Raw genomic sequence first — 62,797 nt, 5'->3', positions numbered from 1 at the left:
CCAGCTGGGCAGGAGAGGTATTGGAACCCTGCAGGAGTACTATACGCCTAAAGTGTAAAAACCAGTAACGCTGCAGATCCTCGGTGCTAGAAGGAAAGACACATGAACAGCATGAAAAATTAGTGAAAAAGTTGCCCCAAACAAATCAAGATACTACATTATAAGAATCCATGGATAGCACAATAGAAGAAATGACAGCGAAGGAGTTCAGGATGTACATAATTAAAACGTTCTGTGAATTAAAAGATGATATAAGAGAACAAGAACAGACCGAAAAAAGATCATTTCAATAAAGAGCTACATAAGCAAATACAGGAAGCAAAAGATTACTTCAATAAGGATATGGAGGTTCTGAAAAAAAAACAGTAATCATTGAAATGAAAGAAACAGTAAACTAAATTAAAAGCTCAATAGAAAGCATCACCAACAGATTAGACCACTTGGAAGGAAGGACCTTAGACAATGAAGACAAAATATATAATCTTGAAAAGAATATAGATCACACAGTGAAGATGGTAAGAAACCATGAGAAGAACAGTCAAGAAATATGGGATAACATAAAAAGACCAAATTTAAGAGTTATTGGGATAGAGGAAGGCATAGAGTTCCAAACCAAAGGAATGAGCGATCTATTCAATGAAATAATATCAGAAAAGTTCCCAAACATGAAGAGTGAATTGGAAAACCAAATACAAGAGACTTATAGGATGCCAAATGTACAAAATCACAACAGATCCACACCAAGGCACATTATAATGAAAATGCCTAGCATATAGAATAAGGAGAGAATCTTAAAAGCCACAAGAGAAAGGAATCAGATTATATATAGGGGAAAACCAATTAGGATATCTGCAGATTTTCAACCCAGACTCTTAAAGCTTAGAAGATCCTGGAACAATATATATCAAGCTCTGAAAGAAAATGGATGTCAACTGAGAATCTTATATCCAGCAAAATTAAGTTTAGATTTGATGATGAAATAAAAACCTTTCATGGTAAACAAAAGTAAAAAGAATTTATAACTAGAAAACCGGCACTACAACACATTCTTGGCAAAATAGTCCACGAAGAGCAAATGAAAAACAACAATGAAAACCAGCAGAGGGAGGTAGTACACTAAAGGAAAAACTAATCAAAGGAGAAAACAACTGAATTTAATACCAAAACTAAACAAGAATGGCTGGAAATACAAATCATGTCTCAATAATAACCCTGAATGTTAGTGGCCTAAACTCATCAATCAAAAGACATAGACTGGCAGATTGGATTAAAAAAAAAGACTCAGCAGTATGCTGCCTCTAAGAGACTCATCTCATCAGAAAAGACATCCATCCACAGACTGAAGGTGAAAAATTGGAAAAAAAAAATACCATTCACATAGATTGCAGAAACAAGCAGGGGTTTCCATCCTCGTATCAAATAAAGTACACTTAAAGCCAAAGTTAATCAAAAGGGATAAAGAGGGACATTACATACTGCTTAAGGGAACCATACATCAACAAGATATAACAATTATAAATATATAGGTCCCAAACAATGGAGCATCTACATTCATCAAACTCTTGTTAAGTTCAAGAGTCAAATAGACCACAGCACAATAATTCTGGGTGACTTTAACACACCTCTTTCACTACTGGATAGATCTTCCAAACAAAAGCTGAATGAAGAAACTATAGAACTCAATAAAACAATAACTTAGACTTAACTGATATATATAGACTATTTCATCCATCAACAAGCAAATACACTTTCTTCTCAGCAGAACATGGATCCTTCTCTAAAATAAACCATATATTATTCCACAAAGCAACTCTCATGAAATACAAAAAAGTAGAGATACTATCCTGCATTCTATCAGATCATAATGGAATGAAGTTAGAAATCAATGATAAAATAAAAAATAACAGCTACTCCAACACCTGGAGAGTAAATAATATGCTATTGAATGAACAATACATTGCAAAAGACATCAAAGAAGAGATTAAAAAATTCTTAGGGATTAATGAGAACACTGATCTAACATATTAAAATCTCTGGGACACTATGAAGGCAGTACTGAGAGCAAAGTTCATTGCATGGAGTTCATTCCTTAAAAGAAGAAAAAAACAAATAAATGACCTAACATTTCATCTCAAAGCCCTAGAAAAAGAAGAAAAATCAACTCTAAAAGCAATAGAAGACAGAAAATTATTAAAATTAGAGCTGAAATTGATACAAAAGAAACAATTGAAAAAATTGACAGAACAAAGTTGGTTCTTTGAAAAAGTAAAATTGATAAACCTTTAGCCATGATAACAAAGAGAAGGAGAGAGAAAACTCAAATTAACATCAAATTAACATCCGTGATGAAAAAGGAAATATCATGACAGACACTACAGAAATACAGAAGATAATTAGAAATTATTTTAAAATTTGTACTCCAGTCAAATGAAAAATACTGAAGGTATTGGCAAATTTCTAGAGTCACATGATTTGACCATGTTGAACAGGATGATACACACGAATTAAACAGAACACTTTTAAGGAATGAAATAGAAGATGCCATCAGAAGCCTACCAACCAAGGCAAATTCAGGAATGGATGGATACACATCTGAGTTCTACAAGACCTTTAAAGAAGAACTAATACCAATATTCCTCAAATTATTTCATGAAATAGAAAAAAGAGGGAACACTTCCAGACTCATTCTATGAGGCCAGTATCACCCTGATTCCAAAACCAGGCAAAGACATGTCAAAGAAAGAAAATTTCAGACCAATATCTCTAATGAACACAGATGCAAAAGTTCTCAATAAAATTCTGGCAAATCAAATACAAAAACATATCAAAGAGATAGTGCACCACAATCAAGTGGGGTTTATCCCAGGGATGCAAGGTTGCTTCAACATATGGACATCAATAAATGTAATTCATCACATCAATAGACTTAAGGATAAGAATCATATGATGATCTCAATAAATGCAGAAAAAACATTCAACAAAATACAGCACCCCTTCATGTTCAAAACACTAGAACAACTGGGGGTAACAGGTACTTATCTCAACATTGTAAAAACTATCTATGCTAAGCCCCAGGCCAACATCATTCTAAATGGAGAAGATTTGAAAGCATTCCTTTTAAAAACAAGATAGCGATGCCTTTTGTCACCACTTCTATTTAACATACTTCTTGAAACACTATCCAGAGCAATTAGACAGACAAAGGAAATTAAAGGGGTACAGATACGTAAAGAAGAACTCAAATTAGCACTATTTGCCAACTATATGATTCTATACATAGAAGACTTAAAAAATTCCACCAGAAAATATCTAGAATTAATGAATGAATTCAGCAAAGTAGCAGGATATAAAATCAACACTCATAAATCAAAGGCATTTCTGTATGTCAGTGACAAATCCTCTGAAAGGGAAATGAGGAAAACTACCCCATTTACAATAGCCTCAAAAAATAAAATAAAATACTCAGGAATTGATGACAGAGGTGAAAGACCTCTACAACAAAAACTAAAGAACACTGAAGAAAGAAATTAAAGAAGACCTTAGAAGATGGAAAGATCTACCTTGCTCTTGGATAGGCAGAATTAATATTGTCAAAATGACCATACTACGAAAAGCCCTATACAGATTTAATTCAATTCCAATCAAAATCCCAATGACATTCCTCATAGAAATATATAAAGCAGTCACAAAATTCATCTGGACAAATAAGAGACCCAGAATAGCTAAAGCAATCCTTAGCAAGAAGAGTAAAGCAGGTGGCATCACTATACCAAACCTTAAACTATACTACAGAGTATCAAAAACAGCATGGTATTGGCACCAAAATAGACTTGTAGACCAGTGGTACAGAATAGAGGACACAGAGACAAACCCACATCAATACAATCATATTACATTAGACAAAGATGCCAAAAACATATATTAGAGAAAAGATAGTCTCTTCAACAAATGGTGCTGGGAAAACTGGAAATCCATATGCAACAAAATGAAATTAAGCCCCTATCTCTCCTATCTCTCATGAACAAAATTCAATTCAAAGTGGATCAAGGACCTAGGAATTAAACCAGAGAACCTGAACCTAATAGAAGAAAAAGTAGGCACAAATCTTTATCATGTCTGATTAGGCCTGACTTCCTTAATAAGACTCCTGTAGCACAAGACTTAAAATCAAGAATCAATAAATGGTATAGATTCAAACTCAAAAGCTTCTTCTCAGCAAATGAAACAATTAGTGAAGTGAATAGAGAATGGGAGCAAATTTTTACCACACGCACATTAGATACAGCACTGATCTCTAGGATATATAAAGAACTCAAAAACTTTAACACCAAAATAATAATAATAATAATAATAATCCAATCAATAAATGTGCCAAGGAACTGAACAGACATTTCTCAGAAGATGATATACAATCAGTCGACAAATATATGAAAAAATGTTCAACATCTCTAGCAATCAGAGAAATGCAAATCAAAACTACTCTAAGATTCCATCTCACTCCATACATACATACAAATGGCAGCTATTAAGAATACAAATAACGGGGCTGGGGTTGTGGCTCAGTGGTAGAGTGCTTGCCTAGCATATATGGGGCACTGGGTTCGATCCTCAGCACCACATAAAAATAAAAAAAGATTGTGTCCACCTAACACTAAAAAAAAATTAAATAAAAAAAAGAATACAAACGACATAAGTGTTGGTGAGGATGTGGAGGAAAGGGCACACTCTTATATTGCTGGTGGGACTGCAAATTGATGCAGCCAATCTGGAAAGCATTATGGAGAATCCTTGGAAAACTGGGAATGGAACCACCATTTGACCCAGCTATTCCACTCCTCAGTTTTTACCCAAGGGACTTAAAAACAGCATACTACAGGGACACAGCCACATCAATGTTTATAGCAGCACAATTCACAATAGCTAAATTGTGGCTCCAACCTAGATACCCTTCACTAGATGAATGGATAAAGAAAATGTGGTGTATATACACAATTGAATATTACTCAGCGTTAAAAGAAAATAAAATCATGGCATTTCTTAAAATGGATGTAGTTGGAGAATATAATGCTAAGTGAAGCAAGCCAATCCCAAAAAACCAAATATCAAATTATTTCTCTGATATAAAGATGCTGATTCATAATGGGGATGGAGTTGGGAAGCACAGGAGGAATGGAGGAACTTTAGATAGGGCAAAGGGGATAGAAGGGAAGGAGGGTATGGGAATAGGAAAGACAGTGGAATGAGACTGACATCATTACCCTATGTACATGTATGAAAACATGAATAATGTGACTCTACTTTGTGTTCAACCAGAGACATGAAAAATTGTGCTCTATTTGTGTAATATGAATTGAATTGCATTCTACTGTCATATACTAATTAGAATAAATAAAATTTAAAAAATTTTTAAAAACACATAAAAAAGATAATACACCATGATCAAATGGGCTTCATTCCAGTGATGCAAGGTTGTTTCCACATACAGAAATCAATAAATGTAATTCACCACAAGAATTAAGGACAAGGATCATATGATCATTTCAATAGATGCAGAAAAGACCTTTCATGTTAAAATCCAGCACCCATTCATGTTAAAAATGCTGGAGAAGCTACATATTAAAGACCATTTATGACAAACCCAAAGGCAGCACTATATTGAATTAAGACAAACTAAAAGCAGTTCCTCTAAAATCAGGAACAAGATACAGCTGTCCACTCTCACCACTCCTATTCAATATAGTCATCAAAACATTAGCCAGACTGATCAAGAAAGAAAAGGAAATCAAAAGGATACAAATAGGAAAAGAAGAAGTCAAATTATGTTTGTTGATGACATGATCCTCTATCTAGAAGACCCAAAAAACTCCACAAGAAGACTTCTAGAACTTATAAATGAGTTCAGCAAAGCAGAATATGAGATCATTATGCATAAATCAATAGCTTTCCTATTCTCCAACAGTGATTTAGTCAAGGAAGAAATCAGGAAGACCATCCTATTCACAATACCTAAACAATAAAATAAAATAAAATACTTGGGAATCAATCTAAACAAGGAGGTAAAAGAACTCTACAATGAACTTTGTAGAACACCCAAGAAAGAAAGTGAAGAAGACCTTAGAAGACGGAAAGACATCTCATGTTCTTGGATAGGAGGAAATAATATTGTCAAAATGGCCATACTACCAAAAGCAATACACAGATTCAATATAATCCCCATCAAAATATTAATGATATTCTTCACAGAGTTAGAAATAATGATTCTTAAATTCATTTGGAAGAATTAGAGACCGAGAATAAACAAAGCAATACTACACAAGAAAAAGCAGGGGACATCACAATACCTCAGCTGAAATTATACTACAGAGCTCTAGTAACAAAAACAGCATAGTATTGGAATCAAAATAGACACGAGGACCAATGGAACAAAACAGAAGAGACAGAGACAGATCCACACACCTACAGCCTAATACTTTAAAGAGGTGCCAAAAATATGTTTTGGAGAAAAGACAGCCTTTTTAAAGAACTGGTGCTGGTAAAACTGGACAACTATACATAGAACAATGAAACTAGACCCTTATCTATCTCTCACCCTTACAAAACTCAAATTTAAATGGATCAAAGACTTAGAAATTAGACCAGAATCCTTGCAATTGCTAGAAGAAAACATAGGGTCCACACTCCATCATATAGGTACTGGCACTAACTTCTATAATAAGACCCCTAAAGTGCAATAAATAAAACAAATAATTAACAAGCAGGGTTTATCAGACTAAAAAGGTTCTGTAGTATAAAGGAAAATATTCTCCAATGGGAAAAAATCTTGTTCAGAAAGGGGATTAATATCCAGAATATATAAAGAACTCAAAAAACTTAACACCAAAAAATAATAATAATAGCCCAATCAATAAATGGGCAAAAGAACTGGAGAGAAGCTTCTCAAAAGAAGGAACACAATTGACCAACAAATACATTTTTTAAAATGTTCAGAATCTCTAGAATCAAGGAGGTGCTATACTAAATCAAAGCTATACTAAAATTTCATCTCACTCCAGTCAGAATGGCAATGATCAAGAATATGAACAATAATAAATGCTGGTGAAGTTGTGGGAGGAAAAGGTACCCTTGTGCATTATTGGTGGGACTGCAGACTCGTACAACTCCTTTGGAAAGCAGTTGGAGATTTCTCAAAAAACTAGAGATGGAACCACCATCTGACCCAGCTCTCCCACTCCTTGGTATTTTCCCCCCTCACTGTTTATGGCAGCACAATTCATAATAGCTAAGTTATGTAATCAACCCAATGCCGGTCAATAGATGAATGGATTAAATTGTGTCATACACACACACACACACACACACATATACACACACACACAATGGAGTTCTACTCAGGTATAAAAAAAAGAATGAAATTATGGCATTTGCCAGTAAATGATTCAAATGAAGAGAATCATGCTAAGTGAAATTAGCCAAACTCACAAACTCAAAGGTTGAATGTTTTCTCTCATATGCAGAAGCTAGAGTGAAATAAAGGAAAGGGGGAGGGAAGAATAGGATAACTTAAAGATTAAGGGAAGATCAGTAATGTGGAAGAAGGAGATCAAGAGGTAGACTAGAAGGATGGGTTAGGGGAGGCAATGCAGAATGAATTCTTTAAAAAGTCATATTATGTGCATATATAAATAATCCACAGGGAATTTCACTTTTATGCACAAGTATAAATAACCTATCAAATATAAATAAACAGGAAAAGGAAGTAGAGGAAGAACTTGGCAGGGGAAGGGTGGGAGAAAAAAAGGGGTAGGGAAAATGGAAAATCATGAGCTGAAATTAAATTCCATGCACCTATGAGTCTGTGGGGATGATCCCAACTACTATGTATAATTATAAAGGTTTTTTAAAATAAAGACATGGGAATGTATCTCAGTGGTAGAGCAACCCTGGGTTCAATCTTCAGTAGCACCAAAAAAAAAAAAAAAAAGAGTACAACTCTGAATATACTAAAAACTACTGAATTATTCATTATAGAATGATGAATTTTGTGTATGAATTATGCCTCAATAAAGCTGCTCTTTAAAACAAATAAAAATTTTAAAAACACATTTTTTATAAGAACCTTCTGTACTGATCATTTCCACCTGATACCTCTTATGCTTTGTCTTATTACACTTGAAAAAACCCTTGTAATAAAAGATAGTTGTAGATAATCTGAAAAATTCTAGTAAGTATGAAGATGAAAAGTACTGCCCCTGTGATCCCACAGCATCCAGAGTTAACAGTAACCATCACTTAAAGAGTTCAGTTGATTTCCTTATAATCTTTTATTTTTCTTTCTATATACATACATATATGATTGTATATTCTTTACCATATAGATAGATAGATAGATAGATAGATAGATAGATAGATGGATATAGATAGATAGATATGGATGTCACATCAACAGAAAGTGACAAAAGTAAAATTCAATGGCACGGTCTTCAGAAAACATGGATATTCCATAATTTTTATCTACTTTCTTATTAGTGACACTTAGGTGATCACCTATTGATGACCATTAGGTTAGGTGATCAATAACCCTTAGATTATTAAGACCATTTACAGTTGTTTATTAATGATAGTAAGCCTCATTATCCACAAATCTCTTTTTCTCTCATCCTAGTCCTATAAGTTGGATAACTGGACCAAAGATCACAAGTATATTAATACTTTATGATAATTGTTACTAAATTATTTTCTAGAAAGAGTGTCTTTACTACAGCATTTGATGCTCTGGCAAGAAAGCAGGGAAGAGCACACATGCATGTGCGCACACACATGCGCACACAAACACAGTGCAGACTCTGTCACACTCAGCTGCCCACATGAAAGTGATGCTGCCATCTCCTGAGGCATAAACAGGGGGTTTCAGAAGTCCTTCAGATCCTGGGTCCCTATGACTAAAAAGTCTAACCCACAGAAGTTTTTGTTCTGAAGCTGTTGGCTACTGTGGCAACAGAGGAACCAAATTGTAGCCATAGTATATAAGTAGAAAAAGGGAATAAAAAAACAAAGGATCCATCCCCTTTGTTTTAGTTGGTTTTTGTGTCGATATGACCATGTGTTTACATGACAAAAACAACTAGAGGAAGGAAAGTTTATTTTTGGCTCACATTTTCAGAGGTCTTAATCTGTAGAGAGCTGGTTCTCTTGCTCTGGGCCCAACCCAAGCTAGCACATCAGGGAGGAAGATCCCAGAGGACAAAAACTGCTCAGGCAATGGTGGGGTCAAGAAGCTGAGAGAGCCAGGCATGGTGGTGCACACCTATAATCCCAGCAACCTGGGAGGCTGAGGCAGGAGGATTGCAAGTTCAAAGCCAGCCTCAGCAACTTAGTGAGGCCCTAAGCAATTTAGTGAGGCCCTGTCTCCAAAAATAAAAAGTTCTGGGATGTGACTCAGTGTAAAGTACCCCTGGGTTCAATTTCCCAATACTCCCTCCCCTTCAATAAAAAGAAGCTGAGAGAGAGAGGAAGGGGCTGCAGGATGAACAACTCTGCCAGGGCATGCGTACAGTGACACACCTCATCCAGCCATATCCCACTTGCTTACAGATACCACCCAGGGAGTCCATTCAAACTAGGATGGACTGATTAGATTGCAGCTCTCATAAAGTACTCTTTTCCACCTCTGAATAGTTTTGTATAACAGGAGCTTCTGGGGGACATCTCATATCCATACCCTAATATCTACCCCTGTTCCCAAATAGCTCATGTCCTTCTTACAGTACAAAATGCATTCAGTTCATCTCCAAGAGTCCCATAGACTTAATGCCTCTGGCACTACCCCAAAGTTCAGTCTACATCCAATATCTTCTCTGAGATTCAAGGCAAACTCTCAGATGTCAGCCCCTGTAAAAAATCCAAAACGGATTACATTATATCCAATATATAGTGTCACAAAATAAACATTGCCATTTGAAAAGGGAGGAATAAGGGCATAGGTAGAAGAGTTGGGGCCAAAGCAAGACTGAAACCCCACTGGGCAAACAGGTCCCTTAATTCCACATACAGCATCTAGCATGCTTGGATACAAAATGATATTTTCAAAGGACTTGGGCAGCACTGCCCCTTTGTCCTTGCTGGTTTCACTGCAAATGGGCTCTCTTTAACCTGGGTCTCTGCAGCCCCCGGGTTTTCTTGGCAGACCATCCACGTGGTTGGCATCTCTTAATTCATAGGGTCTTCATTCAGGTTTCAGCTTCACATTTACAACTTCATGAATCAGCCTCCTGAACGTAGCCTGCAGGGAATCCAACCCTGCAACATTTTGCCTTGCTTCCCAGGCATTCCTTTGAAATCTCAATGGAAGCCTCCATGACCCCTTAACTCAAGTATTTTGAATTCCAGTAGAACCAACATCATGTGGAAGACACTAAGGTCTGCTGCCAGCTCCTGCTCCCTGGGATCAGGCCTGCAGAGGCCTCTAAGTTACTGCAGGGCTTGAGCGTGTTTAAACACTTCCTAAGCCCCCTGTATTAGCAAGTCACTCCCACAGTCTCAAAGGAATTTCATTTTCTGTATCCTGGAACAGGTAGCAAGTGCAGTCTTACAAAGTCCTGAGATGCCTTATAGGCATCCTGCTGTCTCTGTGCACAGTACTTAGCATCTCATTAAGCACTATAATCTCTCCAACAAGCACACTACCTTGGCCCCAGGTTTACATGCACCATTCTGGCCAAGTGGAAGTTTTTAAACTCCTTTAGCTCTGCTTTCTGTTCATGATTTTCACAGAACCTGGCTAAACACAACCTACAATATCCATGCCACCAATCAAATGCTATGCTGTCTTAAACTTTTCTCCACAGGATTCATTAGCCCCTTACTTTTAAATTCAGCTTCAGACAAATCTTACAGCAAAAATAGCCAAGTTCTTTGCCAGAATATACCATGAGTATCCCCTAGTCCAATTACCAGTTGAGTCCTAATATCCCTCTGAAATCTCATGTGCAACAGACGCCATTCCTGTTGGAATTCTGGTCTTCTGAACTCCCACCAGAATCACCCATTAAGTTCTGCTTACAATGCTCTACAGCTTTTCTAGTTTGCATCTCTTAACTTTTTCAAATTATATCCTGCCAACCATTTCCAAAGGCTTCTGAACTATATGGTCAAGTTAGTCACAGAACAACTCCATTTATTGGTACCAATTTTACTTTCAATCACCTTTTGTATCACCATAACCAAAACACCCAACAAGAACAACTTGGAGAAGGAAAAGTTTATTTGGCTCATGGCTTCAGAGGTCTCGGTCTCTAGATGACTGATTCCATTGCTCTGGGTCCAAGGTGAGGCAGCACAACATGGGGAAAGGGCCCAGTGGAGAAAAGCTACTCAGCGGATGGCAGGGTCAGGAGTCAGAGAGAGAGGGAAGGGCTGCAGGAACAACAACCATTACAGGGCATTCCTCCAGTGACCTCTCTTCTCTAGCCATACCTCACTGCTTGCAGTTGCCACCCAGTGAGTCCGGTCATACTGACGGATTACATGCTCTCATAATGTATTCCTTTCATCTCTGAATATCTTTGCATTAACAGAAGCTTTTGGAAACACCTCATATTCAAACTGTAACACCCTTTAGCCCTCTGAAACCTATGTTGTAAGGGAACCAAAGTGAAAACTTTACCCAGCTAGGCAGGATAGAGTCTCATTTTTGGTTTATATGGAAGTGAGACTATCTGTACAATACTCATGTGAGCACCATTTTATCAATGAAAAATCATTTGGACCAGATGTTAAACTAAAGGACAAACCTCTGGGTTTCATGTGAGATAAACATACTTGGGTTGATTTGGTTTTCTGTATATGGTCTTTTAATTAGTCATTTGATGCTAATTTCCCCAGGGAGTAGGTTATAAATAATTATTACCTTTGTATCACAACTAACCCTGTTGAAGTCTTGTAAAAAATTGCCTATGTATTGATTGTTTCATTCAGTCTTGAAAGCCACCCTTTCTTCTAGGCTTGCAGGTATGAACTTCATTTTATCATTTGTTGAATTCCCCCAAGGTCTTTAGTCAGGCTATTGCTGGTTAATTATTTGTTTTTAAGCATATAAAGCATATAGCCTTTCTTATTTTTTTATTTACAAGGTCAGCATACTTCTGTCTGAATATGACAGTGGTTCATGCAAAACCAAATACAGGAAATATTCTACTTCACTTTTACAGTAGTTTCTGTATTTTTGAAAACTTTTGGAAAAAATCTCACAACAATGTTTCTACCAGTTGAGTGCCTATCAAACTTCAAGTCCTGCAACCTACCACTTCTACCAACATCAAATCCATTTTTAACTTGTTATTGCTTCATATGAAATAAAGTCTTCCTCACAGAGTTTTTGGAATGTTTAGACATTATATATGTGGTATGCTGTGTACATGTTTTATTTTCATTCCAAACCAAGTCCCTCCTCTGTGTTGCAATGGTAGGACCTCTCTGGGGAAGCTGTTTTATTTTTTTGTAAAGTTTCAGGCAGACTTGTTTCCACCACTGATGGAGTGTGAGAATCATGTGCATTTAATAGTTATACTTCTGATTATCTGATTGTTTTCTGCACTTGTCTGTAGCCTCCATGAGTCCAAGGTGGATCTATTTGTTCTAGATATTGCCTGTATTTGCCAGCTTGGTGACTGATCAGTGACCCCTCCCCCTGAATTTGGTGGTCATAGTTAAGAAGTTCCCAGAGTTGGCATCGTTTCTTAGTGTCAGAGAGGAAATCAGAGACCATAGATAAAAATAGTTGGAAGCCAACAATTGTTCTTCCTTTGGCTGCATTCTAAACTTGACAGGGACAATCCCCTTGGTGGAAAGAGTTTTCTACCACCCCACTCGAAGGAGGAGGAGGAGGGGGGGGAGGAGGAAAAGGAGGAGGTAGGCAGGGGGTGGGGAAGGAGGAGAGGAATGGGGAGGATGTAGAATATCCCCAGGAAACAAGAAACCACAGACCACACCACAGTTGGCATATTATCTTTCTTTACCAAAAAAAAGCAAAAACCTAATAGTAAAATACTTAAAATGCTTTGTTTCTCTATGGGACTGTAAAGAAAGGGTGGAGGTGGAAGTGAGTGGTAGAAATGCTCCAGGTTGACTATCTAGAAGGATCCCAACGTATAGCAGCAGACAGGGTAGCAGCAACCTGCTCTCAGATTAACCCATTCAGAGAAAATGAAGTAGCCAGTGTTTTTCTTATATTTGGAAAAACAGAAAGATGCTGTACATTATCACAAGGGTAAGTAAAAAATGAATGTGAATAAGAGCAGGAAAACTGAATGTCTATTACAAATAATAATTCACTTCATTTCCATTTGAAGGGACTTCAAGCATAATGGGCCCAGGAAGCTTAGTCTGGGGTGTGGTGACATAGAAGTTTGATGTCTGCCTGTGACATCACAGAGTTACCACTAATTTATATACCTGCTGGACAGAACATCCTGTTCCTGTTCTCCCTCCCACCTTTAAATGATTTGCCAGTTCAGTTCTTTGCATCTCTGTTCAACCTCCTCTTTGTATAGATAAAGCCTGTTCTATACTTTTCTAAGTAAAATTAAGGTGTGGGAGGTTGCCCACCTCTGGCTAGCTCTGCGAATGGGTATTGTTTTGAGTGTGTGTACAGAGGTCTCCATTCATTCAGGAATCACTTGTACATATTTCTTGGAAGAAAATAAATTGTATAAAATAGGATAAAACACTGTTAGAAGGGAGGAGAGGAGAGAAAAAGAATACCTTCTTTTAAGAGTCATGATACTATCTAAAACCTCCCAGAATGAATTTCGGTTGTCTAGGCAACATACATACATTCTGGGCTAAGATGTTATGATGAAAGAGGATGATGACATGGTTAATAAGAACATTTGTTTATTGAAAAAACATAAAACCATGGGGGCTATGAACTATGTGAGTCTATAGGGTGTCCTAATTGAGATTCTTCAGGGTGAATTATCTTGCTTCTACAGAAATGTTGAGAGCCACAGCCGAAGGGGCCCCAGCAAACTTCCAGCTGCCGGCTGATGATTGGCTCACAGCGGCCCCAGCAACATCTAGCTGATTGGCTCCTCTGTGGTGATGCTCATTGGGCTGTTTCCCTGCCCTTTCAGACCACGGAGCTGCTCATTGGGGGACTTTTTTGGCTCTGCCCACGTGACCCAGCCAATCGGCCTCAAGAGCAGGAGGAGTGTGGGAGGTGGAGAGAAGAGCTTGTGTGGGAGAGAGAGGCTTGTGGAAAGCCGGTGGTGGCAGTTGAGGCTCTGAGGGTTTTTCCTGAGAGGCTGTTTTGTTTGGCGTGTGTGGTTCTAAAAGTAAAGTTAGTTTCTTTTGACAAGTGGCTCCTGATTGTGCCCAGCCAGACTGCGGCATTTGGTGGGCCGCACGGGGAGTGACTGAGGGTAAGTGAAACTGCTCGCCCCTGAGGGCAGGGCAAGAGATTTTCAGAAAGGGCCACTGAGACAATAAAAATTACTTGGAAATCAGAAAGACCAGTATGGGTTCCTCAGTGGCCCCTGACTAAAGAAAAGATACAAGCAGCCCATGACCTGGTCAAACAACAATTAGCAGAAGGACATATACAACCTTCTGTATCTCCCCATAATACTCCCATTTTTGTCATCAAAAAGAAATCTGGTAAATGGAGATTATTGCAAGATTTAAGAGCCATTAATAATGAGATGGTTATTATGGGACCTGCTCAATCAGGGATTCCTCAGTTGTCTGCTTTGCCAAAAACCTGGTATGTTTTAGTTATAGATATTAAAGATTGTTTTTTTTTCAATTCCAATTCATCCTGAGGATAGTCCATATTTTGCATTTACTATCCCTGCACTGAATCATGAAGGTCCTGATCAGAGATATGAATGGAAAGTACTCCCTCAAGGGATGGCTAACAGCCCAACTATGTGTCAAATTTATGTTAACAAAGTAATCCAGCCACTTAGAAATCAAAATCCTGAACTACAAATATTTCACTATATGGATGATGTATTATTAGCACACAAAGATAAAAACACATTGCTAGAATGTTATGCCACACTTACAAACTTATTAAAAAATTATAATCTAGAGATAGCAATAGATAAAGTACAATTAAATTTTCCAATTAATTATTTAGGAGTTCTATTATCCTCAACCATGGTCCGTCCACCAAAAATTCAAATACGAGTAGATCAACTCAAATCACTTAATGACTTTCAAAAGTTATTAGGAGACATAAATTGGATAAGGCCTTATTTAGGTATACCAACAGGAGAGTTGGGACCTTTATTTGATATCCTAAAAGGTCCATCAGATCCAAATTCACCCCGAATGTTAACGCCTGAAGCAAGAAAGGCATTAAAAATCATTGAAACATATGGAAAATATGCATTTGGATAGAATTGATATAAGTTTGCCTTTATTATTTATTGTACTACCAACAAAAAATATTCCTACAGGAGTATTTTGGCAAGAAGGTCCATTATTATGGATACATTTATCTTATTCTCCTAACACTATTCTTACTAGGTATCCTGAGGCTGTAGGACAATTAATACTCAAAGGAATAAAAGCAGCAAAGGGAGTGTTTGGAATTTCTCCCAATAAAATTATTACTCCATATACTATGAATCAAATTGATGAGTTAGCTAATGAGTTAAATACTTGGGCAATAATCATGTGCAAATCTAATGTTTCATTTGACAACCACTTACCATCTAATCCTTTATTGTCTTTTTGGTCATTGCATCCTGTAATTTTTCCAAAAATGACAAGAAAAACACCTATCATGAATGCTCCAAATATATTCACTGATGGGTCAAATAATGGTACAACAGCAGTAGTTACCCCTGATCAAACTTTTACATTTTTAGTACCCAAACAATCAGCTCAAAAGGTAGAGCTTAATGCAGTTTTACAAGCTTTTGTGGTGTTTAAAGATTCTGTATTTAATTTATTTTCTGATAGTCAGTATGTAGTTAATGCTATAGTATCTCTTGAAGATGCTGGTAGGATTTCCCCTTCTTCTACTGTTTTCTCTTTGCTTTCCACTATACAAAGTCTAATCTGGGACAGAAAAGATCCATTCTTTATAGGACATATCAGGGCACATACAGGATTGCCTGGAGCCCTTAGTTTGGGAAATGATTTAGCAGATAAAACTACACATGACATACATATTTTCTCTACACTAGAAGAAGCTATAAATTTTCATAAAAAGTTCCATGTCAATGCTAATACTTTACAAAAGCGTTTTAAAATAACTAAGGAACAAGCTAGACAAATAATAAAACAATGTCAAAATTGTGTGACCTTTTTACCACAAGTTAATCTTGGAGTCAATCCTAGAGGATTGATACCTAACCATATTTGGCAGATGGACGTCACACACTTGCCAGAATTTGGAAAATTAAAATATTTGCATGTTACAGTTGATACTTCTTCTGGATTTTTGATGGGCTCCCTTCATGCTGGAGAAAAAACTAAAGATGTTATAGCTCATTGCTTACAAAATTTTGCCACTGTGGGTGTTCCAAAACAGTTAAAAACAGATAATGCCCCTGGTTATACTTCTACCTCTTTTAAACAATTTTGCTCAACATTTGGCATTACTCATATAACAGGAATCCCATACAATCCACAGGGACAAGGCATAGTTGAAAGAGCTCATCAAACTATTAAAATGTACTTATTAAAGCAAAAAGAAGGAATTGGGAAAGGGTATATATTCCCCAAAGATAAACTTAAAATAACCCTTTTTACTCTAAACTTTTTAAATTTGGATTCATCAGGACTTAGTGCTGCGGAAAGGCATATGTGTCCAAAAAATGTACATAAGCCCAAGGTACTTTGGAAGGATATTCTAACAGGACAATGGAAAGGTCCTGACCCAGTAATTGTCTGGAGTCGGGGGTCTGTTTGTGTGTTTCCACAGGGAGAACAGCAGCCGATTTGGATTCCAGAGAGATTAACCAAGGTCCTGACCCAGTGATTGTCTGGAGTCGGGGGTCTGTTTATGTGTTTCCACAGGGAGAACAGCAGCCGATTTGGATTCCAGAAAGATTAACTAAAGTGATTTCTAAAGACCAAAAAGAAGATGATTTGGCTCAAATCCATAACAACTGATATCCAAAACTCCAGTTTGGCTATTCTTACATCTGCAACAGAACCAGGATGCTTTTTTCAATATCTATTTTATTATTGCCCTTTGCCATATCATGAAGTTCTATTTTGTTTTTTGAGCTCATACAGACCTAGGTTAATGTTTTGCTGATCAGTTCTATTTTTTGACTATAGAGTTTTTAAACATTGCAATGGAGATTTCACCTGTAAAAAGTTATAAGGCCTTTCTATAATGTTATGTGTTGTATGTATTATATTATGTGTGCACACTTGTGTTTTGTGTTATATGTTTGAATGTATGTATGTCCATATATCATATATGATGAGCGCTCATGATAAAATGGATCCAAATATTTTTTTTCACGTGATTTATATGGTTTAATTTAAATTGGGTAAACAACTGTTGAGGATTGTTTTAATATGTAAACAAAAAAGAAGGTTAACAGATCTGTTTGTTTACTTTCACCTTTCCTTTTCATTATATTTAATAATTCTCTTAAAGATAATGTAAATTGTTAAGAAAATTGTTTTCTTTTAGTGCCTTCTGTAATGTTACATAATTTTTTCTTTAGCCATTATTGCCAGAATTCCTATCTTCATCCCAGTGCTGGTGAAGTCAAAGATAAAACCAATCTACAGCTTCTACAATAGCCATCACTGAACTGCTTGCAGAACTTGCCTGGACACATTGTGAGCTCACCTGTATGCATTGTGAACTATCTGTTGGTGCAGCGACTTGTGGTAGTGTTGGGGTATTTTTGCTGATGATGTCATTGGTGGTACAATTTTTCCAAAAGGAGCCGTCAATTGGCTTGGTGTATCTTCCTCCCTTCTGCTTGTCATGATCATCCAGCTAAAATTTGGGGGCCAACAGAGGTGAGGCAAAGAACCTCACCCCCCCGTGGTACAAAGACCTCTCCACAGGTGTGGCTGTATACTGGACCGGTAGTCAGTGACGGGTAAGATCCAATTGCAATTGTACCAACCTAAGGACCATATGTACTATTGGACAACCTAAGGCAGGCACGGTCCCTAAGCCACATGCTTGTTGTTTAAACAGAGAGGGGGAGATGTTGAGAGCCACAGCCGAAGGGGCCCCAGCAAACTTCCAGCTGCCGGCTGATGATTGGCTCACAGCAGCCCCAGCAACATCTAGCTGATTGGCTCCTCTGCGGTGATGCTCATTGAGCTGTTTCCCTGCCCTTTCAGACCACAGAGCTGCTCATTGGGGGACTTTTTTGGCTCCGCCCACATGACCCAGCCAATCGGCCTCAAGAGCAGGAGGAGTGTGGGAGGTGGAGAGAAGCTTGTGTGGGAGAGAGAGGCTTGTGGAAAGCCGGTGGTGGCAGTTGAGGCTCTGAGGGTTTTTCCTGAGAGGCTGTTTTGTTTGGCGTGTGTGGTTCTAAAAATAAAGTTAGTTTCTTTTGACAAGTGGCTCCTGATTGTGCCCAGCCAGACTGCGGCACAGAAATATCTCTTTAATACATAAAACCATGAACTATCTGAGTTCAATAGGGTGTCTGAGGGATTCTTCAGGGTGAACTTTCTTGTTTCTACGGAAATGTCTCTTTGGTGCCCGCTCACCAGGGATCTGGCTTGCCCTCTCAGTGTTCCTTCTCCCCTGAACATAGGGAAAAAAATGCTTCCTGAACCATTTGCCAATGGATCGGAAATTCAGACAATCTGTAGTCTCCGTGTCGGTAGGAATCTCTGTCTCCACTGGTTGCTTCGGTGACCCTGAAGGATCCTTTTCAGGGCAACTCTCCTGGCTTGTTATCTGCCAAGAGAAAATGGATGAATTAGATCTAGGTAATGCCAGCAGCAATGAAGTCATTATTTACTCATTTATGGAAATCTAATTTATTTTTTACCAAGAATAGCCTAACTGTAAATGCAAAGTTTCAGTACTCATTAATACTTAAAACACACACACACACACACACGCTTACTTGTATGATCATTAGTCCTTCTCTTTTCTCCTTCCCACTCTTGCCTCCCCCCTCAGTGCTCCTTGGCATTTTCCCTACATCTCTTTCCTGGCTCCTTTCCTTACTGTAGTCTCTCTCCCATTGCTTATCTCCTCAGACACTGGGGTCCACATCTGCTTCACATGAGGTACCATGACTCTATGCTGGCTAACCTGACCCCCCACCAGGCCTATTTCTTGCTCTGCAGTGATGCGGCTCAGTGCTCACCTCAGGATTTTCTTCTTCATCAAGCCTAGAAGGTACTTTTAGAAACTGGTCGCTGTGTTCTTTCTCTGGTGCTTCCCACTCTAATATATCCTCAGAACTTTCATTTTCTTCAATACTGTCCATACTTACATGGGATGGAGTGCCGGTGGACAGCTGGACATCTTCAGTGGCTTCACTGTCATCTTTTTCATCTTCTAGAAGTTCCTTAAGTTTCTGTGATACATCAGAGAGTTTGGAGATAGTTTGTTTTACCTTCTCCTTCTGGTTTTTATCTAACTTTTTGATTTCTTCCTTTAGTTCCAACATAATTGGTGAGTTTTCGTCGTTAGAGCCTGTAACAGTATCGAAGATCAGAGTAATGAGCAGTTTGCATAGCTTCTCCACGTTCAGATTTTCATCCTTTTTTCCTAGGAACTCATTCTCCTGGTTTTTGTTGTCTTCACGGTCAAGGTTTAGAGCATCCAATAATTTGGCGATATTTTGTTTGCAGATTTTCTCTGGCTTGTCCAAATCTTGATCACTTATCTCAGTGGGGATACTTAAATTTTCAGTCTCCCATGACCCATGGACAGGCGGGAAGTAGTGGGAGGAAGAGCTAGATGAAATGACGCCTTCGTAGGGCGCTATGCCCTCATAGGCAATGTTGTTGTTTTCATTATCATAGGCAGTAGCAATCTCAGGGGCTTCGGCATCCTCACTAGCAGTGATGTTTTCATAGGCAATGCCGTTGTCATAGGCAATGCCGTTGTCATAAGCAATGCCGTTGTCATAAGCGACAACGTTGTCATAGGCGACAACGTTGTCATCGGTGACAATGTTCTCATAGCCAATGCTGTCCTCCAAGGCTAAATAGTGTTCAGAGGTGCTTGGGTCTGATTTAGAATCAGAAATTTCGTCCTCTTTTTCATCATATTTATTAGTAGAGGATGAGTCATCCATGTTGTTTAAGGTATCAAAAACCGTCTCAACAAACTCAGGAAACTTCAAAAGAGAAACATTAATAGGTGATATTGGTAAGACAGTCATGTAATTTGGCAAGAATTCCCATTCAGAACTATCCCACTAAGGCAGAAGCACATCCTATGTTTGCAGTCTCCAGTTAAGGGCAGAAGAGACAGGCCTTTCTCTTTCTAAACTTATGGTATAAGAACCCTCTGTACCCTTCATCTCCATCTGATACCTCTCATATTTTTTCTTATTACACTTCAAAAAATTCCTATCCTAAAAGATGGTTGTATATAATTTAAACAATTCTGGAAAGCAGGAAGAAGGAAATCACTGCCCCTACGATCTCACCTCATCCAGAGATAATGATAACCATCAATAAAAGAGTTCTTTTTCTCTATATATACATACATATACAGAAATTAGGTCATGGCACAGCCTAAAAGAAACACACATGGCTATTCTGTAATTCTTAACTACTTTCTCATTAATTACTCTTAGGTGACCACCATTAATGACCATTATTTAGCTGTCAATGACCCTTAGAGTATTAAAACCATTAACAATGGTTGTATTAATGACAGTAAACCCCCTTATCCATAAATCTCTATCTCTCTTTTTGTAGTCTTATAGGTTGGATTATTGGACCAAAGATCACAACTACATTAAAGTCTTATAATCATTGATTCTAAGTATCTTTCTAGAAAGAGTACAGCTATTTAAATGCCTGTCCTCCCATCATCTGATGGCTTCTTTAGATTAGCATTTTCCATGATCCCCTGGCAAGTAAGTGGGGAAAAGCACACGTATACAACCATTCTCTCTCCCCCTTTCTCTCTCATCCTCTCTCTCTCAATTTCTCTCTCCTCTCAATTTGTCTCTCCTCTCAATTTCTCTCTTCTCTCTCTCTCTCTCTCTCTCTCTCTCTCTCTCTCACACACACACATACACACACACATACACACACACATTTCAGTCTGTCACACCCATCTCTGAGGGTTTCCACACGAAACAGATGCTGCAAACTCCAGAGGCACGAACGAGGGATGTCTGAACTCGTTCAGGTCCTTGGTTCAAGTGGCTAAGAAGCAGCATAACTATGAGAAATCTATGTTCTGAGACAGTTGGCTACCATGGCAACAGAAGAACCATATAATAACCAGAAATGTATAAGGAGGAAAAGGGGATATAAAAATCAAAGGACCCCTCCTCTTGTTGTCATAAGTTTTTGTGTTGCTGTGACCAAAATATCCAATGAGAACAACTTAAAGGAGGGAAAGTTTAATTTGGGCTCAGGTTTTCAGAGGTCTCAGTCCATAGACAACATACACAACAACTCCCTTGTTCTGGGCCCAAGATGAGGCAGCACATCATGGGGAAGGTCCCAGAGGAGGAAAACTGCTCATCCATCCCATGGTGTGGTCAAGAAACTGAGATAGAGGAAGGGGCTGATGAGTAACACTCCCAGGGCACTCCCCCAGTGACCCAACTCCTCCAGCCATGTCCCACCTGCTTACAGATACCACCGAGTGAGCCCATTCAAACTAGGATGAACTTATTAGGTTACGGCTCTCATAATTTACTCTTTTCACCTCTGAATATTCTCCTTAACAGGAGCTTTGGGGGGCCATCTCACATCCAAAGCATATACAAGGTCCATCCTTATACCTGTATATTTTCATATTGTCTACTAAATTTGTAAATATTTACAAATATGCTCACACAATTTTTTAAATTTTTTAAAATATATATTATATATATTTTAGTTGTAGATGGACACAATATCTTTTTATTTATTTTTATGTGATGCTGAGTATTGAACCCAATACCTCACATGTGTGAGGCAAGTGCTCTACCACTGAGCTACAACCCCAGCCCTCACACAGTTTTTATAAAGAAGTTAGCATCCATTAAAAGTAGCTCTCACTGCATTCATCCAGCTTTTAAATATAGGAAAAACACATTGTAAAAAAATAAAAACTTAATATTTAAAACTATTCTATACAGGATTTGGCTATATCACTTGCAGGGCTCTATGCAAATTGAAAATGCGGAGCTCCTTTTTAAAAAAGTTATTAAGAATTTTGTCAGGGATAGCAGAGCATTAAGCCAAGCATAGCCCCCCTTTTTTATCAGTGCAAAATATTTGATTCATATTTTTGAAAATAGGTAATTATACACAAAAAATATGGACTTCCAGTGTAACTCTCCCAGTCTCCTCCTGCAGAGGCAGTTATTGCTGTCAGTATTTATGTGGCTTTCCAGAGCTGGTCCATATCCATTTGCAGGTATATATATTTACAGTTTTTTGAAACAATTAGCACATATTACATACTTACACAAATTGTCTTACATGGATTGATTTTTAGTTTAGCATTTAGAGTTTATCTTTTATGACTTCCACATTTTTAATGTTTTTATTAGTGCATTATAGCTATATATAATAGTAGGGTTCATTCTGAAGTAATCACACATGCGGGGAATATAATTTCTCCATTTCTGTTCCCAGTACCTCTTCCCTCATTCCTCTTCATGCTGCCCACCTCCCCATTCTCCACTGCAAAGGTCCCTTTAAGAGTAGGCCATTTGCAAAACCCCAAAACAAACAAACAAACAAACAAAAAACAGCCTGGCTTCTATAAAATGTTAGATTATTTGGTTGAAAAGTTTGAAGAAAATATTTTTATCATGAGTAAGTAACTGCACCTTCAAGATCCTTTCATCTGAAAAAGTATATAATTCTTAGTAACTCCTACATGCAAGCTTTACCCTTTACACCACATTTTTCTCTTACTCCTTCTCCCCTCCCACCCCTCCTTTTTTTTTTTTTTTTTTTTTTTTTGAGACAGGGTCCCACTAAATTGCCCAGGCTGGTCTCAAACCGGTGATCCTCCTGTCTCAGCTTCCCAAGTACCTGTGATTACAAGCATGCACCACCACATCTGAGACAGGGTCTCACTAAGTGGTGCAGATAGCTTTGAACTTTCTATCATCCTGTCTCAGCCTTCCAAGTAGTTGGGATTCATGCTTTATCCTTTATACTGCATAAGATAGATATTATAGCCTATTTATAGTCTTACAAATGAAATTTTAATTTTTAGTATAGAATAAAATTTACTATACTTGATTTACTATACTATACTGGGGAAAATAATAAAAAGTATTTTTTACTCCTCTAGCTCTGGTCATATCTATCCTCTTTAGACTTAAAGAAAGATAAAAAACAAAAAGAAATCATAACAAAGTAGAATAGGGATATAGTTCTATTTTTTTTTTCAGTACTGGAGATTGAACCCAGGAGCACTCAGCCACTGAGCCACATACCTAGCCCTTTTTTGTATTTAATTTAGAGACAGGGTCTCACTGAGCTGCTTAGCATCTCACTAAATTGCTGAAATTGGCTTTGACTTGAGATCCTCCTGCCTCAGCCTCCTGAGCTACTGGGATTACAGGCCTGTACCACTATATCTGGTGAATCTAGGTCTCTTAACATCTTGCTTATAAATTGAGAATTCTCTGAATATGATCATACTCTTTTTGCCACTAGATTTATATGCACTTATGTACTAAAATATACAAATTTGATAGAGAAAAAGAGGCTATTGCATTGACCCTGAGTTTAATTCCAGTGACCACCGTTTATTCTATGTCTTCTGAAATGTATCTCACTTCATAACAACCAGGACAAGGAAGATATTACTGTTAACCTTTTCCTTGAAACTGAAGCTCAGAGAAGTTAGATGAATTTGCCTGAGATTGCATTCACACCCCACATCCATCTTATTAAAAGGGCCATGCTTCCAATCTTTAAAATGAGGAGAGGAAACACCATGTGAAGACAGAGGCAGGTGTTGGTCTAATGTTTCCACAAGTCAGGGATACTAAAGGTTGCTGGCAAGTATAGAAGTTAGGAAAGAAACATACAACAGATTCTCCCTTAGAAATTTCAGAAGGAACTAACTCTTTGGACACCTGGAATTTGGATTTCTAGGTACCAGTACTGTGAGACAATAAGTTTATGTCCTTCTAAGTCACCTAGTCTGTGGTACTTTGTTATAATCCTAAAAAACTAATATTCCATGCTTCTACTTTAGAGCAATAATGAGATGGTAAGAGATCATAAAAGATGAGGATGCTAGTTAATACAGATACTTATCCATCTCATGCCATTTATCCCCCCATGAACACACATATGTACTGAATGGTTCCCATGACACATTTAATGCTCATAGCTACAATACTGTGAGACACATGCATTCCCCCATGTTCTAATGGTTGTGTGCTTACCAAGTAGTTGGGATTCATGCTTTATTCTTTATACTGCATAAGATAGATATTATTACCAAGAATCAGTTGTGTTTATTCCCAGTTGTTCTTGCTATAATAATTTTGTAACTTGCTTAATAAAAAACAGGGGTTCTATGAGGCCAATATCACCCTGATCCCAAAACCAGTCAAAGACATATCAAAGAAAGAAAACTGCAGACCAATATCTCTAATGAACATAGATGCAAAGATTCTCAATAAAATTCTAGCAAATCAAATACAAAAACATATCAAAAAGATTGTGCACCATGATCAAGTGGGATTCAACTCAGGGATGCAAGGTTGGTTCAACATACGGAAATCAATAAATGTAATTCATCACATCAATAGACTTAAAGATAAGAATCATATGATCATCTCAATAGATGCAGAAAAATCATTTGACAAAATATAGCACCCCTTTATATTCAAAACACTAGAAAAACTAGGGATAATAGGAACATATCTCAACATCGTAAAGGCTATCTATGCTAAGCCTCAGGCCACCATCATTCTAAATAGAGAAAAATTGAAGGCATTCCCTCTAAAACCTGGAACAAGACAGGGATGCCCCCCCTATCACCACTTCTATTCAATATAGTTCTTGAAACACTGGCCAGAGGAATTAGGCAGACAAATGAAATCAAAGTAATATGTATAGGAAAAGAAGAACTTAAATTAGCAATATTTGCTAATGATGATATGATTCTACACCTAGAAGACCCAAAAACTCTCCCAGAAAACTTCTAGAACTAGTAAATGAATGCAGAAAAGTAATAGGATATAAAATCAACACCCATAAATTAAAGGCATTTCTGTATATCAGTGACAAAGCTGCTGAGAGGGAAATGAAAAAAACTACCCCATTCACAATAGCCCCTCCCCCCAAAAAAGATACTCAGGAATCAACTTAACAAAAGAGGTGAAAGATCTATATAATGAAAACTACAGAACCCTAAATAGAGAAATCCAAGAAGTCCTTAGAAGATGGGAAGATCTACCTTGTTCTTGGATAGGCAGAATTAATATTATCAAAATGACCATACTACCAAAAGCATTATACAGATTTAATGCAATTCCAATCAAAATCCCTATGACATTCCTCATAGAAATAGAAAAAGCAATGATGAAATTCATCTGGAAAAATAAGAGACTCAGAAGAACTAAAGCAATCCTAAGCAGGAAGAGTGAAGCAGGTGGCATCACTGTACCAGACCTTAAACTATACTACAGAGCAATAGTAACAAAAACAGCATAGTATTGGCAACAAAACAGACTGGTAGACCAATGGTATAGAATAGAGAACACAGAGTCTAACCCACAAAATTACAATTATCTTATATTAGACAAAGGTGCCAAAAACATGCACTGGAGAAAAGATAGCCTCTTCAACAAATGGTGCTGGGAAAACTGGAAATCCATATACAACAAAATAAAATTAAACCCCTATTTCTCACCATGCACAAAACTTAAAATGGATCAAGGACCTAGGAATTAGACCAGAGACTCTATGTCTAATAGAAGAAAAAGTAGGCCCTAATCTTCATCATGTGGGATTAGGCCCCAACTTCCTTAATAAGACTCCTATAGTGTAAGAATTAAACCAAGAATCAATAAATGGGATGGAATCAAACTAAAAAGTTTCTTCTCAGCAAAGAAACAATCTGTGAGGTGAACAGAGAGCCCAAATCCTGGGAGCAAATTTTTTCCCCTCACACATCAGATAGAGCAGTAATCTTTAGGATATATAAAGAACTCAAAAACCAAAAAACAAATAACCCAATCAACAAATGGGCCAAGGACCTGAACAGACACTTCTCAGAAGAGGATATGCAATCAATCAACAAATATATGAAAAAATGCTCATCATCTCTAGCAATCAGAGAAATGCAAATCAAAACTACTCTAAGATATCATTTCACTCCAGTCAGAACGGCAGCTATTATGAAGATAAACAACAATAAATGTTGGAGAGGATGTGGGGAAAGGGTATACTCATACATTTCTGGTGGGACTGCAAATTGGTACAGCCAATATGGAAAGCAATATGGAGATTTCCTTGGAAATCTGGAAATGGAACCACCATTTGACCCAGCTATCCCTCTCCCCGGACTATACTCAATGGACTTAAAAACAGTATACTACAGGGACACAGCCACATCAATGTTTATAGCAGCACAATTCACAATAGCTAAACTTTGGAGCCAACCTAGATGCCCTTTAGTGTATGAATGGATAAAAAAAATGTGAGATATATATATTTATATATATATATATATATATATATATATATATATTTTTTATATATATATATATATATATATATATATATATATATATATATAGCATTAAAAGAATAAATCATAGAAGATAATGCTAAGTGAAGTTAGCCAATCCCCCAAAAAAACAAATGCTGAATGTTTTCTCTGATATAAGGAGGCTGACTCATAGTGGGGTAGGGAGGGGGAGCATAGGAGGATTAGATAAATTCTGGATAGGGAAGAGGGGAGGGAGGGAAAGAGGGGGCAGGGGATTAGCAAGGGCTGTGGAATGTGATGGACATCATTATCCAAAGTACATATATGAAGACTCGAATTGGGTGTTAACGTACTTTATATATAAACTGAGATATGAAAAATTGTGGTATATATGTGTAATAAGAATTGTAATGCAAAAAAAAAGTAAATATATAAAGGCATGAATTGGCATGAATATACTCTGTATACAATGATATGAAAAAATTGTACTTATATGTGTAATAAGAATTGTAAAGCATTCCACTGTCATGTATTTAAAAAAATAAAATCAACAAAATCAATAAAACAAAAAAAAATAAAAAATACTGGATAATTTAATTAAGGCTATAGTATTAATCTGTCCTAGAGTAGGAAGGATTAGGTCATTAAAAGTACACTATGGCTAGGGTTGTGGCTCAGTGGTAGAGCACTCACCTAGCACACACAAGGCCCTGGGTTCAATCCTCAGCACCACATTAGAAAAACAAATAAATGAATAAAGGTATTGTGTACAACTACAACAAAAAAAAAAAAAAAAAAAAAAAAAAAAACCCAAATATTAAAAAAAAAAAAAAAGTACGCTATGTTCTATGTTCAAGTGAGTTCTTACTTTGTAATTCTAATGCTATCTGACAAACTAACCAAATCATTAAGAGTTATAGGCTATACACACACAGTGCTCACAGCATGCCAAATCTGCAGGAAGCTATACTTTTAACTACAAGAGGATAACGTTGCCCTCCCCTTATCACAAATCACTTGCACTACTTGAAGACTTTAATAAAAGTGTTGCAAGCAGCCATTGCAAATTGGGGCCCGGGAGTAGATGGCCTGACTCCTATTTTGAGAATCCCATCCAGAATACATCTGCCCCGTGTGAGTCACAATTCCCCAATCCTTTATGGGCCTTATTCGCAATTGTTTTTGAACTAACTAACTTGATTTTTAAAAATCGTTTCTCTCTTTTTATTACTTTTTTCTATTTGGGGACATCTCCTTGCACTTCAGACTGGGTCTTTGAGTGTGCAGGCGCTGGAGCCAGCATCCCCTTCTCGGGGGCGGGGCCAGGCTGGCGGGAAGGCGTGCCGTAGCCCAGATCCGCCCCTTGGGGGCGAGGAAGACTTTTTTCCTCCTCTCGCTTTCCGTTCTCGCAGCATGGCGGCACCCGTGGTCCGCCTGTGGCTCGGCCTTCAGCCGGGGGTTAGGACTCTGAGTACCTTCTCCACCGCCGTGTCCCCGGCCACTCACGCTCGGAGACCTGGCCTGCGTGAGTGTCTGCCGAGTTGCCTCCAGGTTTGGGGGGAGGTGAAAGGGCGGAACACCGGCCCGACCAGGCCGTAGAGTCCCGGGCAGGCCGATTTTCCTCTGCCGGCCTCTTCCCTGCGGGGCCACTAGGAAGGCCGCAGGTGTGGGTCGTCTTCTGCCCCCGGGTTTCCTGGCTGCCCTCTTCTGCGTGTTCTGGACACTAGCCCAGAAAGCTTGCTCTCTTTCGTGGTGACCGGCATTTTCTGGTGTTCCCGCCCCCCGGGCCACGGCCCGGGTCTCCCTCTGGTTACTAGTGCTCAATGATAAGGTTTGTCGGCAGTGTTTGAACCTTGGAGTTTCCCTAATATTTAAAAGGTATACTGCTGTGCTAGAAGAAAGTACAACTGGGAATCCCAGGTCACCAAATGGGATGACCTTCATTCCAACAGAGATTATAGGGATGCTTGATAGCGTTCTTGACAGAGAAAGATAGTGGAAAAGACAAATTTGTTGACAGAGAAATACTGTGTAGTGTATTTCTCATACTTATCATAGCACAGTGTCAGGCCATCCCGTCTCACTTCTAAGGGCTTTTCGTGTCTTTAAAGTAAATTGTAAATTCCTTAATGCATCAATAGTGGCTCCTCATAGCCTTAACACTGTTTATTTAAAATTTTTTATTCTCTGAATACTTAACTTCTACTGTATGCTCGATAGTGCCCTAGATATTGGGGATGCAGCAAAGTCCCTGAGCTAGTGAAGTTTACATCCTGTTGGGAAAGTCTGAGTAAAAAAAAAAAAAAGTAAACCAGCTATATAAAATTCAAGTATTATAGATGAATGGATAAAAAAAAATGTGGCATATATACACAATGGAATAGTACTCAGCAATAAAAGAGAATAAAATGATGGTATTTTCAGGTAAGTGGATGCCGTTGGAGAATATAATGCTAAGTGAAGTTAGCCAATCTCCAAAAACCAAATGCTGAATGTTTTCTCTGATATAAGGAGGCTGATTTATAGTGGGGTAGAGAGGGGAAGCCCCAGAGGAATAGACGAACTCTATATAGGGCCGAGGGGAAGGGAGGGGGCATGGGGTTTGAAATGATGGTGGAATGTGATGGACATTATTATCCAAAGTACATTTATGAAGATATGAATTGGTGTGAATATACTTTGTATACAGCCACAGATATGAAAAATTGTGCTCTATATGTGTAATGAGAATTGTAATGCATTCCACCGTCATATATAAGTTTAAAAATTAATTTAAAAATGTCAAGTGTTTACTGTTAGGAAGAAAAATAAAGCAGAATATTGAGAATGATGTATTGGTGGAGTAGTGGCTATAGGGTAGGATGAGATAGTCAGGAAAGACTTCTGAGGAAATAAATCTTAAACAGAGCCTAGAGACATACAGTATTTGGGATAAGACCATTGTCGGCCTAGGAAACTACAAGTGAAAGGCCCACAAGTAAGAATAAGCTTAGGGATGTGATCAAGGACAGAAAGAAGGCCAACTTTCACCTAGAACTAGTGAGCAAATGGGAGAGTGGTAGGACAAGATGTCAGAGGTAATGGACTGCTCTTATAAATGGTTTGGAAGCATTTAGTTTTGGTATTTGGCTTGAATTTTATTAAAAGCTGGGGATCATGTTGGATAGCTGCTGGCTTTGAATAGGGAAGTGATGTGATTTGCACTTTTAAAAGGCCCTGGCTGCTGAATGGATAAAAATGGAGAATTGATTTTGGAGGGTAATAGTGGAAGCCAGAGACTACTGTTACAGTAGTCTGAATGTCTTGATGGTGTCTTGAGGTTATAGGAAAAAGGTGGTGTAGTTGGATTTAGGATTTTGAAGTTTGGGCTGATAGGATTTATTGATTTGTTGTGGTCCTTGAGGAGAGGTCTCAAGGAAGCTTGTTAAGATTTTTGTCCTGAGCAATTGGATGAATTGCAATACCATTTAAATGGATTGGGAAGACTGGAAGAAGTAAGTGAAGAACTCTGCCAAGCATTTATTATAATTGAGACATCCATTAAATATCTTTAGCCTCTTTTTTACTCTTCAGTTCTCTCACTGTTCTCTTACATTTTCAGCCACATTGAATTTGAATTTGTTTACTTACATTGATTTTCCAAATTTTTTTCCAAATATTTTTTCTTACCTGTTGGGTGCTTGGGCTACATCCTACTCATCCTTCAAGTTTTGGCTTAAAGTTTACTTCCTCTGGGAGGTTTCCCACAACCATATTAGTTACTGTTCCCAGGAGAGACAGAACTGGTAGGATGAATGGAAAGGTAGATAAGTAGATGAAGGGATTTATTAAGGGAATTGGCTCAGGATCAAGGAGGCCGAGAAGTCCCGTAACAGACATCTACAAGCTGGCAACACAGGGATGTCAGTAGAGTGGCTCAGTCCAAGTCTGAGAAGAAAAGTATTCCAACTCCAGGAGAGTTAAAAAACAAATTCACCTTTCCTCTGCCTTTCAATTTTATCCTTCCCCTCAATGGGGGGGATTAAGAATGGAATTTATCCACTCAATCTACTGACTCACACACTAATCTCCACTGGAAATACCCTCACAGACACACCCAGAAATAATGCTTTACCAGCCATCAAGTTATCTCTTAATCCAGTCAAGTTGGTACCTCAAATTAACAAAAATGCTGGCCTTAGTGGCACATGCCTGTGATCCTGGGTACTTGAGAGACTGAGACAGGAAAATCTCAAAAGTGTGAAGCTAGCCTGCTCAATTTAGTGAGAACCTGCCTCCAAATTTAAAACAGAGCTGGGGACAGCTCAATGGTAGAGTGCTTGTCTACATGCATGAGACTCTATGTTCCATACCTGGTAACTAACACACACACACACACACACACACACACAAACAAACAACAACAACTAGTTGACTAGATTCAGTTCCTTGCTGTATGTATCCATAATAGTACACTGTTTATTGAAATCACTTGCTAAAATTCTGCCTTATTTGACAGATTCTACATTCTGTGAAAGGAAGGACTGTCTCTTTTGTTCTTTGCTGACTTCCTAGTTTCTGGTACACAGCAGCACTTAAATTTATCAATGAGTGAATGGTAAAGTATTGTGAGATGAAATGAAATATGTCAGATGAAGAAATGGAGTGAATAGGGATGGGGCAGGAGCCAGGAAGATGGGAGGCACATTATAAGTAAAGAACAGAAAGTTGAGAGAAATACTAAAGGGTCTGGTACTTGAAATTCATTGTAGCTGCAGAACCTTGTAAGGGAAAGTGATCAAATTATGAAGAGTCATACTTTTGTCACCTTAACTTTTTGCTCTTTAGTTTTCTTGAATATAATAGACCTTTAAGAAGGATAATAATAGTACTTGTGTTTGTTGTAATGAGTAAGATTAAATGAAATAATGAAAATCATTTAGTACAGTGTCTTCATGTGAAAATGCTCAATAAATATAGCTGTTCTAGGATAGCAAAACATTCATTTAGAGAAACATAATGTAAGATTTTAAAAGGTATTTTCTGTTTGAAGTAATCCACATTCTTCTATAATCATGTGATTGGTAGGAATAGCCACTTTTGTTATTGGTGTTAATTATTGTATCACTGGCTTTTCTAATATATAATAGAGAAGGAAAAACTGAAGGGCTGACATTTTGATAGAATAGAGTGATTCCAAATATGAGCAAGTATATTTATAATTAGGACATTTCAAACCAATCATCTTTAAATATTCAGAATACTTATTTTTATACTTATAATTAGGACATTTAAAACCAATTATCAGGCTGGGGATGTGGCTCAAGCGGTAGTGTGCTCGCCTGGCATGCGTGCGGCCCGGGTTCGATCCTCAGCACCACATACAAACAAAGATGTGTCCGCCGAAAACTAAAAAATAAATATTAAAAAATTCTCTCTCTCTCTTAAAAAAAAAAACAATTATCTTTAAATATTCAGAATATTTATTTCTAACTAGGTATTTTAACTTGGGAAAGTAAGTTTATTTTACTGTGAACCTTAAAATTTACTGAAAAATATTTCTTTAGATGATGAGTTCACTATATCAGCAATCAAAATAAACTTTATGTAACTGTGAACTTTTAAAGACTATTTGTTTTTGTTAAGATGATTTTAATCTGAACTTAAAACAGATTATCATTTCATGCTTATGTTACTAAGTATTGTTTTTTTTTTTTTTTTGAGGGGGGGGGGTCTTAACCAGGGATTGAACTCAGGGGCACTCAACTACTGAACCACATCCCCAGCCCTATTTTGTATTTTATTTAGAGACAGGGTCTCACTGAGTTGCTTAGGCCTTGCTAAATTGCTGAGGCTGGTTTTGAATTCTTGATCCTCCTGCCTTAGCCTCCCGAGCTTCTGGGATTACAGGCATGCACCATCATGTCCGGCACTAAATATCTAAAATTGTGTTAGCAATAAGGGATAATGATGACTATTATGTTATCTTTTAGGTACAATAGAAAGAACATCCAAAAGTGAAAGGCAGCTGAGAAGAAAGGTAAAACAATTTATATACTCTACTATACACTATTTTAATGATTTCTGAAATTCTAAAGAGAGGCAGATGCTCATCACAAGGCAGAAGGGTTCTGTTAGAGAAGGCTTCACAAAGTCATGTTTATTGGGTGATTGCCACAGTCCCAGTAGGGGTTGTTAATCTTTGACCTTTTTTGCCCTGTACCCATAAAAATGGGTCATCTTTAAGAGGTATACTTACTCATATACTCCCAGGAAACAGAATATAGAACTATTTTTTATGATGCCCTTGTCAGTCATGTAGCTTGGGTGTATGCATTCATCCAACCAGTCAGTCTTACCCTGTAGGTATCTCTATGGAGGAATCCAAATTATAAGGTCAGTTGATGAGCTTGGAGTCAGAACAAAAGCACATTAGCTGGAAGTTAAGTGGCACCAAATTGTAATCATCTAGGCGGTAGTTTTTGTAGGAATATTACCTGCTTCTAGGACATACACTATACTGGTTTTGATGTTGCTTAGATGGACATTGCTGCATTTTGCCACCTTAAAGCCTACTTTTGTATGCTAGCCATCCTTCTACCATTAAAAAAATATGTATTGTGTGTGTTTTAATATATGTATTTTAAAACACATACATACGTGTGTGTGTGTGTGTGTGTGTGTGTGTGTGTGTGAATATGATTGACTAAGCTATCAAGTAGTTTTTCTCTGGGCTCGGGAGACATATAATTTCTCATTATGTATTTATTCAATCTGTTTAGCCCTAATTTACTTATTTCCAAGTTCCAAGTACTTATTTTTTTATTTCCAAGTTCTTAGTGTTCCCTTATATACTGACTTCCATGAAAGAAATATTGTATGATATATAAATAAATATACTGCATAAATAAAATGTAAAACAACTGCTGAAAGTCTAATTAAATAAATCAATTTTTAGTGAAGGAAATGTGACATTAAAAGAGATCTTTGCCAGAGAGTTTGAAGAAATAATTCAGAGATTATTTAAGTAGGTTTTTCATTTGAACAGCAATAGATTTGTTGGAGGCCAGATTTTATATAGGTTGCAATTCCACTTTTATTTCTCATAATTACTGCTTATGGTTTAAAATTAAAGAATATGTTTTAAAATTTTAAGTATTTTATGTTTCTTAGGCACTGCCTCCTAGGACAGAGAAAATGGCTGTTGACCAGGACTGGCCTAGTGTTTACCCTGTTGCAGCACCATTTAAACCCTCCACGGTACCTCTACCTATTCGAATGGGTTATCCAGTAAACAAAGGAGTGCCTATGGCAAAGGAGGGAAATCTGGAACTTTTAAAGGTAAGATTAACTGCTGGTATATTGGCTCAGACATACCTAAACAAATGCTGATCTCCCCTCTATTCCTACCCACCTTCAAGGTTCAGTATATAGCAGCATATTGTATTTTAATATAAATTTTCTTTCCAGGTGATAATATTGTACTTTGATCATTCACGATACAAAAGATTCAAAGAATCCTAAGCCTTTGAGAATGTAATTAATCAGTCTGTGTCTTTCCTTGTAGCCTCTAAGAATAGTGAAATAAGCTAATTTGAGATTGAGAATCAGGATGTGAAGATTCCATTTTTTTTTTCTTTTTTATTATTTATTTATTTATTTATTTTGCATTACAATTCTTAATACACCATTATACAATATTTTATCATATCTCTGATTATATGTAAGGTATGTTGACACCAAATTCACATCTTCATACATGTATTTTGTATAATGATGAGGGTCTCCTTTCACCATCCATAAGATTCCATTTTTAAAAGAGGAATTTTAAAACTTTCTTTCCAGAAAGGTAGAATATTGTTTAATATTATTGTGATAGTCCACCAACTTTACCTGATTTATTGCTTAAAACAAAATAGTTCACTTTAAAAGCTTCATTTGATAGCATCTATAATGATTTATGTACTATAGATTTTTTTAAAAAGGAAAACATAAATGCTTAGTCTGAGAGTGCATATCTTAGATGATTTCCTTTTAACATACAATGGAAGTTATAGTAGAAAAGGAACTATTTTCCACTAGATGAGAGTCTTCTTTCAGAATCAAAAAAGTTTATTTAAAAGGTAATGTTAAAAAGTGAAAAAGGGGGTCTGCTTAATGACAGAGCACTTCCCTAGCATGAGTGAGGCACTGGGTTCAATCCTTAGCACCACATAAAAATGAAACAAATAAAACAAAGGCATGCTGTCCATCTACAACTATAAAAAACAAAACAAAACAAAAAAACTTAAAGTGAAAAAGGAAGAGGAAGAAGCAGTACTCTGCTACTGGACAAAGTGTAAATCAAATTTGGAAATAGGAATACTTCAAGAGACACAAGAAAGCAAACATTGAGGAAAACAAACCTTTTCTTCAAATGAAGAGAAAGAGAACTTAATTGAAAGGGAAGGCCTTTGGAAAATGTCACTGGGTGGGAGAGAACATAAGTATATTTATAATAATGTTGATGATTGTGAATGGTATTTTAATAAATATAAAAATCCAAACATTTAATGCATGCCATCTATTCAAAAAGTCACAGTATCATTGAATACACTTAACTAAGCTAATGTGTTAAAGTGCTTAGAACATTGCCTATGTAAATCCATGTAAACGTTAGCTATTATTTTTTCTTTTTATGAACTTGAGGTATGCATTTTCATGTTTCAAAAATATAAACTGAAAGTAGTGGTGAGAGGCTATAATACCACTGCTTGCGGGGCTTGAGGCAAGAAGATCACGATTTCAAGTCCAGCCTGTACAAATAGCAAGACCCTGTGTCAAAAAAATAAAAGTATAGTAAATGAAGCCACCCAGCCCATAATACCAATGGTCAGTGCCTATTTTAATATTGTAAAAGAACTACCAGATTTTATATGCTACATAGTTTATTGGCCTATGATTTAGCTTTATGAGGAAAATTACATTTTTTAATGTTTTTATTACATTTAACTACCGGACCTATAGTTCTAGCTCTTTAGGAGACTCAGACAAAAATCTAACTTGAGCCTACAAGTTCAAGACCACCTTGGGCAACCTAGAGAGACATTGTCTCAAAAAAAAAAAAAAAGTTGGGCTGGGGATGTGGCTCAAGCGGTGGCGCACTTGCCTGACATGCATGCGGCGCTGGGTTCGATCCTCAACACCACATACAAATAAAGATGTTGTGTCCGCTGAAAACTAAAAAATAAATATTAAGGGATTCTCTCTCTCTCTCTCTCTCTCTCTCAAAAAAAAAAAAAAAAGCTGTAATTTATTGTTTAAAATTTTCTATTTTAGATTCCCAATTTTCTGCATTTGACTCCTGTAGCAATTAAAAAACACTGTGAAGCTCTTAAAGGTAAGTAATATGTTTTCAAATAAACTTTATGTTGACTTTGAACAACGTTTAAAAATTTAAAGACAGATTTTTAAAAATTGATAATCTCAGGTCTGATGAGATTCAAAATACTTAGAATAGTGCCTGCATAAGTCCATGTAAACATTAGCTATTATATTCTGAGTGATTGTCAGTTTCTTCTTCTTGTTTTTTTTTAATTTTTTAGTTATTGATGGACTTTTGTTTTATTTATTTATTTATATGCAGTGCTGAGAATTAAACCCAGTGTCTTACACACACTAGGTAAGCACTCTGCCACAGAGCTACAACCCCAGCCCAGTTTCTTCTTTTTTAATGAAGGATTTTTAAGTTGTTTTCAGTGAATTATTAGATATCAAATCTGCAACTTTTTTTCCCTCACCACTCTAGACAGTAACAAAGAGAAATTGAACCATAATCCTTGCTCACATGTTTTGAACTTACTGTTGAGTTGTTAAGTCACATACATTAAAAAATTGAAGAAAATATTACAGTTTTGCCAGTAAATACAAATCAATATGATTCAAACTGAGGATAGTAAAGAAGAATGCTAAGTATCACAATAGTCAGTGGGTTCAGTAATGGGATACAACACAGGGAACAGCTATTTTGATGAAATTGTTAAGATTTTTAAAAAATTAGAAGTGATATATGCATATGGTGAATCAAAAACAAGTCTTATGTTTTCTTTTCCATACCAAGCCCATTATTCTAGAAATGTTCTCTTTTATTCATTATTTAGTTCTAGTGATTACTTTCAGAGAGTATTTATTTATACTTATGTTTATAACAAGTACTTTTTATGTTGTGTGTATATAGAATAAATAATAAAAGTAATCACCAGAATGTGATTAACACCTCCAGTTCTGGATTTATTAATTTTTGATCAATATCTGTTGATTCGTAGGCATAAACATAGATTTCACCCACTTATACTAATTACTACTTCTCCTTACATGCATAAAGGAAAAGACAAATTTTTGTTCATGGTTCTATGTGTTTTCCTAATTATGTATACATTCCAAATTAATTTTGATCTAATTTGCATTGGACTATATATAGGATAAGCGCATTTTGAATTGTTCCTGGTTCATAGCTATTAGTGATTGATTTTGTAGTTTAACTCAAGAGTTAGTACCTTTGGATAAAGTCTTAATGTATTAATGCCGACTAAAAAATGTATAGCTGGCACAGTAGTCCACTCCTGTAATCCCAGGTACCTGGGAGGCTGAGGAATGAGGATTGCAAGTTCAAGGCTAGCCTTGGCAGCTTAACAAGACCCCGTCTCAAAACAAAAAATAAAAAAAGGGCTGGGAATGTTGCTTAGTGGTAGAGTGTGCCTGGGTTCAATACCTAGTACTATAAAAAAGTAAAATTTAAAATAGAATTTTTTTTTAAAGTATTGTATAAATGTTCAGCATACTTGTTAAGGCTTTTCAGGGAGAAAAAAAGAAACCCAGAAACATTTTATAGGTAAGTTGTTTATGTTGGAAGGAAATATAGGATAATGAACATAATTATGATTCAATCTGAGCTTTTGGGAGGACATTACATTAAAAAATGTAAGGGAAAAGGTATCAAAGGGTCCTAAATCAGAGGAATAGTAATTTTCTCTTAAAATGAGGATAGAAAAACCTATTTTATTTAATGTGGTCCGTTGCTTTGGGATAATGCAATGGCCTTTTCGGGTGTCTGTCTGTTTTTATTTGTGCTTGGAATTGAACTAAAATTGATGACTATTCCAAATTTTTGTGCCTTTTGGCACAAATCAGTATCACTTTTTGATCCTTTGTAATGTCAGTTAACAAGTGCATTACTCTACACTGTGATAAATTTCAATTTTCTTCTTTTTAAGCACTATTTTTAAATGTGTGTTTATAATCTAGTATTTGCTTATTTTAATGAAATATTTCTAAAATTCCTAATTTTTAAACCAAAGGCTTTCATATGGCACATTTAGAAGAGTAGCATTTCTAAAAAATATTTTTAGTTGTAGATGGACACAATATCTTTATGTATTTTTATGTGGTGCCAAGGGTTAAACGCAGTGTCTTACATGTGCTACGCAAGGAGCTACATCCCCAGCCCATAGCATTCTCTTTTACAGTACTTAAATAAGTTTTTTTAAATCTTTGCTTAATTGTGCCTTTACACTTCTGCCAGCCTCTGGATTTAGATTCCATCTTCCAAAGAACTCAAAATCTTTCAAATATTCTCAGTTCTCTTTCAAATAGGGAAAATCTGAAGTGCAGAAAAGTTAGGTAATTTGCCAGAAATTTAATAATCAGTGGTAGAAGTTGAATAAAAACCAAGGTCTTTTATTCATGTCTAGTCCATTGCTCACCTATCGGATGAGTAAAGGCTAACAGGAGTCTATTATATACTCTCCAGTTGGCTGTGTTTTTTTTTTAGACACATAATTTAGGTAATTGAATTTAAAAACTATAATTATCATCTGGAGATTGAGATGACTTATTCACAGTTTAAAAGAAAAGAAAAAGATTCAGTACAAACCCAAGAACTCATAATTCTCCAAAGTAGTCTCTTATAAAGTGCTTGGCAGTAATATATCTTATGGTACAGGATGTTGGAATTTGTTCATGATGGGATTGAAATCTAAACTCAAAAGTCTTGCTCTGTTCATTTTTTTAAAATGTCAAATGTTCTTAATTCCAAAATTATGTTTCCCTTCAAGATAACTGAATATTTATCTTTTGAACAGGATGTTTAAAGAATGATGTGAGCTATGCTTAAATTGTGAGCATGTTTTGAGTCACAGATATCAGAGAATGTTTGTAACTCAGAGTGAAATTTTACTGACTCTGATTTTAAAATTAAGCCTAAAGGGAATTAAATATAGTACTTCATATTAGAAAATTGTTATGTTGGGAATATAGTGTTAGCAAAGTATCTCTTACTGTCCCTTAAATTATCACAGAGGAGCTCCTACATCCACGTATGTTTATGACCAGCCTTTCTTGCAGTTGGGCTTTGTTGGAGAAAGCCATGAATCTGTGAGATCTAACTTGTTTGGCCCAAGAAACCAGTTACTTAAAGTAAGGGAATTTAAGGAATGAGAAGGGGAGCCTAATAGACTCAGAATTTTTCATCTCAAGCCAGAAGCCCTCTATCACACTAACTCCATAGGAATAGGACAGTATGAAGTCAGCTATTGATACTAATGGGAGGCTGAAAGGCAGTGCTCTTCTCCTCATTGACCTGACATAATACCCCTGTGCTCTGGAAATCAACAGAAAGCCATGGTCACAGTTACCATGCTTGGAACTTCCTTTTGTGGCCTAGGTCTCAGACCCAGTCCCACCTCTACTCTGGGCTGTTTTGACCAAATATATGAAGACAAAGCTGTTTCTCTTTTCATTTAGCCCCATTGGCACACAGAAGTCATGTGGAAGAAACATGAGTTATTGTTAGGATTCGTATAAGGATGACCTAGGCTTTTATGCCTGTTCAAGTTGAGGCTTTAGTCAGTTCCATTTCTGGAGAAGTATTGACTACACCTTGCTTTCCTCTTAGAACTTTTCTAGAGCCTCTTTCAATTCCTTTCAGCTGATCTTTTATAACCTTCATTTTGGAGTGAGTTAACATTATCCATTGCTTTTCACAAACAGTAATGCTGTGGGCACTGTGAACAGTTTGTTTTTAATTAATAAGGAAGAATTAAATTGTCCCATAAAAGGTATATGTAGAGCCATAATACATTTCAATTTTATTTATTTATTTAAATCTTGGGGCTGGGAATTGAACCTCATGCATGATAAGCACATACTCTACCACAGAAGTTACTGCTCCACCAAAACCTGAGGGTTCTCTTTTAACTGAACACACTGTTCTCCACCAAACCTAATTTATCCAAATCATTCCTATAATTCCTCCTTAGGGCCAGGCATGGTGGCACATGCCTCTAATACCAACAGTCAGCTCTGAGGCAGGAGGATTATAAGCACAAGGCCAGCCTGAGCAACTTAGTAAGATCTTGACTCAAGAAAGTAAAAAGATTTGGAGATGTATCTCAGAGATAGAGCACTCCTGGGTTTAATCTCCAGTAAAAAACTGCCAAAAAAGTACCCTATTTGTACTGAAGAAGAAAAGGGATAAGGAATGATGATGTGTGTGTAAAGAAAATCTGTGTTGTCATTTCATGTGACCTGAGAGTTATATAAATAATTTGGTATTGTCATTACACATTACAATGAGGAATTATTTGCAGAACTATAACTTTTTAAATTCTCAGATTTCTGTACTGAATGGCCAGCTGCACTAGACAGTGATGAGAAATGTGAGAAGCATTTTCCGATTGAAATTGACACAGCTGATTATGTTTCATCAGGACCATCTATTCGAAACCCTAAAGCTCGAGTAGTAACCTTAAGGGTAAGAGATTTGTTAAAAAATAAGAATCATTAGAATACTGTATTTAAAAATACATTTTGTAATATGATTACAAAATTAATACATATTTGTCATGGAAAATACAGAAGTTTTAAGTTATAGAATAAAATTGTCTCTAATTCTCCCATTCAAAAATAATAATTATTAATAAGTAGCTCATTTTAGTATAAATACAGGTACCCTTTGTATATTTTAATGGGATGATACCATGTATGTTGTAGTAATCTGTTCTTTTTCACTAATTAAGAATTAAGCAAAAAATAATAATAATTCCTAGTGATTTATTTTTATTTTTTATTTATATATGAGAGTGGAATGCATTACAATTCTTATGTATATAGAGCACAATTTTTCATATATCTCTGATTGTATACATAGTGTATTCACACCAATTCGTGTCTTCATACATGTACTTTGAATAGTAATGATTATCACATTCCACCATCATAATAACCCCATGCCCTCTCCCTTCCCCTCCAACCCCTCTGCCCTATCTAGAGTTCATCTATTCCTCCCATGCTTCCACTCCCTATCCCACTGTGAATAATTCCCAATATTTTTAAGCATTCTTTAATTTTATAGTTAATGGCTACATAATGTATATGTGAACATCTCTTATGTGCCTGGACAATTTTTTTTGAGGTTGGGATGCAGTGTGCTGTTTTGTTATTGTTGTTGTTGTTTTGTAGTGTTGGTATCAAATCCAGTGCTTTATGAATACTAAGCAAGTACTCTACCACTTGAGTTACATCCCCCACACCAATAATATTCTTTTATGGAAAAAGTTGTAATAAGTATCCTTAGAAACCAATATTTGTATATGTTCCAAATTATGCTCCCAAGATAATTTCCTAAAAGAAAAACTATCAGGGATGGGGTTGTAGTTCAGTGGTAGCATGCTTGCCTAGCATGTGTGAGTCACTGGATTTGATTCTCAGCACCGCATATAAATAAATTAAAAAAAATAAAGGTCTATGAACAACTAAAAAAAGTATTTTTAAAAAAGAAGATCAAGTCAAAAGAAGTAGCTCCTTTGAAGTTGTTTGATATAAATTGAAAAATTTCTGCTGAATATGTAAAAAATAAAACACTAGCAGATTGTGAGAAAGCCTATTTTCTTATACATTCTTGAATGTAGATATTATTACCCTTTCATTAACCTCTTTTCAGTTGCTCTAGACACCCGTCAACCACTAATCTTTCTGTCTCTATGAATTTGCTTATGCTTGACATTGAATAATAAAATATGTATTCTTTGGCTTAATGTTTTCAGTATGTTTTGTCTGTTCTAGCATGTGTCCTTTTTTACTCCTTTTTATTGCAAAATAATACTTTATTTTATGGATGTACCACATTTTATTTAGCAGTTTTCACAAGAATATAGATGTTGCTGTGTATTTTACATTACATCATAGGACACATAAGGTCTGGTTGTCTGATTTCTTAGTAGACTGAAAGTGAAATTGAGCACATGGTTAAGAGACTTAAAACCTGCGCATTCTATTGTGGAGTTGTTTTTGATTGTTTTGCTTTTCCCTTAAATGACTAACCTATGGGTGGATATATTCAATAAGTTTTAATCAAGTAAAATATTTTTTTCCCCTGGTGGTAGTGAGGATTGAACCTAGGGATGTTGTACCCACTAAATGACATCCCCAGCCCTTTTTATTTTATTTTGAGACAGGATCTGCTAATTGCCCAGGCTGGCCTTGAACTTGAGATCCTCCTGCCTTGGCCTTCCAAGACACTGGAATCATAAGCATGTACCATCATGCCCAGCTTCATTATATTTTTTAAAATATATATTTTTTTAGTTTTGGATGGACACAATACCTTTCCTTTCCTTTCCTTTCCTTTCCTTTCCTTCCCTTCCTTCCTTCCTTCCTCCCTCCCTCCCTCCTTGAGGATTGAACTGAGGGCCTCATGCATGCTCAGCAAGCGCTGTACCGCTGAGCCAAAACCCCAGCCCCCAGCTTCATTATTTTTGATGCTCAAAGTACATTCTAAACTTTCGCCAGTGGGTACTCTTTTAAGTTGGTTCCTTTTGTTCCAATTTATTAGCATTTGAGTTTGCTTGTATTCTAGTATAAAACAGTGATCAAGGTGTATATTTCTTATTGTAGACTTGGAATCAGCCATTTCTCTAAGGAGCCCTGATACCTGTTAGTGTACAGTGGTATTTAGAAACCAAAATTGGTATGGTAGAAATTTTCAGTGGATTCTTTCAGAAGTTTTCCAGTAAATAATTGATAAGTCGGGGTTGGGATTGTGGCTCAGCGGTAGAGTGCTCGTCTAGCACATGTGAGGCCCTGGGTTCGATCCTCAGCACCACATAAAAGTGAATAAATAAAATAAAGGTATTGTGTCCAACTACTTCTAAAAAATAAATGTTAAAAAAAATAATTGATAAGTCATGGTTAATTCCCCCTTTTAATTACATGTAGCTTTTTTTTTTTTTTGGTCATTTGTATTAAACAAAATTTCTAAAATAGTATTTATATTGTCTGTTATGCTGTTCTGTACATTAATGACTATGCCTTTAGTGTTTTGTCTCTTAAGCATAAGGTAGAATTTCAGCTTAATAGTCTTTGTTATATTAGAAATGTATCCTATTCCTAATTTATTAGCATTTTTGTAATGCTCTCCTTTGAATTCCTGAAACAGTGAATTATATCAATAGTTTTCCAATTACTGAAGCATTTCTGAACTCTAGGCATATCATTCTTTTACTCTGCTGCTGATTTGCTTTGCTAGTAATGTATTTAGGATCATTGTCCTTTCCAATATTGCTTTGGAGAAACATCAAATCACCCCTCTTACCTGGAGCATACTACATGGTATTACATTTCCAAATTTTTGCCCTAGTAACTTGTAATTTAGTATTTGAAGTCTTGGTAAACACAGCAGTCATGGGGCAGTTACTTCATATATATTTTTTAAATTAAACTTTGTATTTTAGAATAGTTTTAAAATTTACAGAAAGTTTCATGAAAACTACAGAAGATTCTCATATTTTCATTCTGAATTTTCTCCTTTTGGTAGCATTTTACATTATACTATGTTACATTTATCAGGGCTAATGATTTAATTTTTTTTAATTTTTTTGGTATCAGGGATTGAACCTAGTTCTTTTTATATATTTTATTTAGAGACAGAGTCTTGCTGAGTTGTGTGAGTTCTCTCTAAGTTGCTGAGGCTTGCTTCAAGCTAAAGATTATCCTGCCTCAGCCTCTTGAGCTGCTGGGATTACACGCATGCCTCACTGCATCCAGTTAATGATTTAATATTGATATAATATTCTTAAAGTCTATGCTTTATTTGAATTTGCCTAGCTTTTACCTGATGTTCTTTTTCTGTTTTAGAATGCCATTGAGGGTACCACTTTATATTTAGTCATCATGTCTTCTTGGACTCCTCTTATCTGTGATGTTCCTTAGACTTGTTTTTGATGACCTTAACAGTTTTTTTGTTTTTCCATGCTGGAATTAAACCCAGAGTCTTATGCGTGCTAGTCAAGCACTCTACCACTGAGCTATACCCCAGTCCTAAAAGATATTTCGTTTTGTTTTGTTTTTGAGACTGGATCTTACTGTGTTTTTCAGGCTGGCCTCAAGTTCCTAGGCTCAAATGGTCCTCCTGTTCAGCCTCCTGAGTGCTGGGACTCAGGTGTGAGAGAGACACTGTGTCTGACTTGACCTTGACAATTTTAAGAATTTTAATTATGTATTTTTTTAGAATGTCCTTCAACTTGTTATGTATTTTGAGGGGGAAAATCCCAGACATAAATTGCCATTATTATCACATTATATCAAAAGTACTGGCTGTTTACGTGATTGTTCACTGATGATGCTAACCTTGATTACCTGGCTGATGCTAATTAGCATTTGTCAGTTTCTCCACTATAAAATTACCTTTTTCCTGGGCTGGGGATATAGCTCAGTTGTTAGAGTGCTTGCCCTGCAGGCACAAGGCCCTAGGTTCAATTCCTATCACCACACACACAAAAAAATTACCTTTTTCCTGTCCTTTCCAGGAAAGCGAAGTAACTATGCCAAGCCCACACTTAAGGGGTCAGGAGTTATGCTATACCTCCTTGAGGGAGAAATACCACATTCATTGTTTGGAATTCTATGTGGAAAATTTGTCTGTTCTCCCACATATATATATTTGTTCAACCATTTATGTCAGTATGGACTCATGGATATTTATTTGATACTCTTTTAATTGGCTTTTCTATTTCTTTGCCATACCTCCATCATCTGATTTTTAAACATTTTCTTATTATATGTCACTATAAAATACTCCAGACTCATCTCACATTTTCCCTGTCCTAGTCGAAGAATCAGCCATTACTCCAAATAGCCCTGACTAATGTACTTTTGATTCATCTGGAGGAGAACTGCCCATCTCTTTGAGGTACCTTTAAGAAACCTCAAAAAAAAAAAAAAAGGTTTTTTTTTTTTTTGTACTGTATGTAGCCTGTATCCTAGTAAGAACATATAGCAAAAATGTGTTAAATCTATTTTTGTATTAAGTGCTAACAGATAGATAATTGCCAGGATTTTCTGATGTAGCTGTGATTGATTTGTAATTTTTAAAGCATGGTTTCTTCAGTGTCAGAGATCAGGACCTTCTGCATGTTAGACAAGCACTTTTCCACTGAGTATACCCCTAACTCCTGATTAATAACTTTCTTTACTAGGTTTTGGTATCAGGGTCATGCTAAATTTATAAGATGAATTTATGAAACAATAGAATTAAGCATGTGGAGTCTAGTTTGTCTCAATCAATACGGTGGGGTAAATATGATTTAAAGATATTCAGATTTTTAAATTCAGAGAAGGAAAGTGTTATGTTTTTCTCTATAGTCAGAGAAGTAGTTTAGAATTAAGAACTTTTGTTTAAGACTTTACTTTAAAGCACTGTCTTCTGTTTGTCTCGTTTATTCCTGACAAAGATCCTGTGAATGAAGTTGTACTGAGGAAACTGTCTCAGGGAGGTAAAATAATTTGATTGAAATCACGTAGCAAGTGGCAGTCCTAAAAATCAAACCGAGCTCTTTTCTCATGTGTAATACCAGAGTTTTTAAATCATACCATACTTGCATGTTGAGAAAATATCTCACATTTAAACCTTAAATTTATGTTGCTTCTTTTGTGTTAAAATATAGACATTTGAAGATAGACACATACAATCACAACCTCCTGTGATTTGAAATATCCATATTATTTTGGGGATAATATTGGTGGCACAATACCTGTTCTTTGAAAAATAGCAACTTGAAAACAAAAAGCTTAAGCATTGCTTTGAATTTTGATAAGGAAAGACAATTGAATGCCACTCCACCTTGCAATCAGTGTTAGTCCATGTAAGACTATAATTCTGCAGTGTCTTTGAGTGCTAGCAGGTGGCGTGAGTGTACTGCACACTATTTCTCAAGTATTTATGAGTTTCTGGCATTTAATGTATGTAGTTTTGAACATTAAAATGTCAATGTGAATATGAGTTTTAAGGTTGTTGTTAGCTGCTGTGTTTTTTGATATCTTATGGCAAAAAAGCTAAAACACATTTTAAAAATGCCTTAATGTATTGCTAAACATTATTATGATTTTATTGAAGGGAGTTTCAAAAGGACAGATCACTACATTCTTACTATCCTAATATAAACGCTATTCATTTTTCTCTGTAGACTGTCTCTGTATATGTGCATATGCACATGTATTTGCATAATTATAATAATGTAGGTACATTTTCTTTTTTTTCTTGTAATTCTCCATCTTGTTATTAATCTGATTTTTCATAAAATGGGTTATTTATCTCTTAAGCTGTAAACCTAGTTGTTGATACATATTCTTTCCAGAAGACTGTGGTAATTCCTAGACCATTGCCAAAAACAAAATAGATATTTTTCTTGCATTAAAGATTTGCCATTCAATGGGGAAAAATTGGCATATAAATAGGCTGCTGTGGCATGGTGTCTTGAGGGAAGTGCAGGATTATTGAAGCTAGAGACAAGAACCAGATGGAATTTAAAAACGCTTAGCCTGTTTGCTTCTTCATGAACACTTTCTTAATGCTCTACATGAAGAATAATCTATGCTTGCTATGGTTTGGATAAGAGTTTGTCTCCCAAGGATTCTTGCATTGGTAGCCCCTCAGTGTGGCAGTCTTGGGAGGAGCCAGACCTTTAAGAAGTGGTGTCTAGTGGGAGGTCCTTTGGTAATTTGGGGGAGGGATTAAGGTAGTTCTAGAAGAGAATAAGGTCATTCTCAGTGTGAGTCCTTTACAAGAGTGAGTCTGACCCCTGAATTTTTTTCTGGCTTCCTGTCTTGCAATATGTTTTCCTTTTTTTATATGTCCTCCTACATTCTGATGCCAGTGCCTTGACCTCAAACCTCCACAACTGTGAGCTAAATAAATTTCTTTATAAAATTACTCAGTTTCAGATATTTCATATAATAATAAAAAAATGGGTGAATACAATGCTTTACTTTATTTAACTGTATTATCATATCATACCTATTCATCTCTAGATACTTTTAGCTCATGCTATAATCTCTACAATTTAAAAAGTATGTTATTTTATTCCAGTATTTCCCAAAACATGTGTTAAGGAAGACTAATTCTGTGAATTATTCCTTGAAAATTGAAATCTGAGGTCAAATAAATTTGAGAATCATTTATATACCAAGCCTGTATTTTAAAGTCTCAAAATACTCCAAGAAATACATTTTTAAAATCCTGTTAATAAACTCAGCATTTCCTAAATGTAAAAAAAAAAAAAAAAAAAAAAAAATCTTAACAGGCTGTGTATTAACTTTTGGAAAACATTGAACTGAATTGTTTAAAATGTTTTGAGCTGGGCGCAGTGGCACATGCCTGTAATCCCAATGGCTCAGGAGGCTAAGGCAGGAGGATTGCAAGTTCAAAGCCAGCCTCAGCAACTTAGTGAACCCCTGAGCAACTTAGCAAGACCTTGTCTCAAAATAAAACATAAAAAGGTTGGGGATGTGTAGCTCAATGGTTAAAAGCTCCTGGATTCAATCCTTGGTATCAAAAAAAAAAAAAAAAGTTTTGATCCTTCCCTGATGTAATATTCCAGCCTCTGAGACATCTGTAGCTTTAAAAAATGAATGTCCCTAAGATAGTTGCAGTGATATAGGTCTTATAATTGCATGGTAGAAATTTCTTAAAGCTATTATATTTTATCCATTTATTCTAGTGTCCAACTTTGATAATACTAATTGAGCTTAATTCTGTTTGTGCTTCTAATAAACATTGTAATTTGCCTTCTTTAGGACATGTCATTAATTCTTTCAGGAAGGTACACATGCTCAGAACTTTCAAAGAACTCCCAATAATATATTCTTTTTATTTTATTTCTTTTTCTTTCCACGAACAAGATCAGGCTTTATAGTGTATGCCACTGTAACTGTATAGAAAGTAGTTTGAAAAGATTTATGTTTTGTAGGTTTAATATCAATACAAATAACATTGCTACTTCTTTAAACAAATTATATGAAATTATTTTTTTCAAATAATTTTTTCTTTTACTTTTAAGGTGAAACTTTCCAGTTTGAATTTAGATGATCATGCAAAGAAGAAACTTATTAAACTTGTAGGAGAACGATACTGCAAGACCACAGATGTACTTACCATCAAAACAGATAGGTAAAGAAAGAAAAGTTGAGCAGACTGTGCACATGTGTTTTTTGTCCTCCAGCACTTCAGCAATGCTTTTAGTAACGAAGGGTTATTAGCAAAGTTGTTCAATTCCTATCTTTAATATCTTCACACTAGCCTACTTTTGTTATGTTGTTCCTGTATGCAGAGAGGACTGCTTAGCTAAATTATTGCTATTTTAATATTAATTTTTATATATCCATGCATATAAAACTTAAATTTTGAAGACAAAGTATGATTTGCTAGTGATTAATGCTTAAACAGGTAGTTTGTTTTTTTGTTTTCTTAATTGGCTTTATTTGTGATTCTGTAATCTGGCAACATCTCATTCCATAAAATAGAATACATGTTTCCGTAAATAGGTTTTTACAAAATGAAAGCATCACAAAGAGTCTTGTAGTTCAAAATTAAAATTATCAAATTGTACATGTGGAAATTTATCTAGGCATTTCTGGGAATAAGCAGAATTCCAGAGCCAGGATAGATATTTATAAGTTCAGTTATAGTTTATTATATATGAATTTATTAGTTTATGATTTTCAATTGATTTAAAGAAAGGTTGTTGGTATATCTTTGCTAAATGGTTATTTTGTTATTAGAATTATACTTCAGTTGTTTCTAAATTATGTCAAAATATAAAAGACCTGTCTTTAGAGAAAAGTGAGTGTACAGGTCACCTTTCTCTCTGCCTAACCCAGTTTCAAAGCATTTGGAGGTATCAGAAACAATTTGGTGTTACATCATCAGTCTTGGTGATAGGAAGAGGGAACATGGCATACATAGAGATATAGTAATAGGGTAGAGGCAGAAAAGAAAGGAACCATGGTTTCTGATTATTTCCTTATGAGGGAAATAGATATGAAACATATTAGGAATATTCCTTTTACTCTTTTTAAAAATTGCAAAATAATGTTGAATTTTACTTTGTTCAACTTTAAAAATACCCTTTAAATGTTACTGTTTGAAACTCTGTAAATACCTGATAATGTTGCTTTTTTTCCAGTATCAATATATATGTTTTATGGTAATGCTTATATAGAATAGATAACTATTAAATAAACATAAAGGAAGAATGAACAGTGTAGTTAGTTAAGTCATTTGTCATTATATGGTTTTATTTTATATCTTAAGAAATTGGAAGAAATATTTTGTTTTTCTTTTATTAATTAACCTTAATACATGTGCTATCTCATGTATATGTAGAAGTTCTAACTAATTTTAGGATATTAGTTCTGTCTTAAATATAGCAGTAATAGTACAGAATTGTATATAGTGTAACTCATTTTTAAAGAGAATCAGCTCTGGAGAAATCAACACTTGATTAACACCTATCATCTGCCTATTTGTTTATTTATTTATTTTGAGATAGAATCTTGGTGGGTTACCCAGTCTGGCTTTGAACTCCTGGACTCTAGCAATACTCCTACCTCAACCTCCCAAGTAGATGAGACTTTTTACACACCATTGCACCCAGCTTGTCTTAACTATTTTTAAAATGGTTCATTAGATATGCTTATGCCATTCAGCAGATTTTGACGTGGCGAAGGGGACTTCAGTTGGACACAGTCATATTAAAAATAGCATAAGCTGTTGTATACAAATAACTACATTAGTGACGAAAGCAGAGTTGAAAATAACACCAGTGTTCAGTATCCTTAAATAATGTTATACATAGAATGATATACACAGAATGTTCTTATTCTAAAAACAAAATTTTCTTAAAAGCAGAGAATTTCTAAAGATATTATCTTCTGTATATACTTTGCAAATCATTCTGTATACTAAGTTTCTAGAATTTTGACTTCTTCCTTCTTTCTCTTTTAAAGGTGCCCTTTAAAAAGACAGAATTATGATTATGCAATGTATCTACTAACAGTTTTATACCATGAATCTTGGGTAAGTGTATATGAATGTTTAATGATTTTTTTTAGTGTAATTTAGATGACATTATCCTTTCAAAATACTCTTGTGTGGCAAGTACTTAATTGAATATTTTGTGGACCACCACAAAATATTATTATTCGATTATTCCATAATCGAAGCATGTATGGAATAGCATAGGTGGCTTCTCCTGATATCCAAAGCGAAGATCTTGAAGTAGTTTATCTAGTCCATCTCAGGTCCATATTAAAAAGTGCCTGAAATACTCTTGAAATGCAGAGTTTCTGACTTTTGCTAGAAAATCACAGTGTTTTGCTTTGCTGTTATGTTTTGTTTTGTGTTTGAGTGAAAGTTGTCTGTTATGGGAGAGTAATCATTTTTTGTATAACTTTAGAATTTATGATTTATCCTATTTTCCAAAACTTTGTAAAAAGGTATTTTAGGTTTATTAAAATTTTTAGTTAACATTTACTATCTGACTATTACACATTAGGAACAGTTAAGAGCAATTAATTATTTAGATAGTATTAAAAGATGTCTTGTGGGGCTGTGGTTGTGGCTCAGTGGTAGAGTACTAGCTTAGAATGGGTGAGGCACTGGGTTCAATCCTCAGCACCACATAAAAAATAAAGGCATTGTGTCCACCTACAACTTAAAAAAGAAAAGTGGTCTTGTGTCTGAATTTATTCAGTTGTAATAGAAATATATATACATTTATGAAAAAGATTTTGCTATATTTGAGCATCAACTCATCTGATTTAATGTTAGAAACTAGAATTTTTTTAAAAAGCATTTTTAGTTGTAGATGGACAAAATGCCTTTATTTTATTTATGTATTTTTATGTGGTGGTAAGGATCAAACTCAGTGCCTCACATGTGCTAGGTAAGTGAACTGTCACTAAGCTACAACCACAGCCCACCAATATGTTTTGTGTTTAGGTAATTCAAAGTTTTAATTATTGTTGGGTATCCTAGCTACTGAAATAGGAGAACCACAAGTTCGAAGCCAGCCTTGGCGACTTAGCAAGACCTGTCTCAAAATAAAAAAGGGCTGGGGACACAGCTCAGTGGTAGGATTCCCTTGGATTCAACCCCCAGTACCACAATAAAAAAATAATCATTTTAAGAATGCATTCAAATTAAGTTAAATTTTTGTAGATTGCCCAACATAAGGAACTTAGGAGATTCGGTAGCATCTCATATTAGGAACATTTGAAGGACTAGAGCTAGCTACAGAAAGTCACTCTCTTTAGATGTTCAAAGAACTTCATATGAAGAAGAACTTAAATAATTTGTTTTTATGACTTAAAGATATAACTGGGTGGAAGCAATAGTAAGATTTCAATTCATTAAATGAGAACCTTCCAAGAGAAACATCCATAGATGCCGGGGGCTATTTCGATGGGTAGAATATGTTCCATGTATTGGCCTTCTTCTCTAAGATATGGTAAAAGAAACATATTCCTGAGACAGGTAGCTGCATTAGATGGCTTTTGGGACTTCCTTCCAGCCTTCAGATACTGTGATTCTGAGAATACATGCAGCTGTTCTCTAAACTGTGAACAGCATGTTTATTGATGTTAATAATAAAACAGTTTTAAAAGAGAATGAGTGGCAAGTGGAAACAAAGAAAATTTTATTTCAAGGTTAGTAAAGAACAAAAAGTAGCTAGTTGCTCTTTTCTTCTTTTGCAGTTTTCTCATTTTCATAATTCAGCTGAATTTTCTAATTTCTGCTTCAGGAGCAATATGATAATAACAGTTAATCTCTCTTTCCTGTCAGTTGATTTTAGAAATCCCTTTGGCTTAAGATGATTAAGTTCCCTTCAGAACCAGCAACATGGCTGAATTAACTACAGTTGTATGGCTAGTGCTTAAAGAGTTAATAATAAACAATAAAAGCCAAACAGTTTTGAATTTTTCCAACAGTCTTTTTAAAATGAATTGCCCCAAAGGAAATGACAAGCATAAATAAATTCAGTGAACGTTGACTTACTGGATTCTTTCTGTGGTTCCATGACATAGAATCCAAACAAGCTTGTATTCTGGATTCATGCAAGAAGCCTTTGATCTTTAATGCTAATTACTTTGATGCCAGGATGGGTAGCCACATATAACTGTCTTAAACAGATATAATTAAAGAATTCCTATATTAAAATTGGCTCATAGTCCTTTCTAAACAAGTACCATCAGTGAAGAAGCTTTAAGAGAATGCAGATGAGCCATGAAATTTTGCAGAGCTACTGGAACAGAATTTTTATTGAATCAGAATTCTTTTTTCCCTCACCAGCATGGAATTCATACTTGAAATTGATGTTACCACCTGGCATTTAATCCAGTATTTTAAAAGCCCCTGTTTAATCCATTGCTTTCTTTTTTATAGGCTAGCTTCTAAAGCATTTCATACTCAAATATGTGTATGCCTTGGCTTTTTAACCTTTCCATGGAGGTTACCTTTAAATAGCATTGAGAGGAAAGTAGTTGGAACCTTCTGAAGAAGGTTCATCTATACTTAAGCTTAAGGATGTTACTGTTGTATAATATTCAAAACAGTTTAACTATAGAAGTATCAAAAAGGGGATTCCAGGGTTGGGGATATAGCTCATTTGGTGGAGTGCTTGCCTAGAATTTACAATGCCCTGGGTTCAATTCTCAGCACCACCACCACCAAAAAAAAAAAAAAAAGGACTGGATTCCAATGCCGGTTTCATTGCTTTCAACCTCTGAGGTTCAATTTTCTTTTAGAGAGTTTTTGGATAAATTAGAGAACACCTATGTAAGTGTGGAACAAATAATGGGTTCTCAGTAAATGGCTATTAATATTGTTAACAATACTAAAATGAAGAAACCTTTTTTCTTAGAATTTCAAATTCATTTATTTCTAATTTCAGTACATAGTTTACGATGACAGTTTACCCAATTAAAGTCATATATGTACCCTACAGTGTTTAAAATTTTAGAACATATATTCTACTCACAGTTTGACTTAATTTATAATAGTGAAACTTCCGAAATTAACTTTTATTGCATGATGTTTGTTAACCTAAACCTTCCAAAAGCAATTGGGTTAAGAAATGATTGAAAAAAGCATTTCCTAGAAGTCTTGCCAAAAGATAGAGTGAAACACAAACACAATAAAAAAAATAATCATTTTAAGAATGCATTCAAATTAAGTTAAATTTTTGTAGATTGTCCAACATAGGGAACTTAGGAGATTCAGTAGCATTTCATATTAGGAACATTTGAAGGACTAGAGCTAGCTGCAGAAAGTCACTCTCTTTAGACGTACCTACATTTACTCTGGAAGATGTAGAGCTCTGAAATCAAATTCCAAAGATTCTTCAGTGGTATTGATATTGAATTAGTACTAACAATTACTTTTTAAAATTTAAATTTTGGGCTGTCTTATTGGATTTCATGACAGACTTATTGTCAAAAATATATCTAGCTTTGTAATAGAGTGATTCTGAAGTTAGTTAACAAAAATTTCTAAGTTAGATAATTTTATACTTACTAATACAGGTCATTTTTAAATGGGATCTTACTGCAAATACTTCTGATAAAAGTAAAGTTGAAAGGAGCAGAGGCATTCAAGCCAGATTGAGTAAGCTCTACTGGGGAGTGTTCATGATACTTGTAATGGTACCTCCATCAAGTCTTGCCCCACAGACTCTAGGGATGATCCAACCTTAGCACAACTGTGAACTTGGAATGGATGTTCATTGAGAAGAAATTGAACCTGTGCCAGAAGTACTACCTGGGTGGGTTGACTTTCCTGTTTGTTCTCTGGAGCTGGTCAACATCTGCTTTTTCTAAGTCTTCCTTCCCTCCGCCTGCACTGAGCAGAGCTAAATCAAAAGTTAAGTCTGGGGCTTCCTTTTCTGGGTGATCATGCTCAACACCTGAATCACCATTTTCTAGATTTACCAGTTCTGCTGGGCCACACTATGCCCCTGATACCCCCTGCCAACTTCTGCACAGGACCTGCTCATTCTCAGAATGGGCTTCTCTTCTCTGAATTCACACTCAAGCCCCTAATACTTGTTCCCTTTTCCCATATTCTCTGCTGACATCCTCCAGCAAAGAATCTTGACTTAAAAAAATACTTTCGCAAAACCATAATCACCATTTAATTTTGAGTTCATTTTGATTGTATGTGTGTGCTGACATACACATGCATTGCCAGGTCCTATTAGAGAACACTTGAACAATGTTTGCTATGTTGTTTACTCTTTCTTATATTCAACAGCTGTTTAGTTCTTGTATACAGCCAGCCCTCCAAATCCATGGGTTTCACACCCATGGATTCAATCAATCTCAGATCAAAAATAGTCTTTTAAAAATTGCAGCTTTTGGGGACTAGGGTTGTGGCTCAGTGGTAGAATGCTTGCCTAGTGTATGCGAGGCTCTGGGTTCGATCTTCAGCACCACATAGAAATAAATAAATGAAAACAAAGGTATTGTGTCCAACTACAACTTAAAAAAATAATTTTAAAAAATCGTAGCTGTTGGGCTGGAGTTGTAGCTCAGTGGCATAATGTTTACCTTGTACATGTGAGGCACTGGGTTCAAGCTTCAGTACTACATAAAAATAAATAAATAAAAGCATTGTGTCCATCTATAACTAAAAAAAATTTTTTTAAATGCAGCTGTTTTGAACATTAGCAGTCTTTTTTGTTGTTGTTATTCCCAAAATATTTGACAACTGTATATAATAACTGTTTACATAGCATTTACATTGAGGAAACTTTAACTTCTGCAGATTTAGGAATCTGCAGACTCCTGGAACCAATCCCCCATGGATTGGGACAACTATACAAGAAAAGGTGCTATAATCCGTAGGACTATCAAAATGAATGAGCCTTCACCCTTAGGCACCTTTATTTCTGGAGGGAAATTGATGGTTATAATACAGTCTGTTGAGCTGGATAGCAGAAATTAGGCATAGTGCTGTGAGAGATGCAGACCAGGATGAATTCTACCTGACAGCTTCAAAGGAGTGGTGACAATTTTGGAAGATGGATAGAAGAATATAGTACAGAAATGGGTGAAGGACTTTCCAGACCTTGTGAGGTTAGAGAGTAGGCAGAGGTTTGGTTTGGAAGGATATAGACTAACAGGATGGGGGTAGAAAATGAGACTGGCAATAAGTCAGGTCCAGATTGTGAAGCATGCTGTATAGCTTATTCACAAAGTACACATTTATAATCAGAGGGCAACATCAAGCATTTTACTAGTTGTCTAAAAAGACATCTCTCACTATTTTAGAGTTTATAAAGGAATAAGTTGTCCTGTATCAAATGTCAAGTGTTCTTTCATTAAAAATGACAAATGTTTATTAACTGCCATTTATTTGCATGGCATCATTAGATATAGAGGTTAATATGAAACAGAAAAAACATAGTTCCCAATGGCAGAACACTAGTGAAAAACAGCATGTTTAGTAATAAATATTATAAGTGTTGTAAGGGTTGTTTTAGTTTGGGCTCTGCTCTAACAAATTACCACAGATTACGTGGCTTTAAAAAAAAGAAATTTAATTCTCACAGTTCTGGAGCTGGGAAGTCAGAAATCAGAGTGCAGCATGGTTGGACTAGAGTCAAGGCCCTCTTCCTGGTTTGCAGTAGCTGTCTTCTTGATGTATCCTTGCATCAACCAGAGAGAGAGGAAGCAAGCACTTTCCTATCTTCTTATGGAGGCACTAGTCTCATCATGAAGTCAACATTGTTGGCCTCATTATTTCCCAAAGACCCTATCTCCAAATGCTGTCATATTGGGGTTGGGGTTTCAATGTGAATTTTGGGAAGACACAGACATTCAAGGGTTGTATTATTTAGTATTTAATTTTTTATTCTTTCCCACTTACTCTTTTATATATATAGTCTTCAAGGCATTAAGATCTGATTTGAGCCTCTTATTCTATATCTAACCCGTATTTTTGTACAGGTAGGTTTTTTGTTTTGTTTTTGCAGTACTGGGGATTGAAACCAGGGATTCTGTACCACTGAGCTCTACCTCTGGTCCCTTTTTAAAAAATTTTTATGTTGCTGAAGCTGGCCTCCAACTTGTGATCCTCTTTCTTCAGCCTCCTGTGTCTGGCGAAGTTATATTATCTTACTTTCTGTATTGGTCACTAAGCACTTGACTATAGATACTTTGTCATTTATTGTTGTTTTGCCTTTCTAACTAATTGTGAAGGGCTTCATTAGCAAGGATCTGACCTTATTGTAATTTGTGCTTCAAAGTATCTAGGTTAATGTTAGGTAAGAACACTTAATATTATAATAGCTTTTGAAAGAAATATTATCCATTCTTTTAAATTTTTATAAATAGTCTTTTGAAATGGGTTTTCAACTCTATGTCTGTTCACAAATAAGGTGAGAAATGAAGAGGTAAACTTCCTTTTCAGTATTATAAAATGTGCCATATTTATTAGATGTTAGCAATAATTAGCTTACTGGTGTGAACTATTAATAATTCTTAGATAAAATTATTAACAGTCAAAAATTATGACCTCTTTTGAAGAAATATCTTTGCAAAAGTTAAAGAGACAGTGTTCATAAATGTATAATTTGGATTATGTGTAGATCAGGTTTTTCATATGACTTTATTTTTAAAGTTTAAAATTGTTTTAATTCAAAATAAATAAATAAATTGTTCTAATTCTACATTATTTTGGAAGCTCTCCACAATGTTTGCTTTTGTGAGTTTATTTTATGATGTAAATTTACATTTGACAAAGTTCATAGAATCTATATTCTTTAAAAATATTGGCTTCTCCTAGCAAGGTACATCTATTTCACATGAAGTGTGTATTCTGTTTCACACTTCATACATAAACCTAATACTACATGTTTGCTAAAGAAATGCAACTGTCTAACCACATTAACTGAACTCACATAATGAGTCTGAGAATTAATGCTGGGCCAGTAACAATAAAGAGTGACTACATGCCACAGTTTTACTTGATTCCATACAAATATGTCTGACCTTTGTTCTAAAAGTGGATCTGTGGTGTTACTATGAGGGTCATCTGTGTCTTTATCTAGACTTCTTTTTTAATTTCTCTGCTGTTTCAAATGATCACCTTGGGTTAACATAAAAAAGAAACCATGTTGGGCATGGTGGTGAACACCTGTAATCCCAGCTACTAGGGAGGCTGAGGCAGGAGGATCACAAGTTCTAGCCTAGCCTGAGCAATTTAGCAAAACCCTTTCTCAAAATAAAGTTTTTTTTCAATATGGCAGAATAGAGAATGTCACTTTCCTGGCTACACCGTGGAGTGAAACCAAGAAAACAGGCAGCTTCTCAGCAAGGTGGGTAACCCAAAAAAAGGCAGGGAGGACTTTACTGGAATTTAAAACTGGACATTCAGAGCAGATTGGGGACTCAGGAGGTTGGATGTATAAAATGAGGAAAGAGTCCCCAGCAGCACAGCCATTGCTGTGGCCAGGCTGGAAGCACCAGCCAGAGTGGTTTCTTCACAAGTGAGATGGAGGTATAAGGGGATTAAAGGAAACTGAATTTTTAGGAGGCCTGATGTGTGTGTCTAGGTATGGAACATTTATAGATCAGCAACATTGCCTGACAAACCTGAAAGGCACACTGCACATATCCCTGTGCAGAAAAGAAGCCATCATCTCTCCAGTTGAAGTGCAGAAGACAAAAGAAGGAACCATTTTGCAGCTGCAGTGGAGGAGTGGGGAGGGTGGACAGCTAAGGAAGCTAATTTCCTGGCACACCCGAGTTTGGCCCATAATACAGGCCCAGGAAGCACACACTGCATGCCATAAAGTGTGTATAAGCAACTAGGAAAAAAAATCAAACATGGAGAGAAGTTTACTGGTTGTGGAAATCCACCTAGCTTTACCCCTCCCTGTTAAACTTGCTGCTTGCAGCACTGGCAGGGAGAGAACACATCTGGTCAGGAACCAAAAGGGTGGGGGCAGGAGAGATTGAGTTTGGAGACTGAACTCAAGACCAGGAAATGTGGGGCCTGCAGGTGATGTAGGAGACTAAGAATTGACTCCTGTACTACACAAGTGGAACCCAGGGGAGATACCCGGGGTATAGTCTTCTAGTGTGGACTGTCAATTTCTGGGCCCTGGAGGTGTGCTGAAAAATTTCCAGACCAATTGGCATTCAGCGAAGAACCTGGTGCCCACTTAAGCCTAAACCCTGCCTCTAGGAATTCCACCTACAGGATTACCTCTTTCCAGCAGCCCAGAGAGTGGAGCATCTCAATCCAGATGACCCCACCTAAAACTGCTGAGAAGAGAAGCTGAGAATTTTTTGAACTCCAATGGAAAGAATTCTTTAACTTTTCATCAGGATTTTTTCTTTCTTTCTTTCTTTTTTTTTTTTTTTTTTTCTTTTCTCTGTTTAATTGTGACCTTAATGATACATGGGCATTTATACATACTCATATCTGGGCTTTTTTCTCATTTCTCACATTTCTAAAGCCAGTCATTTTTCATGGATCAGTTTTTTGAGGACTAGGATGTTTGATTAGTGTATTTTAGTTTTGTTTTGATTCTCTTTATTTTTAATTTTTTTAAATTTATTTTTCACTTACCTGTTTCCCTTTATTTTCTCTTTTCTTCCACTAACAGTCAATCTCTGTTGTTCTTTCACTCTTCCTTTAAATTTTTACTTCTGTCTTCTCTCCTCCTCCCTCATAATCATCACATCCTATATCACTTATGTTCACCCCCTGTCTACCATTTGAAATTGTAAACCCTTTTGCAAACTTGCTATTCTTTTTATAGGCAATAACTGATCACATCATTTCTGTTTATTGTGATGATTAACATTAAGATGATATAGTAGGAACTCTTTAGTTTAGTGCTGTATATTGTTTGCATTGGTTATTATTGTCTCCCCCTAAATGGTGAGGTACTGGAAACCTTCAGGAACACTACAAGCACACAGGGTAGAAACTCTGCTATCTCAGATCCTACTGCTAGATGGTTAGACACACAACTAACATGAAAAGCAAGGGAACAAATTGCCCCAGACAAACCAAGATACTTCAAAAACAGAATCTAACAACACCATGGTGGAAGAAATGTCAGAGAAAGAATTTAGAATGTACATAGTTAGAACTAATCTGCAAGATAAAGGGCGATATCAGAGAAAAAAATACAGGAAATGAAAGATCACTTCAGTAAAAAGAGATTCTGAAAAATAATCAAGCAGAAATCTTCAAAATGAAGGAATCAATAAACCTAATTAAGAATTCAATGGAAAGCATTATCAACATACTAGACTACTTGGAAAGCAGAATTTCAGGCAATGAAGACAAATATATAATCTTGAAAACAAAGTTGACCATGGAGAAAATATGTTAAGAGACCATGAACAGAACTTCCAAGATATATGGGATAACTTGAAAAGACCAAATTTAAGATTTTGGGGGATAAATGAAGTCTTGGAGATACAAACCAAAGGAATTGCACAGTCTTTTCAATGAAATAATATCAGAAAATTTCCTAAATCTAAAGAATGAAATGGAAAATCAAATATAGGAGGCTTAAAGTTCCACCAATATACAAAATTACAACATACCCATACCAAGTCACATTATTATGAAAATGCTTAACATACAGAATAAGGATAGAATTTTAAAGGCAGCCAGAGAAAAACAGCAGGTAACGTTTAGAGGGAAAACAATTTGGATCTCAGCTGACTTCTCAACCCAGACCCTCAGAGCTAGAAGGTCTTGGAATAATATATACCAAGCTCTGAAAGAAAATGGATGCCAGCTGAGACTACTACGTCCAGCAAAATTAAGCTTTAGAATTGATGATGAAATAAAAATCTTCCATAATAAACAAAAGTTAAAAGAATTCACAACTAGAAAGCCTGTACTACAAAACATTCTCAATAAAATATTTCATGAAGAAGAATTTTTTTTTAAAAAAAGTGAAAACCAGCAAAAGGAGGAACTAACATTGGAAGAATAGTCAAAGGAAAACTAATTCAAAGTAAAAGCCAGAAATAAATCAAAATGGAAGAGAATAAAAGTCATTTCTCAATAATAACATTGAATTTAAATGGCCTAAACCCACCAATCAAAAGACATAGACTGGGTGGGCAGAGCTGGGGTTGTCCCTGGTGGCCATGTTGAGGCCCACCCTCCCCTTCCAGCCGCCTCTTCTGTCCCCACCACCAACCCTGCTACAACCATAGGATCCTCAGCCCTTTGCTGCAGACAAAAAAGCAAGTTGCAATTGGACAGGAAAAGAATGGCATTCAAACAGATATCTAGCAACAAGTGCTTTGGGGGATTGCAGAAAGTATTTGAACATTACAGTGTTGAGCTGAACTGCAAAATGAAATCTACTCACCATTGAAGGCAGAAAGTGGAAAATGCCCTGCACTGTATTGGGTGTCTGGTTTCACTTGCATAGAACAAAATTTTATATCAAAATCTGGTTACCATCAAGCTGCCTCAAAACACAATCTTGTGGTCATTGCTTCAGATACCAGACCTTGAGGCTACAATATTAAAGGAGAAGATGAGAGCTGGGAATTGGCACTGGTGCTGGGTTTTATGTGAATGTCACCAAAGATCCTTGGAAGACTAATAACAGAATGTACTCTTAAGTAACAGAGGAGCTTCCCCAACTCATAGATGCCAATTTTCCAGTGGATCCCCAAAGGATGTCTATTTTTGGCTACTCTATGGGAGGCCGTGGAACTCTGATTTGTGCTTTGAAAAATCCTGGAAAATACACGTCTGTGTCAGCATTTGCTCCAATTTGCAACCCAGTGCTCTGTCCTTGGGGCAAAAAAAGCCTTTAGTGGTTATTTGGGAACAGGTCAAAATAAATGGAAGGCATGTGATGTGACCCATCTTGTGAAGTTCTATCCAGATTCTCAGCTGGGCATACTAATTGGTCAAGGGAAAGATGACTGGTTTCTTCTAGATGGATAGCTATTCCTTAAACATTTCTGCCTATGCAGAAAAGAAAATCCCTATTGTTTTTAGATTAGAGGAGGGTTATGATCATAGCTACCACTTCATTGCAACCTTTGTTGCTGATCACATCAGACATCATGCAAAATACCTGACTGCATGAAAAACTTCTAATAAGGGAGTCTCTTCAAGATTATAAAAATTAGAATTGCTGAGGGAAAATATTTCAAAACATTGGATTTCATAACTCTAAAGGAACTTCATTGAACAATTGAATCACCTAAATAAATATATATATTAAAAAAAAAGTCATAGACTGGCAAATTGGATTTGAAAACATGACCCAACAATATGCTGTCTCCAAGAGACTCACCTCATAGGCAAAGACATCCACAAACTGAAGGTAAAAGGATGAGGGAAAAAACATCTTTCATAAGGATATCGTAAACAAGCAAGAGTTTCTACCCTCATATCAGATAAAGTGGACTTCAAGTGAAAGTTAATCAAAAGGGACAAAGAAGGACACTTTTTAAGGGAACATATCAACAAGACATGACAATTGTAAATATTTATGCCTCAAACCATGAGGCATCTATGTACATCAAACCCTTCTCAGTTTTAAGAATCAAATAGATCACAACACAATAATATCGGGTAATTTTGACATGCCTCTGTCACCACTGGATAGACCCTCCAAACAAAAACTAATTAAGGAAGCTATAGAACTAAAAAATACAATGGATAATTTAGATAATTTAGACTTTACAGACATATATAGAATATTTCATCCATCAATGACTGAATACACTTTCTTCTCAGCAGCACATGGGTCCTTCTTTAATACAGACTATGTTATGTAAGTTATCTCGTATGTTAGCATGCAATTGTAGTACTTTAATATATTTTTATTGTCAGTAGGGTTATTTTGATAGCTCCCTTTCCACTGATATTTTTGTGATCTTGCTTTTTCTTGATTAGACTTCTTTCATTTTTATCAATTTTTAGCTGTATTATTTCTTCTTTATTTCATACATTTCTGTTTCTACTCTTAATTTTTCCTTCCTACTACCTAATTAGAAAATAATCTGATTGTTAATCTAGCTTCTTTCTGATACAGGTACTTTTCAGTTTAAATGTTCATCTGAGTACTGCTTCATCCCAGAGATTCTGATATTTTAAGCTTTTATTATCACTTAGTTCAAAGCACTTTTTATTTACTTTTCTTGTGCTTTCTTCCTTCACCTGTGTTTATAAATGTGAATTTAATTTTGAAGTAGTTGATATGTGGGGGAGAGGTTCTATATATCTTAAGGTGGTTGATTTCTAATGTCATAAATCATGCATGAAAAACAGTCTGCATAATTTTAAATTTTAAAAGAAAACAATGGAAATGCTTTTTATAGTGATTGTATTGGTTACATGTGTGTCAAAACTGATCAAATTGCATACCTCAAATATGTACATTTTATTGTACTTCAATTTTGTCTCAGTAGAGCTATAAAAAGAGAAAAAATAAATTATAAAGGGATAGGGATATAGCTCAGTGGTTGAATGTTTGTTGGTATGCACAAAGCTCTGGGTTTAGTTCCTGATACTGCATGGAAAAGAGGGGTGGGGAGGAACCCTAAGGGTCAGGAGAAGAATTATTCCTTTCTTAAAAGTTTTTTCAATGTAAAATGTCTTTTTTTTTTTTTTTAACACAA

At 36.0% G+C, this 62,797-nt stretch overlaps 1 protein-coding gene and 1 pseudogene across 1 annotated transcript; both read left to right on the top strand.

Moving 5' to 3' along the window:
- Window positions 1-28,202: 28,202 nt before the first annotated feature.
- LOC139705212 (small ribosomal subunit protein mS35-like) lies at window positions 28,203-57,489 on the top strand. Its single transcript, XM_071610024.1, has 8 exons — window positions 28,203-28,349; window positions 32,797-32,843; window positions 33,977-34,144; window positions 36,122-36,182; window positions 40,453-40,592; window positions 48,172-48,281; window positions 50,120-50,189; window positions 57,421-57,489. Exons 1-8 carry the CDS (start codon window positions 28,238-28,240, stop codon window positions 57,457-57,459), a joined length of 747 nt encoding a protein of 248 aa, XP_071466125.1. The 5' UTR covers window positions 28,203-28,237; the 3' UTR covers window positions 57,460-57,489.
- Window positions 57,490-60,420: 2,931 nt separating this feature from the next.
- LOC139705024 (S-formylglutathione hydrolase pseudogene) lies at window positions 60,421-61,257 on the top strand (annotated as a pseudogene).
- The last annotated feature ends 1,540 nt before the right edge of the window (window positions 61,258-62,797 follow it).

Source organism: Marmota flaviventris, chromosome 3, assembly GCF_047511675.1.
Source record: "Marmota flaviventris isolate mMarFla1 chromosome 3, mMarFla1.hap1, whole genome shotgun sequence".
NCBI lineage: Eukaryota > Metazoa > Chordata > Mammalia > Rodentia > Sciuridae > Marmota > Marmota flaviventris.
This window is presented reverse-complemented; position numbering and strand designations above follow the sequence as displayed.

Excerpts from the sequence above, each read along its gene's own strand:
- LOC139705212 (XM_071610024.1), top strand. The coding sequence starts at position 28,238 with ATGGCGGCACCCGTGGTCCGCCTGTGGCTCGGCCTTCAGCCGGGGGTT. Across the intron at positions 32,844-33,976 it reads AAAGGCAGCTGAGAAGAAAG|GCACTGCCTCCTAGGACAGA; the intron begins GTAAAACAATTT and ends TATGTTTCTTAG. Across the intron at positions 50,190-57,420 it reads TTTTATACCATGAATCTTGG|AATAGAGAATGTCACTTTCC; the intron begins GTAAGTGTATAT and ends TCAATATGGCAG.